The 72,089-nt window shown below is 46.4% G+C and overlaps 1 protein-coding gene and 2 non-coding genes across 3 annotated transcripts; 1 reads left to right on the top strand and 2 right to left on the bottom strand.

The window, feature by feature from the left end:
• Nucleotides 1-31,627: 31,627 nt before the first annotated feature.
• On the bottom strand, nt 31,628-62,102 carry HS3ST1 (heparan sulfate-glucosamine 3-sulfotransferase 1). The gene is made up of 2 exons (XM_029061891.2): nt 61,960-62,102; nt 31,628-32,956 (listed from the first exon to the last, which is right to left on the bottom strand). The coding sequence occupies exon 2, from the start codon at nt 32,836-32,838 to the stop codon at nt 31,900-31,902; it is 939 nt and encodes a 312-aa protein (XP_028917724.1). The 5' UTR covers nt 32,839-32,956; nt 61,960-62,102; the 3' UTR covers nt 31,628-31,899.
• Nucleotides 37,330-37,467, bottom strand: LOC114811832. The gene has a single exon (XR_003759528.1). It is a non-coding gene; the product is annotated as a small nucleolar RNA SNORA7 (small nucleolar RNA).
• LOC114811912 lies at nt 46,931-47,068 on the top strand. The gene has a single exon (XR_003759607.1). It is a non-coding gene; the product is annotated as a small nucleolar RNA SNORA7 (small nucleolar RNA).
• Nucleotides 62,103-72,089: the final 9,987 nt, after the last annotated feature.

The raw sequence follows: 72,089 nt of genomic DNA, 5'->3' as shown, positions 1-72,089 counted from the left end.
GTTTTGAGGCTGTCCGTCACCTTGCCCCTTCCTACCTCTCCTCCCTTCTCTCTTTCTACTGCCCACCCCACACGCTCCACTCCTCTGCCACCCACCTCCTCACCGTCCCTCGGTCTCGCCCGTCCCGCCGTCGACCCCCGGGCCACGTCCTCCCGCGGTCCCGGAACGCCCTCCCTCCTCACCTCCGACAATCTAATTCTCTTCCCCCCTTCAAATCCCTACTTAAAGCTCACCTCCTCCAAGAGGCCTTCCCAGACTGAGCTCCCCCCTTTTTCCCTCTGCTCCCTATACCCCCCCTTCACCTCTCCGCAGCTAAACCCACTTCTCCCCCCTTTCCCTTCCTCTCCCCGCCCATCCCATCCCCTCAGCACTGTACTCATCCGCTCATCTGTATATATCTTTATCACCCTATTTATTTTGTTTAATGAGATGTACATCACCCTGATTCTATTCATTTGCCATTGTTTTTATGAGATCTTCTTCCCCTTGACTCTATCGATTGCCATTGTTCTTCTCTGCCTGTCTCCCCCAGTTAGACTGTAAGCCCGTCCAAGGGCAGCAACTGTCTCTATCTGTTGCCGATTTGTACATTCGAAGCGCTTAGTGCAGTGCTCTGCACATAGTAAGCCCTCACTAAATACTATTGAATGAAGGAATGAATGAATGAAGGGGGAGGGAGTTCCAAGCCAGAGGTAGGAAGGGAGAGGGGGCTCAAGGGCGAGATAGGTGAGATGGAGATACAGAGTAAGTTAGTGTTAGAAGAGCAGAATGTGTAATTTGTTTATTTAAATTAATGTCCATCTCCTCCTCTAGATTGTAAGCTCATTGTGAGAAGGGAATGTGTCTGTTATATTGCTATATTGTATTTACCCAAGTGCTTAGTACAGCCTTCTGCAAACAGTAAGTGCTCAATAAATACGATGGACTAACTGGCTGGCTGTCACTGACTGGGGCGGACTGTGTTGCAGAAGGAAATCAACCAGGTAAAATAGGAGGGGCAAGATGAGTGTTTTAGAGTAGTAAGAGCACAGGCTTGGGAGTCAGAGGTCATGGATTCTAATCCCGGCTCTGCCGCTTTTCATCTGTGTGACTTGGGGCAAGTCACTTAACATCTCTGGGCCCCAGTTACCTCATCTGTAAAATGGGGATTAAGACTGTGAGCCCCACATGGAACAACCTGATCACCTTGTATCCTCCCTAGTGCTTAGAACAGTGCTTTGCACATAGTAAGTGTTTAACAAATACCATCATCATTATTATTATTATTTGTTACGTGCTTTCTAAGTGCCGGTCACTGTGCTAAAGCAATGTAAGATTTCTGTTGGATACAGAGGTGTTTAGGTAAGCACTGGAAGTTCTTGAGGAGTGGGGAAGCATGGACTAAAGGTTTTTTAGATAAATGATCCAGTCAGCAGAGTGAAGCATGGACTGGAGTGGGGAGAGACAGGAGGCAGGGAGTTCAGCACAGAAGCTGAAACATAGACAAGACAAGATAGAATAAGTGCTTGGAATAACAAAGTAGCAGTTTGAATGGACAGAAAAGGGAAGATTTTAGCAATGTTGTGAAGGGATTTGGTAACGTAACAGTAATGATAATAATAATAATAATGATGGTTTTTGTTCAGCGCTTACCATATGCCAAGCACTGTTCTAAGCATTGAGGTAACAAGGTAACCAGGTTGACCCATGTCAGGCTCACAGCCTTATTTTACAGATGAGGTAAGTGAGGCACAGAGAAGTGAAGTGGTTTGTCCAGGGTCACACAGCAGACAAGTGGTAGAGCCAGGATCAGAACCCATGTTCTCTGACTCCCAAACCCTTGCTCTTTCCACTAAACCATGCGGATTAAGATTAACAGATTAAATACGTGGATTGAATGCGAGAGATGAGTTGAAGATAATGCCACGGTTTCAGGCTTCTGAGTTGGGGACGGTGGTGCTGCTGTCTACAGAGATAGGTAAATCAGGAGGAGGACAGGGTTTGGGAGTGAAGAAGACGAGTTCTGCTTTGGACAGGTTAGGCTTGAATGTAGCTGGCACAGCCAAGTAGAGATACCCTGAAGGCAGGAGGAAATGTGAGACTGTAGTGAAGGAGGGAGGTCGAGGCTCAGGATATAGATTTGGCAATCATCCATGAGTGATGGCCGTTGAAGCCATGGGAGTGAATGAGTTCTCCAAGGAAGTGGGTGTAGATAAAGAGTAGAAGAGAACTCAGAACTGAGCCTTGAGGGACTCTGATTGTTAGAGGGTGGGAGGCAGAGGAGAATCCCGCAAAAGAGACTGCAAAGGTGAGGCCAGAGAGGTAGGAGAAGAACCAGGAGAGGACATGACTAGTAAAGCCAAGATTATTTAATGTTTCCAGGAGAAGGAGTGGTTTTCGGTGTCAAAGGCAGCTGAGAGGTCAAGGGGGATTAGGATGGATTCCAGGCCACTGGATTTGGCAACAGATGGATCTTTGGCGACCTTAGACAGGGCAGTTTTCGTGGAGCTAAGTGGGAAGAAGCCAGATTGTAAGTGGTCAAGGAGTGAATTGGAGGGGAGAAACTGGAGGCGATGCATATGGAAAACTCACTCAAGAAGTATAGAGAGGAATGGTATGAAGGAGTTGGGATATTATTATTGTTGTTACTGTGGTATTTAAGCGCTTACTATGTACCAGGCACTGTATTAACCACTGGGGTGGTTCCAAGCAAATAAGGTTATCATTATTATGTTCAATCATATTTATCAAGCACTTACTGTGGCAAAGCACTGTACTGAGCACTTGGGAGAATACAATATAACATCAGACATATTTCCTGTCCACAGTGAGCTCACAGTCTAGAGGTGGAGACAGACATTAATGTAAATAAACAAATAGATAAATGAATTTAAAAATTGCAGATATATACAGATAAATATATAGGTGCTGTGGGGAAGGGAGGGAGGATGAATGAAGAAGCAAGTGTGAGCGACACAGAAGGGAGCGGGAGAAGAGGAGAAGAGGGCTCAGTCTGGGAAGGCCTCTTGGGGAAGATGTGCCTTGAATAAGACTTTGAAGTCGGGGAGAGTAATTATCTGTCTGATATGAGGAGGGAGGGCATTGCAGGCCAGAAGTAGGATATGGGAGAGAAATCTGCAGTGAGATAGATGAGATCGAGGTACAGCGAGAAGGTTAGCGCCAGAGGAATGAAGTGTGCGGGCTGGGTTGTAGTAGGAGAGCAGCGAGGTGAGGTAGGAGGGGGCAAGGTGGTTAAGTGCTTTAAAGCCAGTGGTGAGGAGATATTGCTTGATGCGGACATGCATGGGTAACCACTGGAGTTTCTTGAGGAGTGGAGAAATATGGTCTGAACGCTTTTGACGAAAATGATTCAGGCCGCAGAATGGAGGAGGGACTGGAGTGGAAAGAGACAGGAAGTAGGGAGGTCAGCGAGGAGGTTGATACAATAATCAAGGCGGGATAAGATAAGTGCTTGCAGTTTGGTATGTGGCAACAGGTTGGATGCAGTGGAAGGGGTAGATTTTGGTGATGTTGTCAAGGCAGAACGGATAGCATTTAGCGTTAGCTTGCGTATGTGGGCCGGACACAGTCCCCGTCCCACCATGGGCTCACCGTCTCAATCCCCATTTTACAGATGAGGGACCTGAGCTATAGAGAATTGACGTGCCCAAGATCACACAACAGACAAGTGGCAGAGCCAGGATTATAAGCAATGACCTTCCGACTCCCAGGTCCATGTTCAATCCAGGCAGACTGTAAGCTCGTTGTGGGCAGGAAATTATACTCTCCCAAGCACTTAGTGTTCTGCACACAAAAAGCACTCAGTAAATATGAATGACTGACAGACTGGAGAGAGTTGTGGTGTCAAGGGGGTATTTTTTAGCAGAGCTATTTTAGAGACCAGGAGAGGCACAGAGAGGTTGAGGGACTTGCCCTTACTCACACAGCAGGTATAAGTGGTAGAGCCAGGATTCTAACCCAGATTTCCTGACTCCTATCTGATTACCCTGTATCTACCCCAGTGCTCAGAACAGTGCTCTGCACATAGTAAGCGCTTAACAAATACCAACATTATTACGTAATTGACACTGGACTGTGCTGTTTCTTGCTGCTATCAAACACTAGTGACATAGAGCTGACTCTAACTTCAGGTCCCTGTGAACTATAAAAAAATTTTTTAAAAAATTACCTTCATTAGAACCCATCTGTTTTTGCTTCTCATTTTCAATAATAAAAACTCTGTGATTTCTAATGTGAGTGTTGCGATATTACCGTGCAACATGGAATTAACCTTTGCATTGTTAAAGGCCACTTCTCCTATATTGGTTGGGGGGTTACATTCTTCATTAACTTTGCATGAAGGAAAACTCACATTATGATGTGCCTTTTTGGCAAAATTGCATTGTGTTCTATCCTGATAGATGTGCATTATTAGAAAAACATTCCCTAATTACCAGAATGTACAAAATTTAACTTGGATTCTATTCTAAACACCTCACTCATATTGCAAATTATAATTGCTATTAAGTCTTCAATTAATATTTTGTGTCCCCTGGAATTTTGTGCTGTATCAATATCATTGGACCCCTAAGATATCACTAATCCCCCACAGTTCACATTAGTTTAATATATTTATGTTGTATTAGAAAAGATTTGGTTGTTATTTAAAAAAAAAAATCCATTTTCTATCACGTTCAGAGTAATCGGCTGAAGATATTCGTCTGATGCAGTCCGGGGGCCATATTACTCTCTCCCTCTCTTTGAAATGTAGCGTTTATTAACATTATTGCATTTCGTATCCAACTTAGCATTTTCAGTAACTTAAATAGGAGAATTTGGTGTGGAAGGCACAATACCAGAACGCTGAGTGAAAAATGGTAGATCTAAGCTATTCCGAAATAAATATATAACAGGGTTGATTTCCGTGGCTTTTTCTTTGTATTTTCCCTTTGCTAATATTCCTGCTGAATGTGAACACCGATATCTTTAAGAGTCTTTTCACTCAGGTTATTGAAGGCAAACATTGTCAGAGTGTGGTGCATAATAATGACATAGTTATTAGAACGGTGTTTGTTATTCTTGTTAGACCAGGGAGAATAACTTGATATGAGTTCCTCAAAGCAAATTTCTTTCTTAAGTGAGGTGAGGCGGGGGCTCTTGACACTATATGCCAACTTGCAGATAACAACTCTGCTGGAATTCAAAACAGAGGAAGAGAAATTATTTTGAAGAGAAATGTAGTTAAGGATGAGATTTCTCAAAGTCACTGTGGTGCTGGATTTGTGAATCACCTGGGGATTAGCGTCCCAATTTTCACTCTGAGCCATGAAGAATTTGAGATTCTCCTCTAGCCACAGAACTGTACTCATTTTTGTTTTTATTTTGTGTTTCTCTCTTTGTCTTTTATGCCGTTTTGGGGTTTTAGCGATAATAATTGTGACTGCAGTATTCTTTAAGCACTAACTACGCTCCAAGCATTGGACTAGATAGAAGATAATCAGGTTGGACACAGTCCCTGTCCCACCTGGAGCTCAGATTAGACACAGTTCTCTCCCACTCAGTCCTCAAAGTCTAAAAGGGAGGAAGTGCAAGGATGTTATCCCCATTTTACAGATGATGAAACTGAGGCTCGGAGAAGGTAATGACTCGCTCGAGGTCACACACCCACACGTTGGTTGGCAGTGCCGGAACCAGAACCAAGGTCTCCAAGGCTCTTTCCGGTAGGTCACGCTGCCTCTGTGTTAGTCTAGTGTTTTCAGTGCTGCTGCTTTTTTTATTAATAATAATAATAATAATAATTGTGGTATTAAGAACATACTGTATACCAGGTACTGTACTAAGCACTGGGGTGGATACAGGCTTATTGTGTTGGACACTGTCCCTGTCCCGTGTGGAACTCGCAGCCTTAGTCCTCATTTTACAGATGAGGTAACTGAGGCAGAGAGACGTGAAGTGACTTCCCCAGGGGCACAGAGCAAACTAGCACCTGAACGGGGACTAGTACCCAGCTCCTTCTGACTTTCAGGTCAGTGTTCTAGCCATCAGCCTTAAGTGTTTCCATGGCACTATGTACATGCCCTGCTGGGCTTCCCCCTCGCCTATCCACTCTTGTTACACCCAAGCACTTAGTACAGTGCTTTGCACAGAGTAAGCGCTAAATAAATACGATGGAAATAAACCAAAACTCTGGGTCTCAGCCAGAAGATTAGCTGCAATGAGAGTGGGAGTGTCCCTGTTCAGTTCATAAACATTCAATCAGTCACATTTATTGAGCACTTACTGTGTGCAGAGCACTGTACTAAGCACTTGGGAGAGTACACTTAATTATTTATTTATTCATTCATTTATTTACTACTTATTTATTACTTATAATATTATTTATTTATTTACACTTATTTATTTATTGCCATTGTTCTTGTCTGCCTGTCTTCCCCGATTAGACTGTAAGCCCATCAAAGGGCAGGGACTGTCTCTAACTGTTGCCGATTTATACATTCCAAGCGCTTAGTACAGTGCTCTGCACATAGTAAGCGCTCAATAAATACTACTGAATGAATGAATGCATGCACTCTTGCCTACAGAAGCAGCATGGTGTAGTGGATAAAGCCCAGGCCTAGGAGTCAGAAGGTCATGGGTTGAGATCGCGGTTCTGCCACTTGTTTGCTATGTGGTCTTGGGCAAGTCACTTCACTTCAATGGGCCTCAGTTATCTCATCTGTAAAATGGGGATTGAGACTGTGAACCCCACATGGGAGGGGGAACTGCGTACAACCCGATTTGCCTGGATCCACCCCTGCCCTTAGTACAGTGCCTGTCACAGAGTAAGTGCTCAACAAATACCGTCATCATCATCATTATTATTATTACACTATAACAGAGTTGGCTCTGTGTCCTGCCAAAAACAAGTTTACCGGCTAGAGGGGGAGACACATGAATATAAATGTCACTTAAGGCTATGTGCATAAGTACTTTGGGGTTGAGGAAGGGTGTATAGAGGTCCAAATCCAAGTGCGAGGGTGACGCAGAAGGAAGTAGGAAAAGAGGAAATGAGGTCTTAGGGAAGGCCTCTTGGAGGAGATGTGCTTTTAATAAAGCTTTGAATGGGGGAGAGTGATCGTCTGTTGGATATGAAGACAACCACTCTCGTCGATCAGTGGTATTTACTGAACATTCATTTTATGCAAAGCCCCATACTAAGTCCTTGGGAGAGTAGTTAATCGAGTTAGTAGACACATTCCCTGCCCAAATAATCTACTTGGCCCGGGTTCCCACACCTGAAGCCTTAAATCAGAGCTTGTCTATCACTCTCAACAGGTTATCCTGTCAATATCTCATAATACTGTAACACCCTCCTCCCTACCCCAAAACACACACCCATTTTTCCTCAGATACTCTCTCCATTCTAGAAAAATAGAAACTCACTTACTGACAAGTGACTGTTATTAAGTGACTGTCTAGACTGTGAGCTGGTTGTGGGCAGGGATTGTCAGTCTTTATTGCTATGTTGTATTTCCCCAAGTTCTTAGTACAGTGCTCTGCTCACAGCTTAATAATTATGAATGAATGAATGAATGAATGAATGAATGAATGACAAGTGGAGTAATTTATATCAAGACATACCGTGGGCTCTAATTTTCCCAAATTGCTACATCCCTAGCCCTTATCTCTCTCCCTCTCTGCAGTTTCAAATATCTTCCTGTCTTCAAGACAACTCTACTTTGATGTCCTGCCACCATCTCAAACTTCACACGTCCAAAAGAGAATTCCTTATCTTTCTACCCAAACCTTAGTCTTACTGCCTATCGACCTCCGCATGAAGCAAAAACTCCTCACTCTGGGCTTCAAGGGTCTCCATCACTTGCCCCCTCCTTCCTCACCTCCCTTCCCTCTTTCTCCTGCCCACCCCGCAAGCTCCGCTCCTCTGCCGCTCACCTCCTCACCGTCCCCCGTTCTCGCCTATCCCGCCATCGACCCCTGGCCACGTCCTCCCACTATCCCGGAATGCCCTCCCTCCTCACTTCCGCCAAACTAACTCTCTTCCCCTCTTCAAAGCCCTACTGAGAGCTCACCTCCTCCAAGAGGCCTTCCCAGGCTGAGCTTCCCCTTTTCCCTCTGCTCCCTCTGCTCCCTCTGCCCCCCCTTCACCTCCCCTCAACTTAGCCCCCTTTCCCCCCTTTCCCTCTGCTCCTCCCCCTCTCCCTTCCCCTCCCCTCAGCACTGTGCTCATTTGTATATATTTTTATTACCCTATTTATTTTGTCAATGAGGTGTACAGCCCCTTGATTCTATTTATCGTGATTATGTTGTCTTGTTTTTGTCTGTCTCTCTCCCCCGATTAGACTGAGAGCCCATCATTGGGCAGGGATTGTTTCTATCTGTTGCTGAATTGTACATTCCAAGCACTTAGTACAGTGCTCTGCACATAGTAAGCGCTCAATAAATACTCTTGAATAAATGAATGAATGAATTTTAAGTAGTGAGTGAGTGAGTTTTAAGTAGGGTAAAACTCAAGTAAGTAAGTAAGTAATGAGTGAGTAATGAGTGAGTTTTAAGTAGGGTTTTGAAGAGGGAAAGAGAATCAGTTTGGCGGAGGTGAGGAGGGAGGGCGTTCCGGGATCGCGGGAGGACGTGACCCGGGGGTCGACGGCGGGATAGGCGAGACCGAGGGACGGCGAGGAGGTGGGCGGCGGAGGAGCGGAGCGTGCGGGGTGGGCGGTAGAAAGAGAGAAGGGAGGAGAGGTAGGAAGGGGCAAGGTGATGTAGAGCTTAGAGTGAGGAGTTTTTGTTTGGAGCGGAGGTCGATGGGCAACCACTGGAGGTGTTTAAGAAGGGGAGTGACATGCCCAGATCGTTTCTGCGGGAAGATGAGCCGGGCAGCGGAGTGAAGAATAGACCGGAGCGGGGCGAGAGAGGAGGAAAGGAGGTCAGAGAGAAGGCCGACACAGTAGTCTAGCCGGGATATAACGAGAGCCCGTAACAGTAAGGTAGCCGTCTGGGTGGAGAGGAAAGGGCGGATCTTGGCCATATTGTAGAGGTGAAACCGGCAGGTCTCGGTAACAGATAGGACGCGTGGGGTGAACGAGAGGGACGAGTCAAGGATGACACCGAGATCGCGGGCCCGAGAGACGGGAAGGACGGTCGTGCCATCCACGGTGATGGAGAAGTCTGGGAGAGGACCGGGTTTGGGAGGGAAGATGAGGAGCTCAGTCTTGCTCATGTTGAATTATTGAAGACATATCTCCAAAAAGCCTTTGCTAAGTTCTCTCTTCCTTTCCTTCCAATCCCTTGTGTGTCACCCTGACTTGCTCCCTTTATTCATCCCCCATCCCAACCCCACAGCACTCAAGAACATATCCATAATTTATGTATATTAATGTCTGTTACTCCCTCGAGACTAAGCTCAATGTGGGCAGGGGCTGGCTCTGTTACATTGTTATATTATACTCTATCAAGACCTTAGTATAACATTCTGCATACATTAAGTGCTCAATAAATTTGATTGATTGATTTGCCATATAAAATCCATGCACAAGACTGTCCAATATAAAACTAGATGAATGGCCACCTTAGTCTTGATGTGGATTAGTAATAATACTATTAATGATAATAATTGTGATATTTCTGAAGTCCTTGTTAGGGACCAAGCACTATACTAATTAGGTTGGACACAGTCTCTAGCCCATATGGGGCTAAGAGTCTAAGTGGGAGGGATAACATATTTTCAGTCCCTATTTTACTCATGAAAAAACAGAAACCAGAGAAGCTAAATGACTTGCCCAAGGTCACACAGCAGGCAAGTGATAGAGCCGAGATTAGAACTTAGGTCCCCTGACTCCCAGGCCCGAGCTCTTTCCAGGAAGCCACGCTGCTTCTCTACATAAGGATTACATAAAGACTGGTGATCGCAGAACCTCTTTCCTTGTCAGTTGTAAAGAATAGATCAGAAACGTCCCGTCTGTGATGATTTAGGTGAAAGGGAGTTAGTTAGGTGACCTTTGATGTCTCTACTTCCTCTGTGGTTCTCTGATTCTTCCTGGTCACTTTTTCAATCGACCTTCTCCGCAGGAAAGTACTGGAGTGAACTTTGATTTCAGAGGATAGGAACGTTACCAGGAAGAAACTATTTATTGTTCAGAGGTATGGACACTCTGCAAGCAGCCGTGGGACCGGGCAGAAAGTATTTTCCTGTACTGGTTCTAGGCAGATTGCGTTCAGTCAGTTAAGTTTTATTACGCTCCCCACCCATCCCTAGGGAATCGATTTATTTTACCTCTTTGTCAAACTGTTTCCTCCTGTTCAGTTCACTAAGAATTGTACCTGAGGCAGAGGAAAACCTCAAGTTACTTGGCCATAGACTGAGAGTGCATTTATGTTCCTCATAAAAGCAATGTCTTCCTGAATGCATTACTGCTGTACACTAAATGCCAGTATTGGTCCTGGTCTGAAACCGTTTCACCGACACAAAGATGACTCTTGGATCATCCCTTTTTTTTTGTCCTCTGCTATGAGCAGAAATGAAGTCCACTTTCATGCCGGAAGATTAGAATGCTGCAGAAACATTAACGCCGTTGTATCGTGAAGTTAGCAACAAGGTTAAGCCACATCATATTACATCATCTTGTAGCAAGTCCCACTGGGCTAAGGACACATTTGCTCATGATGAGCTTGAATCTGCACCCAGTGGAATCATCCCCCGAGGGGAAATCTCTCTATCGACTCTCCGGAAATGAAATTAGTTCCGATCTCCGTTGAGAGAGCCGTCATCTCTCATCTGAGGTACTGTCCAAATATGACAGTGGCATGAAGCTCATTATCACCTCACTGTTGTTGCCCAACATAACAACTTGTTAAACATTAATTTTCACTTCACACATTCCTTCCTTTCCTCCTTTTAGTCTGTTGCAGAGGGGACAATCAATACTTAGGGAAGGTTAACTTGCCCTTAAAGGAAAATACTTAGCTTTTCAAAACTCATGCAAGTGAGTTGGTGTTTGGATTGGGTTTTGAAAGTTTAGATAAACAACGGGCGTAACTCACGACACAGCTGAAGTGTGCAGTTTACACCCCGCGTAAACACTGTGTTAAATTTAATGCCCTTCGGCAAATAGCTTCCTGTGATGGCAGGTGAGCCAGACGGAAGGCTCCAAGCGAAGACCTAAATGTTGAAACACCCTCAGGAGTCCGAGTGAGATGTCTTATAAGAGCGGACGGCAATGGGACAATAATTGGTAGGTTAGGGCCAATACGCGGAAGAAACTCGATGTGACGGTCAACAAACCTAGTATAAAGGCTAGGTGGGAAAGACCTGTCGCTGCTGATAGCTGTTACCCAAAAGGGGTGGTCTCAATGCATACTTGGCTGCTCCCTGTACTCTGAAGGGAAGGCAGAGACAGCCCGAGCGACCTCTCGGCCTGTGCCGGTTCGGCCCGTAAAGGACCTGAACACCAAACGGGACTGATCACCCCATGGTAGGAAATTCTCAGTGCCCCTGAGTTGAGGGCTTAGAAGCAGGATCCTTTACTGTGAATGTTTTTCTTATGTTAATAAATGTTTTCTTTCTGCGATACTGAATGGCGTCGTTTATTCCGTCGGTAAAGCTGACCTCCCTTGTCCCTAATTGGCTCTATTGGGATGTAACAACAGCTTTTAAAAATTGCTATTTAAGGGCTTACTATGTATCAAGCACTGTTCAAAGTGCTGGGCTGGCTACAAGATAATCAGGTTGATCACTATCTCTGTTCCATAAGGACTCAATCTAAGTAGGAGGAGGAACAGGTATTATTATTGTCAATAATAATAGTATTTATTGAGTGCTTACTATGTGCAAAGCACCATACTTAATGCTTGGGAGAGTACAACTTAGCATCAGACATAGTCCCTGCCGACAACCAGCTCACAGTCTAGAGGGGGAGACAGATATTAATATAAATAAATAAATGTTACAGTTATACAGATATATGTGTTTATATATAGATAGATATAGATATGCTGTGGGGAAGGGAGGATGAATGATGGAGCAAGTGAGAGCGGCGCAGAAGGGAGAGGGAGAAGAGGAGAGGAGGGTTCAGTCAGGGAAAGCTTCTTGGAGGAGATGTGCCTTCGACAGGGATTAAATCTCCATTTTACAGATGAGGATTCCAAGGGCCAGAGAGGTTAAGCCACTTGCCCAAGGTGACGCAGCAGGTGAGTGGTGGAACCTGGATTAGACCTCTGGTCCTCTGACTCTGAGGCCTGTGCTCTTTCTACTAGAGCTACTCTGTTCCCCAGCTGTGATATAATCTTGGGAAACATGGCTGAATTGTGAACAGTTTCACCGTCAGTATGTTTACCCATAGACTTGCGTGCTATAAATCAGAAACCATTCCAAAATCTCTGGAAAACTAATATCCAAGTTGTGCATTAAGTCACCAAACTACAGTTTAATTGTTAGAGTAATCTAAAGCACATTACTAACTGAATGGGGAGTTTCATTCTGAATATAGTTCTGTGAAGGAGATTTCAAATGGAAAAACTTATTTTGTTGATTGTGGTGATGGTTTTTAATGATAGTAATAATAATAATGATGGTATTTGTTAAGCACTTACTGCGGGCCTGGCACTGTTCTAAGCACTGGGGTGCATTCAAGCAAATTGGGTTGCTCTCAGTCCCTGTCCCATGTGGGGCTCACAATCTCTATTCCCCATTTTACAGATGAGGTAACTGAGGCCCAGAGAAGTGAAGTGACTTGCCCAAGGTCACACAACAGACAAGTGGCAGAGCTGGGATTAGAACCCATGACCGTCTGACTTCCAGGCCCGTGCTCTATCCACTATACCATGCTGCCTCTCACCTCTGATGATGATAATAATAACGATGGTATTTGTTAAGCGCTAATTCTGTGCCAAGCACTCTTCTAAGCACTGGGGTAGATACAAAATAATCAGGTTGTCCCACAGTGGGGCTCACAGTCTTAAACCCCATTTTACAGATGAGGAAACTGAGGGCCAGAGAAGTTAAGTTCAGTGCAAAGAGCCCGGGCTTGGGAGTCAGAGGTCGTGGGTTCAAATGCCGCCTCTGCCACTTGTCTGCTGTGTGACTGTGGGCAAGTCACTTCACTTCTCTGGGCCTCAGTTCCCTCATCTGTAAAATGGGGATTAAGACTGTGAACCTCACGGACAACCTGATTACCCTATATCGATCCCAGAGCTCAGAACAGTGCTGTGCACATAGTTAAGCACTAAACAGATGCCAACATTATTATTATTATTATTAAGTGATTTGCCCCAAGTCACACAGCTGACAAGTGGCAAAGTTGGGATTTGAACACAAGACCTGTGACTTCCAATCCTGTGCTCTTTCTACTGAGCCACCCTGCTTCTCACCGAGTTTGTCCCATTGATACTAACAGCTTATGTGCTGAGTCCACAACAAGCTGCCTTACCAATGACTGTCTGTGATCCCGCGAACGACAACAAGGAAGAGACTTTGCAAAGGCAGTGATGGGCTCTACCTGAGGCAGGTGATTGCCGGCCTGTGGGGGAGGGAGCATGGAGGGAGGTGGGGCCTTTTCTCCCCGTTCGACCCCAGTCAGGGGCCTGGGCCAAGCAGTGGCTGCAACCTGGAGCCACAGCTGCCATGCCTAAGGCAGATAAAAGGCTGCTCCTTTGCATCACATGAGCCATATCAAAAGAGAGGGCACCTGGAGATAGCAGGCAGAGGAGCAGAAACCTGCAAAAAAGCAAGAAGGAAGGAGGCTGGTAGCAGCAGGAGAGCAGCACTCGACAGTAGCGGAAGGCAACGCACTTGGAAGCCGAAAGAAGCTGCATTGGCAGAAAGGGTTCCTCTGACTCCAGACTGGTATTGGACCCTTGGATGGTGGAGTGAGTGAGTGCATGTTTGTGTCACTCCCTTGCATGCTGATAAAACTAAGCAGCATGACTCAGTGGAAAGAGCCCGGGCTTGGGAGTCAGAGGTCATGGGTTTGAATCCCTGCTCTGTCACTTGTCAGCTGTGTGACTGTGGGCGAGTCACTTCACTTCTCTGGACCTCAGTTACCTGATCTGTAAAATGGGGATGAAGACTGTGAGCCTCACGTGGCACAACCTGATTACCCTGTATCTCCCCCAGCGCTTAGAACAGTGCTCTGCACATAGTAAGTGCTTAACAAATAGCAACATTATTATTATTACTATTAAAATACTTTTCACAGTAACCTTGGTGATCAAAGGTGTGATTTGACTTCTAAATGTCACCGAGGCGCCCCGGGTCCAGAAAGGTACTCTTGCCTCCATAAAGTATATTGTAGATCAATTTCTTTATAATATTTTTGAAAACCGTTTTCCGGCAAGGTCGTTTTCAATCATTTTAATAAATTGGTCAATCTATCATATTTACTAAGCACTTACTGCGTGCAGAGCATTGTACTAAATGCTTGGGAATGAACAATATAACGATGTTGGTAGAAATGTTCTGCTTTCTATAAAATTGATGCAAGATTTCTTAATCACCAAATCTTAGCTAGTGGTGGAGGGATCATAGTTTCTTTGATGTCTCACAGCTGGACTTTGGATTGTCAAGAACTCAAACCACAAGGTTCTGCGGTATATTTATCATCCGGTAGCTGGACGATGGAGTTTGTCTAGTCATCCCCCGTTTCCCGTGGAACAATTGAGGAAAACCCAGTGTATTCCTAATAATTCCCATGCTTGGTAATATCCAGCTCCACGGTTGGCTTTGTAGGGGAGAGGTCATGTGATTGACTTTGATTTTTTTTTTTACTGTTCAACTATGACTCACATGGTCAACTCCCAATGCACAAGTACTGCACATTTTTCTTCTATCAGATGTTCTGTGAGCATTTGCAAATGCTTACAGTAAAAGTTCAATAAATGTTCTTGGTGATGATCGGGCCTAGTGGTTAAAGTATGGGTCTAGGAGTCAGCAAGACCTGGGTTCTAATCCCAGTTCTGCCATTGTCTTCTGTGTGACCTTGGGCAAGTTACTTAACTTCTCTGTGCCTCAGTTACCTCATCTGTAAAATGAGGATTAAGACTATGAGCTCTAAGTGGGACAAGGACCGTGTCTAACTGTATTACCTTGTAACTACCCCAGCGCTTAGTATAGTGCCTGGAATATAATAAGCGCTTAACAAGTACCATTTAAAAAAAAAAAAATTGGTGTCCCATGATTTTAACACTGAGGGGGTTAAAGTCATGAGCTTCCATCACAGCTTTTAAGGCAGTTGAGGCATGTGGGATCACATAGCTTACCTGTCCCCCATCTTTCTAGCTGAAATGAGGGTTGGGGGGATATAGGAACCAATCTCAACAGGAGACATCATCACCATCCTTCTCCTCTTTCTCCTCCTCCTCCTCCTCACAAACCCAACCATAAAATCTATTTTTCACATACATTATTTTCAAAAAAATTCTACCAGGGAGAGCATTTTACTTGCCTGAAGTCCAATGTGTTTTATTTTTAGCAATAAAACTCTGAAAGGCAGGGTTCAGTTACATAAGCAAAATCATCTTTCCAGGAAATCACTATTAACTGTACTGTTATTATGGTTACACTGAAGAAAGTTAAATATTTATGAAGAATTTGCCTTCTGTCCCTAGTCTAATTTCACTGCGGTGTTAAGATTTTAGGTTTTTTTTTTTCTTTGAGATGTCTTGGCAGGAGTCAAATATTTCTCATGATTAATAATTGTGGTATTTAAGTATTTACTACGAGCCAAGCGTCGGAGTACATATAAGATGATCAGTTCAGGCATAGCCCTGTCTTACAAAAATCTACTATAAACCAGTGCAGTGGGGCTGGGGAAAGAGGAAGAGAGGGAGCAGACAGTTAATCCCCATTTGATGGATGATGAAACTGAGACACAGATCATTTTAAGCGACTTGTTCAAGATCAGACAGCAGGCAAGAGTGGAGTTCTGATTTATTTTGTAAAACATACGTTGGTCATCTACAAACACAGCACAGAAATGGAGACCCTATCCCCCTCTAGACTGTAAGCTCGTCGTGGGCAGGGAAATGTCTGCCAACTCTGTTATAGTGTATTCTCCCAACTGCTTAGCACAGTTGTTTAGAGCATTGTACTAAATGCTTGGGAATGAACAATATAACAATGTTGGTAGAAATGTTCTGCTTTCTATAAAATTGATGCAAGATTTCTTAATCACCAAATCACCAGTGCTCTGCACACAATAAGTTCTCAATAAAAACTACTGATTGAGGCCAAGAAGGGTGAAAATTTTCTTTGGAAAACTACTTTCAACTCAGTAAAGAAATAGTTTTCTATATCAGGTGAATGTTTACTATCCATTGGAAATTACTAGGAGGCAGGGATCAAATCTCTCTGACTTAGTTTGCTCAACAGTGAGTTAGAAACAGGAAGACATTCCATTGGGAAGTTGGGAATATAAATTATTAGTGCTAATTTAACAATAGCGTTACTACTAGCCGCTGGAGCTTTGTGACATTAATCAACTGGGGAATGTCACGCCAATTTCCAGAATGGAAAAAAGGGTAAGATCATTATGGACAGGGAACCTCTCTGCTAATTCTGCTGTATTGTACTCTCCCAAGTGCTTAGTGCAGAGCTCTGCACATAGTAAGCTCTCATTAAATACAGTTGATTGATCAGAGGCCAAGTTCCCGTATTTTTGGGCAGCTCCCAAAGGCTCCTTCACACTTCACATTCAATCTGACTTTGTGCATCTGGTTTCATTTACTATTCACCCATCTACAGAGTAATTAGCGAATCAAGGCACAAAATTAGCACCTGATTGGATTAATCAATTAATATTTATGAAGTGCCAACTCTCCAGTGCTGTTTAGAAAACTCAATCTTATGCAATAAATAACTTCTGAAATGCAGACACCCCTGGATGGTCACGCGGTGGATAGTGGTAAAGGCCCATAAAACATAAATTGAGAAAATTTGGTATGCGCTATATTGATTCTTCAACTTAGATTTTGTGGAGGAAAATTAAATGCCACACGCCTGCCGTTTGTCCTTGTTTTTCTCCTAAAACTCAGGGTGAGAAGCAGCACAGCATAGTGGAAAGAACATGGGCGTCAGAGGATCCGGGTTCTTATCCTGCTTTGCCACATGTCTGCTCTGTGACCTTGGGCAAGTCACGTTACTTCTCTAGGCCTCAGTTTCCTTATTTTTAAAATGGGGATTAAATATCTGTTCTCTCTCATACTTTGAATGGAAGCAGATGGCATTTTCTTTGGAAGTCACTCCATGGTTTTCTGCTAATGAGATGGTCAGGTTTCTTTTCATAGTCTCCTAAAACTCTGCGAGTTCTGCTGTTTCCTCAGCATTAGATCAAAGGAAAGCTTTAACAACATCCAAGGTTCGAATAGGGTTAAAGCATAATGCATTCTCATTCTATAAAGAGCCTCTTTATTTTATCATGTCAGTCTAATCTAGGACTTTGCTTCCCTGAGTATTTTCCATAAAGCAAAACGATATAAATTGCCCTCCACAGAAACCGTATGATAATCCTTTTTATATTTGGCCCTTTACACCTGACGTCTTCGTCTGGAGTCCTATTTTAATCCTCCTCTTATTTAAAAACCCACATGAATCTGAAGCGAAGGAATTTAGATGCAGTCGGATTATTTTCGGCGAACAGTCACACTATTTCTGTATGCAGCCACTTTGTCATAATGCTTGAATAGTCAGTAACCTTAGCCCTTAGCTCCAATTAACTCAGAGTAGTAGCACTCTTAAATATTGTGCTGTCTAATTCCACTCTTACCACCTCTATAAAGCTGTGCATTTTTCACCTGCTTTACAAATCACCACAGTATTTAGTAATTAGATTTTTTCCCACCCTCTAAGTGTCCATTTGAAGTGGGTTCATACCGTTATCATTCATTTTAATGGTATTCCCAATTAAGATACTGATCTGACTCACAACAATGGCACGGTGTAGGTTCAAAACAGAAGTAACTAAAGGCAGATAGGAGCTGTGGCAATAAACATTATTCAAGATGCGGAATTAGAATATGATTTACTAATAGTGAAATCAAGAGACTTAATATCACAAAACCCAGTTCTTCCTATTTATCTCTTTCCTCCCCTCTTCTCTGTCTTGTTCTCTTGGTCTATGGATGTATCTGTCAGTCTTCCTTCCCTCCTGCAACATGGGGGGCAAAATGCACTGCATTCTCATTGCTGTTACCTTCCCAGAAAAGTCATGTTGTCTAATAGAGCACTAGTGGGAGTCAGACGACCTGGTTTCTAATCCTGGATCTGCCACTTTCTTGCTGTGTGACCTTGGGCAAATCACCTGACTTCTATGTACCTCAGTTTTCTCCACTATAAAATGGGAATTAAGCACCGATCTCCCTCCTCCTTAGACTGTAAACCCCGTATGGCATGGGACCGTGTCCAACCTGATTAACTTATATCTACCGTAGGACTTAGAGAATAGTGCTTGATACACAAAATAATCAGAATTATCCAATTATCTTGTATCTATCCCAGTAGAGAAGCAGTGTGGCTCAGTGGAAAGAGCCCGGGCTTGGGAGTCAGAGGTCATGGGTTTGAATCCCAGCTCTGCCACTTGTCAGCTGTGTGACTGTGGGCAAGTCACTTCACTTCTCTGTGCCTCAGTTACCTCATCTGTAAAATGGGGGTTAACTGTGATACTCATGTGGGACAACCTGATTACTCTGTATCTACCCCAGCACTTAGAACAGTGCTCTGCACATAGTAAGTGCTTAACAAATACCAACTTTATAATTATTACTTAATACAGTGCTTAGCACATTGTAAATGCTGAATAAATACCATCCTTATTTATTGATTGAAGAGTAGATGGGGCATACACGCTTAGTAAGCGCTCAATAAATACGATTGAACACACAGATTTCAGTTAGTAAAGACTGATGATCTACTGCTTTCTTTCCAAGTGGTGAAAGCACTTTGTATTATCTCATTCATTCCCGTTAACCTGTGAGAAGCAGCAAGCAGTACATTTAGCATTTCCATTTTATAAATGAGGAACCTTAAACAGGAGAGTTTTAAGTGACCTTTATAAATAATATCAGAGTCGGAATCTGGTGACCTAGTGGAAAGAGCCTGGGCCTAGTGGGCCTGGGAGTCAGAGGATCAGGGTTTTAATCCTGGCTCTTAGACTTGCCTGCTCTGTGACCTTGGGGAAGTCACTTCCCTTCTCTGATTCTTTCTCATTTGTCAAATGTGAAGATGCCCGTTCTCCCTCATATTTAAACGGTGAGCCCCATGTGAGACAAGGACTGGGTCCAATCTGATTATATTTTTTTCCACACTCCACACCAGTTCTTAGTACAATGAATCCAGTTTGCTCTGTAAATGGTCACCATATTCTGAGAAGACTTTTTGATTTTACTTTAAAATTTATTGTATTTTTATTTTATTTAAAAAAAAAGACTGCTGCAGTCTTTTTCTCATACTGCTACTTGCGAGAGGACTTCAGGAGTTCCGACAGGATCTGAAGTTTGGTTATATATTGTTCATCCCAATATATATATTGATGTATTGTACTCTCCCAAGCACTTGGTACAGTACTATGCAAGAAAGCACTCACTAAATAGAATTGACTGATTGACTCCCCCTCCCGACCCCTGGCCGACCAGGCAGCATTTCTTGGAGTTGAAAGTGTTGTTATCTTCTGTCTGTTATTATACTGACAATCAGGATCCTTGAAGAGTACGTTATTACAGGTCCAAACTAAGTTACAGGCCTTAAGAGTTCCCATCTACCTTTAATTGGACTGAGAGCCATCTACTTTCCTGGCATAAGCCAGGAGGCATTAAAGGAGTGTGAGAAGAAACAGAGGCAATGATACATAAGCCATTTTTCTTGCCCCATTCAAGATCTTCCTTCAGAATTAGTGTGGAATTGCGTCCTGGAAAGGGTAAGCGGTGCTTTATCTTTTCCTTCTCCTGAGTCACCCGTATCTACTGTCACCATTAAGAAAGCTGGGCTTTACAATTCAGTCAGAAGAATAAGAAGAGAAAACAAAAGAAGGTCTGAGCAGTCCACCTCAGGTTGCAGGCACTATCACAGATTCAGGGGAAATTCATTCATTCATTCATTCGATAGTATTTATTGAGCATTTACTATGTGCAGAGCACTGTACTAAGCGCTTGGAATGTACAAATCGGTAACAGATACAGTCCCTGCCCTTTGACAGGCTTACAGTCTAATCGGGGGAGACAGACAAGAACAATGGCAATAAATAGAATCTTAATTACCGAATGGATGGCACATTAATTAGAAGCAGCATGGCAGTGTGGATAGAGCACAGGCCTGGAAGTGAGAAAGAGCTGGGTTCTAAGAAGCAGCGTGGCTCAGTGGAAAGAGCACGGGCTTTGGAGTCAGGGCTCATGAGTTCGAATCCCGGCTCTGCCACTTGTCGGCTGTGTGACTGTGGGCAAGTCACTTAACTTCTCTGTGCCTCAGTTCCCTCATCTGTAAAATGAGGATTAAGACTGTGAGCCCCACGTGGGACAACCTGATTCCCCTATGTCTACCCCAGCGCTTAGAACAGTGCTCGGCACATAGTAAGCGCTTAACAAATACCAACATTATTATTATTATTATTATTATCCCAACTCTGCCACTTGTCAGATGTTTGACTTTGGGCAAGTCACTTAGCTTCTTTGTGCCTCAATTACCTCATCTGTACATTGGGAATTAAGACTGAGCCCGATGTGGGACAGGGACTGTGTCGAACCCGATTTGCTTGCATCCACCCCTGCACTTAGTGCAGTACCTGGCACATAGTAATCACTTAACAAATACCAGAGTTATTTCCCAATACAGGGCATCTAAAAGTCTTTTCTACTCAGAAAAGAGCTCACTGGACTACTTACCTGAGAAATCAAATATATCAGTCAATGAATATTATTTGTTGAGCATTTATCATGTACAGAACACTGTACCAACGTCTTTCATCTAGGACACGTCAAATAACTTCTAAACAATAGATGAGTTATTCAGTCAAACATCTGTCTTAAAGCATATAGAAACTGCTCTTGGATTGGTGATTTAACTGCTCTTTAACTGTTTATCTGCAATGTCAATACTTCAGTTTATTACACCATTGGTTTTGCCTCTTTAGAAAAACCTTTTCTAGATGGCTGGTTGAAATTCTATTGTTCTACTCAAATTTTATGGGCTGATTCCTATGAATTGTATAAGTTTGTGTTACATTTAGTTCCACCTGGCACTGGGGGTCATGGATAAAAAGAAGATGTTAATCTGCTTGAGGACTGGCTTTAAGCTTTCTAACATTCTTGAACACTTCCAAGTGGTTTTTTTTTCTTTTTACAGTGCTGAACACATAGAAAACACTCAATAAATAGATTGATGGTAACTGTACCAACCCTAAAAGAATGTAAGGTGACAAAGAAAAATAATAAAACTTTAAAAAAGAGCTCTAAATGTGAGTGACCCACATTCCATCTTTCAGAATCCTTGGGATTCTGCGGAATGACATCATGACTGCCTGGTTAGCCAAGAGATACTACTGAAGTGTGACATTTCATCATCATTGAGCAGTGAGAAGCAACATGACCACCTGGAAAGAGCACAGGCCTGGGCTGTCGGGAATGGGGGCTAATGTCAGCTCAGTCTCTTGTTTACTGTGTGACCTTGGGCAAGTCACTTCTATGGGCCTCATTTTCCTCACCTGTAAAATGGAGATTAAATACCTGTTCTCCCTTCCCTTTAGCCTGTGAGCTCCATGTGGGATAAGAACTGTATCTGATGTGATTGCATCCTAGCTAACCCAGGAGATAGCCTAGTGTCACGAGCTGGGATTAGAATCCAGATAGAGCATGGGTCTGGAAGTCAGAAGGCTTAGTACAGTGCTCTGCACACAGTAAACACTCAATAAATACAGTTGAATCAATGGCTTTTAATCCCGGTTCCACCACTTGTCTGTGTGACCTTGGGCAAGCCATTTCACTTGTCTGTGTCTCAGTTACCTCACCTGTAAAACAGGGATTGAGACTGTGAGCCCCATATGGGACATGGACTGTGTACAATTCGATTTGCTCATATCCACCCCAGTACCGGGCACAAAATAAGCTTTTAACAAATACCACTGTTATTATTATTATTGTTAGATCTCCCTGACTCCCAGGGCCCATGCTTTGTCCATTAGGCAACCCTGCTTTTTCCAGATGTAAGTAAAGCCTGATACTTTTTTTCTTTTATTTTTCTTGTTTTGTCATCTGCCCCAGAGAGCAGTCAACCAAATGCCTCAGTTCTTGCAAAGTAAAGAGGTCTGCATTCTGCGGAGAACAATTCCACCTTTTCTGAAGAACTGGCGGCAAGCCACAGATTGATCCATCTGGAAAGATTCCAGGGCCAACTGTATTTAATGGTGAAGTTTTCTACTGGGGTAGGATGCTGTTGGGTGACTCCTAATTTGAAAGGTACAAAAAGGGTTCCAATTAAGCCCTCCAGAGTATTATGAAATCTCTTTATGCAATCCTTAAAGTGTTTAACTGGCTGCCCATGGCTTTTGATCGTCATTAATAATGGAAAAAAACCCAGCACCAGATACTGCAAACACCAATGTGTCAGCAAATTGAAGAGACAGCCTTTTTGTGTATAGGGTGCAAGAAGGAATCTGGGTGTCCCCCCACCCCACCCCATAGTGTTTTTGTTGTTGTTGTTTTTAATGTTGTTTAGTGGTTGGGCACAGTGTATGTCCCACAAGGGGATTCACAGTCTAAAGGAGAACTACTATTGGAGCCCCATTTTACAGATGAGGAAACTGAGACACAGAGAAGTTGAGTGTCTTGCTCAAGGTCGCACAACCAAAGAGTGGCAGAGCCAGGTTTGAAGAGTTTAATGGTTTTAATGGTTTTTAAAGCTTTTAATGCTAGGCACTGTACTAAGCACTGGGTAGATTCAAGCTAATCAGGTTAGACTGAGTCCCTGCACTACATGGGGCTCACAGTCTTGATCACCATTTGGCAGATGAGGGAACTGAGGCACAGAGACATTAAATGACTTGCTCAAGGTCACACAGGCATACGTGCACCTATTGGTGAACTTCTCCACCGGTTACACCTTTTAAGTACCACAGACGTGTATATCCGCTAAAGATTCTGTTGTCGTGTTTTTTGAACTCTCCCTGAGCCAGCTCCCTTGAAGTAAAGGACTCTGGGAGATTCTTGAGTTATTTCAAGTCACAAAGCCTCCAATAAGCAAACTATCCATAATTACTCTATTTACTCTCTGTGCAAGGCCTCTGCTGGTTATTAGGTTGATTTGAAAAATATGCGTTGGACCTGTTTAGCAGTAGGTGTGAACTTGTTTTCAGATGGCGGAAAATATGACAAACCTGGCAAACAGCCAAAAGGGCTCCTTTTGAATTGAGACAGAGAAGTCTTGAGTTAGAGTAATGGAAAGGGGGTGTTATTTTGTTTACTATCGTGTTAATTCTCATTTGTAACTGGTGGGTATTTTAGGATAGCACGGCATTATTTGACTTCTAGATAGAGATAGAATGAACAGACTGTCCCTCATCTGTGTATCCATTTGTTTGTCTCATACCAAGTTCTAAATAAAGTATCACGGTCTAATGGAAAGAGCACTGGCCTGGGAATCAGAGGACTTGGGTTCTAATCTTGGCTCCGCTATTTTCCTGCTTGTGACCTTGGGCGAGTCACTTCACTCATCTGTGCTTCGGGTTCCCTCATCGGCAAAAAATGGGGATTCAATATCTGTTCCCCCTTCTTATAATGTGAGCCCCATGTGGCACAGGGACTGAGCCAACTGGATTATCTTGTATCTACCCCAGTGTTTATTACAGTCCTTGACATATCATAAGCACTTAATACCATAATTAATAATCATTGATTATTAATCAATAATTAGTTATTGCACAACCTTCAAGACTGGGGAGAATCAATCTCTATTTTAATTATTTATTCAGTTCATCTTTTTTTATGCAACATGTGGGAAAATGAGGCTTACGATATACAGTGGATCTTCTCAAATGCCAAGAAAACAAGCGGGAACTACCGGGAAGAAAGTTGGGATCCGAGCAGGAAAAAGGTGCTTTGGGAAAACTTAAAAGAGTAGATATTATATATTCTCCATCACCCTTTTTATCTTACCCAGTCGGCAGATTTTGGTCAAACTGTTCGGTTTCCAATACCCTGACTCCTACTGGGACAAAATAAAATACATGAAGTAGTTCCCTCACTAAGTGTTGCAATTTATGTAATTTGGAATGTGTTGGGTTTTGGACTTTTTTTTTCTCTGAAATGACTTGGGGTACCGTGCTTTCTCTTTGGCCTTTTCTTCATCGAATTCTCTTCTGAAGAAATGTGAACTGCCGCAAGAACTTAATGCGGAAAATCTAACAGACTTGGCAGCCACACATGCACTCATAAGGTGAACTTCACTATCAGTGGTGTCGACCTGAAGTACGAAGGACAACTAAGTATTTAGATCTACGTTTCATCTGATTTTGAAGCAAGCAGAAGGGAACGGGGCATGCCTCACTCGTACTAGATCCTCAAAGCACTTTAACAGGTAGCAGAGTGGATAGTAGGCTCAGTCAGATTTTTCAGCAGGGCAATTAAAATCTCTCTCAGCCCCAGAACATCCAAATAAATAACAGAGAAAGGATGAAAAGGCTTAATTATCTAATTGTCTCTCCTTAATGTGCCTTGTGATTTTTAGAAAGTGTCCAGTGTCAAAATTTCAGTGGCCTTAAGGATCCCATTCTGATGTCTTCTAGTTTCCTGTCAGACCCACATCTACGCAAAAGGTTTTTACAGTGTTTTTGATACTTGCCCTGAGAGTCTTCTCTCACCCCATTTGGGCTTTCAACTTGGTCTGTAATTAATCTCGGGAGTGTCAACTAACGCAATGTGTGGGTGTGCTTCTTTTTAATGATCAGTGCGCTCAGCTCTGCCACTTGCCTGCTGTTTGACCTTGGCCAAGTCACTTCTCTGAGCTTTAGCTTCTTCATCTGAAAATGGGAGTTCAATACCTGTTCTTCCTCCTATTAAGATCAGAGGCCCTTGAGGGACACTGACTGTCTGTGATCTGTGGATCTTGCATCTACCCAAGGCTCGGTTCGGTGCTTTGCACATGTTATTCAACACTTAGCACGTAACGTAATCATTGTTTAGTCGAATGTCTTTGTTTAATAAATATCTGAGCAAGCAGGCTACCTGTTACCAACTCTTATAACGTACTCTCCCGAGTACTTAGTAATAATAATAACAATAATAATAATAATGTTTGTTAAGCGCTTACTATGTGCCAAGCACTTTTCTAAGCGTTGGGGGAATACAAGGTAATCGGGTTGTCCCACGTGGGGCTCACATTCTTAATCCCCATTTTATAGATGAAGTAACTGAGCACAGAGAAGTTAAGTGACTTGCCCAGAGTCACACAGCTGACAAGTGCCGGAGCTGGGATTAGAACCCACGACCTCTGACTCCCAAGCCCGTGCTCTTTCTACTGAGCCACGCTGCTTCTGCTGTGAACACAGTAAGTGTTCAATAAAACAGGATGGATTTGGGTTGAGAAAGGAGAGTGGAGAGGAGAAAGAGCAGAGGCTCAGAGAAAAAAACCTGGTTTCCTGTAAGGTAGTCTGATTTTGCCAGTTCTCTCTCCATCTGTCCTCATCCCTTCCGCGATACCTTGGCCTTTTCCTGTCAGTCGGAGTTTTGAAATGCTCCTCTTCTTTCTCCTCATTTCCCTTAATCTTCCAAAGCACTGAAACCAAGCCATCAACTCTTGGGTATGTCTTGCAGACATGATCTGTTTTGGGTTTCAAGGCAGATTTTTTTAGTGATCCTCCCCAGCCCCCCGCCCCTCCCTCATAGCTTCCTACCTTTTCTAAAACGTAATCCACTGGATCAGTGGGAGATCACTCCCTCCCTGGAGCGAACAGACTGGCATGAACAGCATTTTGGAAATGGCTTGCTGAGCTCATATCCGGAAGCATCAACCTTTTCCTCCCTGATTTGGCGTTGAGCCCAGAGCAGTCCCAACCCAGAGCTTTATTTGATTTTTTCACTCCGTCTGTACAGATTTTGGGAAGATCGTTTAGATAATAATCATCATAATAAAAGTAATAAATGTAATATTTGTTAAGCACTTATGGCTTGATTTGTCACCCCTTTTGTAAATATCTTGAGCAGATTATTTTGGTATATTAATAATAATTGTAGTATTTGTTAAGCACTTAATCGATCAAGCACTTCTCTAAGCACTGAGATGGATACATGGTAATCAAGTTGGACACAGTTTCTGTCCAGTTGGGGCACGCCATCTAAGCATGAAGGAGAACAGGCATTGAATCCCTATTTTACAGTTGAGGAAACTGAGACACAGTGAAGTGACTTGCCCAAAGTCCCAAGACAGGGAAGTGGGTAGAGCTGCAATTAGAACCCATATCCTCTGACTCCCAGTGTGTGTTCTTTCGATAAGGTCACGTTGCTTCCAAATCTGGGCAAATGTGCATTAGCAAAGTGAAGAATTGGGGCAATCACATTCTATGTCCCAAATGACATTTACCTGAAATAACCAAATCATTGAACTATATTTTTTTTTCAATTTTTTTATTTTTCCTTAAATAATCCTTCCCCTTGCTGGTAGAGAACTGGTCTTAATTTCACTACCCATATTGCCCAGTTCTTCAATTCCTCACTATTGCCCACCGTTTCAAAAAGCCAAGGGGCCCTGTCCAAGGGCAACTGTAGGACAAAAGTGGAATATACTAGTGATTTTTTGAGTGTTTGCACCTCTTTCCCCACATCCTCAAACTCTCCAAACATTCAATCAATCAATGGTATTTACTGAGCACTAACTGTGCAGAGCCCTGTACTAAGCACCTGGAAGAGTACAGTTCATTCTCCAAAGCATGGGAGAACAATCTGGCTTCTCCTTTGTGGGGTTGCCTTTCTTTGTTCCTCAATGTTGTGGGCTTGGGACCCCCATAGTGACTTCTTAATGATAATAATACTAATGATAATAATGGTATTTAAGTGCTTACTATGTGCCAAGTTCTGTTCTAAGCCCTGGAGTAGATACCAGTTAATCAGGTTGGACATATTCTCTGACCCACAAAGGGCTCAAAGTCTTAATTCTCATTTTACAGATGAGGGAACTGAGGCACAGAGAAGTGAAGTGATTTGCCCCAGGTCGCACGCAGACATGTGAAGGAGCCGGGATTGGAACCCAGGTCCTTCTGACTCCCCGGCCCGTGCTCTATCCACTAGGCCACGAGGTGCCTTTCCGTAAAACGTGAACAGCGTGTCGGGCCTGTGAAAGTGTAGACGGGGCTGTTATGCAGAGGAGCAGCATAGCTCAGTGGAAAATGCACAGGCCTGGAGGTCCGATGGCCTGGGTTCTAATCTTATCTCCTTCAGTCCTTGCTGTGTGATATTGGGCAAGTCACTTCCCTCTGTGCCTCAGTTTCCTCATCTGTAAAATGGGGGTAAACTACCTCCTCTCCTTTCCCCTTAGCCTGAAGCTCCACATGGGATTGGGAATGTGTCCATTCTGATTAAATGGTATTTGCCTCAATGCTTATGACATACTAAGGTCTTAAATACCAACTTTACTTATGGAACTCCAATTGAGCACTTCCAAAATATATTAGAATGACAAGAAAAGTTATCTGTCCCCAAGGAGCCTTCCCTCTAATGGGGGAGGCAGACATAAAAGGAGTGGAATCAGCATAAATAATTGGAAAGTTAAAAATGAATATACATACACACCCAAGTGCTTAGGAGGGGCATAAATAAATGTGATCACATCTGCTAACTCAATCATATTGTACTTTCAAAGCACTCAGTACAGCTAACTCTATTATATTGTACTTTCCAAGCACTTAGTACAGTGCTCTGCACACAGTAAGCGCTCAATAAATAAGATCCGATGAAATATGATTGAATGAATATTGTATTTTTCCCAAGTGCTTAATAAAGTGCTCAGCATACAGTAAGGCCTCAGTAGCCAATTCTGACTGATTGATTGCCTAACAGCTCCAACTTTACCTTCTTCTAAAGTGTGCGGCTCCAACTATTCTGTCCCCAGGTTCCTAACCAAATGGTGTGAAGGACAGAAGGACAGACCTATGGTGGGATATGACATATGTATGTCATATGCCTTGTCTTATGCCCTCTAGGCTGCCAGCTTATCGGGAAGGGAATGTGTCTGTTTATAGTCATATTGTGCTGTCCCAAGTGCTTAGAATGGTGCTTCACACATAGTAAGCGCTTAATAAATGTGATTGACTGGCTGGTATACCTTGGAATGGGAATGCCATCAGTTGGGTTCGCCTTATCAAGTGAAAGCCAATTACCCTTCCGGCCAATGGTCCAGTCACGATTATCCATAGTTCTGAGACCTCTCAATTAATCAAATGTATTTATTGAGCACTGAATATAGCCAGAGTACTGTAATAATAACTGTGGTATTTGTTATGTGCCTAGCACTGTATTAAGCAGTGGGGTAGATATAAGATGATCGGCTTGGACGCCGTCCCTGTCCCACATGGGGCTCACAGTCTTAATCCCCATTTTACAGATGAGGTACCTGAGGACCAGAGAAGAGAAGTGACTTGTCCAAGATCACACAGGAGACAAGTGGTGGAGCTGGGATTAGAATCCAGATCCTTCTGACTCCCAGGCCCATACTATTTCCATTATGCCACTCAGCTTCTCTGCATTGTGCTAAGTACTTGGGAGAGTACAGTACAGTAGAGTTGGCAGACGTGTTTCCTGCCTACACAGAGGTTACAGTCTAGGGGGGAGACATAATTTAATGGAAATAAATTACAGATATGTACATATGTGCTGTGGGGCTGAGGGAGGGGTGAATAAAGGATGCAAATTCAAGTGCAAGGCCAATGAGAAGGGAATGGGAAAAGAGGAAATGAGGGCTTTAGCTTGGAAGTCCTCTTGGAAGAGATGAGATTTTACAAATTCACACGGGCAAGATGGCGGCAAGATAGATAATATCAAGGTACAATGATTAAGATGGCATTAGAGGAGCGTAGCTTGTGGCCTGTTGTGTAGGAGAGCAGTGGGGTAAGGTAGGAGGGAACAAAGTCACTGAGTGCTTTAAATGGTAAGGAATTCCTGTCTGAGGGGGTGGATGGGTCAACCGCTGGAAGCATTAGGGGCGTGGGGAAAGATGGAAAATTTGTTTATAGAAATTTCTATAAATTTATAGAAAAATAATCTGAGCAGCCAAGTGAAGTATGGATTAAAGGGGAAAGAGACAGGCGGTAGAGAGGTCAGCAAAAGAGGCTGATGTAATCATCAAGGAGGATTTGGATAAATGCCGGTATTGACATGACATGGTAGCTGTTTGAATAAAGGGGAAAGGGCAGATTTGAGTAAAATTGTGAAGGTCGAAACAATGGGATTTGGTGACAGATTTAAAATATAGGTTGAACGGAAGAGATGAGTCGTGTTTAATGCAAGGTTATGGGCTTGTTAGAGAGGGAGGATGGTGGTGATGTTTGCAGTGATGGGAAAGTTTGGTTGACTTTTGTTTTGGACATATTAAGTTTGAGGTGTCAGCAGGACTTCCAGATAGAGATGCCCTGAAGGCAGGGGGAAATTGGAGACTGAAGAGGAGGAGAGAGATCAGGGCTGGAGATGTAGATTTGGGAATCATCTACATAAAGAGATGGTAGTTGAAGCCAAGGGAGCGAATGAGTTCTCCGAGACAGTGGTTACAGATAGAGAAAAGAAGGGGACCCAGGACTAAAGGGCACCCTTTATTCACCCCTCCATACTTCACTGCAGGAGGTTCGAGGGACCCCCACAGTTAGGGGGTGGGAGACGGAGAAGCCCAAGAAAGAGACTGAGAATGAGTGGCCAGAGAGCTAGGAGCAGAACCAGGAGAGGACAGGGCCAATAAAGTCGTGTTGGATAATGTTTCCAGGGGAAGAGGGTGTTCCTCAATATCGAAGGCAGCTGAGAGATCTTGGCGGATGAGGATGGATTTGGCAGGAATGAATTCATTGGTGACCTTTGAGAGGGCAGTTTCAGTGGATCAAAGAGTAGGGGGGAGTCAGACTAGAGGGAGTAAAGGAGAGAATTGGAGGAGAGGAAGTGGAGACAGTGGGTGTAGCTCAAGGAGTTTGGAGATGAGTGGTAGGAGGGAGGTGGGATGATAACTGGAGGGAGCTCTTGGGTCAGGAGAGGATTTATTTATAGGCTAGGGTAGACAGGAATATGTCTGAAAGCAGTGAGGAGAAAGCCATTGGAAAGTGAACAGTTGAAGATGGTGGCCAGGGAGGGAAGAAAAAAGGAGGCAAGTGTTTTGATGACGTGCGAAGACATGGGGTAGGAGGAGCAGGTGGAGGGGTGGATTTTGAGAGGAGGCAGGAGATTTCTTGAGGCACATGGGGAAAGATGGGAGAGTAGAAGAAGGGGCAGGAGGAGGAAGGGACAGGAGAGAGGCAGGGGAGATTTTAGGAAGATTATGCCTGTTGGTATCAATTTTCTCGATAAAGTATGTGGCCAGGTCACTAGGGGTGAGCGATGGGGGTGTAAGGGACCAGGGGTTTTTAGGAGCGAGTTGAATATTAGAAACAAACTTTAAGGAGGGAGAAATAATCCTGCCAGGGGACGGAGAGGGCAGAGTTAAAGCAGGCAAAGATGACCTAGAGGCGGACAAGTTAGGCCTGGTAGTTGGATTTCCACCAGCAGTACTCTGCAGCTCGTGAACAGGAGTAATAATAATAATAATGTTGGTATTTAAGAGCTTACTATGTGCAGAGCACTGTTCTAAGCGCTGGGGTAGATACAGGATAATCAGGTTGTCCAACATGAGGCTCACAGTCTTAATCCCCATTTTACAGATGAGGTAACCGAGGCACAGAGAAGTGAAGTGACTTGCCCGCAGTCACATAGCTGACAAGTGGCAGAGCTGGGATTCGAACCCATGACCTCTGACTCCCAAGCCTGTGCTCTTTCAACTGAGTCACGCTGCTTCTCAGGAGTGAAGGAAATGGACTGAGGAGGTGATCCAGGGCTGTGGGTTAATGATATGAGATCAGAGAAGGGATAGGTGAACTACTGAACTGAGTTAAGAAGAGAGGGTGAGGTTGAAGGCGAAAATTTGGTCATCAAGGGATGAGAACGTGGATATGGAAACTGAACGGGATATGATGCCTTGATAAAATTGATGCGGTTCAGGAGATCAGAGGCATAGAGATGGAGGGTAGGGGATAAGGGAGCATCTTTTCAATAGCAAATTCCATGGCCCCGTTGTCCTTGAAGCCACCAATCACCTCCCTCAACCCCGTTAACCAGTCAGAACGTGAACGTCTAATCACCCTGTGGGCTGCTAAACCTGCCTCTGGGAACTGGCCAACTCCAATCAAGTCAAGTGAGGTTAAAACTGGTGCCTCCGTGAATAATACAGCACTCCAGTAAAGATGAGGCGAGACAAAGAAACCCGACGACTCCGTCGAGACATTAAAAATTAAAATAGCCACTACAGCAAAACAGAAAGGGGAAGCAAGGTTCCCATGTAGATGTTTTAAAATACCAGATGGATCCAGATCCTGCCGCCTAATGCATCAGGACATTCTGCAGTTCGGGGGTCAGATGAGTAACTAACATACCAGAGGGGTAACAGAATCCCAAGGACGTCTTTTGCAGTGAAATAGTTTAGTTCCTTCATAGAGAGACGTAATACACAATGTTAACAACCATGAAAAACAATACAAAATGCTTTCAAATTTAACAAGTAGAAAAATATAACTAGTTTATATGGCAATTGTGGATCTAATACTGTACATAAGGAATTTATGGATTTTACAAATAAATTATAGCTTAAATGCCCTTTTATTCATTTATTTTTTTTTTCTTTCTGGATGTACACGGAAACTCTTAGCAGAAAGGTTCTGAGGCTAGCCTGTCACACTAGTGCCAGTCAAATGTCCTGCCCACGAGCTCGAAGAATTTCTTATTGGGTTCGTGAAAATATTCATGCAGCTTATTGAGCAGTTTGGGATCGACCTGAGGGTGGGCTCGTCCTTTCGATTCGTGTAAACAGCGATCCCGGCCACTGTCCCTCAGGCAATAAAATCCTTTCGTCTTATTAAAGTAGAAATTCGAAGCATTGATTTGAGGTGACAATTTCAAGAACCTCTCCACCTTTTCTATCTCGGGGAAAGGATCGCGGATCAACCGATCTCCGTCGACGATGTGAATGTGCTCGAGGGGAAAATATCGCAACCAGTTTTGCATGTGAAAGTAGTACAGACTCCGGTTGATGGCCTTGTAGTCCACGTTCAGCTGGCCATCCTTAATCAGGAACTCTTCGACGGCGGGGTACGGCTTGCGCTTCTGCATGTGATTGTAAAACACCTGGGTGTAATCGGATAGCACGCGCTCGCTGGGGTCCCGCAAGATCAGGAGGAGCCGGATGGACCTGTTCATGTTATAAACCCTGGCAGGCACTTTGGAGGAGGTGAAGTAGGCCGGGGTTTTCTCGACGGTGAGCTGGTGGGGGTAGGAGAACGGCATCTGTCTTGCGTACCACTGTAGCCCGTTGCCGTAGTGATCTTCCCAGTCGAAGAAATGGACCTCGCTTTCGGCGGCGGCGATGGCGGGGTGAAGGCTGAGCATCTCCAGCAAGGCCCTGGTGCCCCCTTTCCTCACCCCGATGATGATGGTCTGAGGCAGCTGCTGGCTCGCGCCGTTGGGGTGAGCGTCGTCCCGGAGGGACGTCTTCCTCAGGAGCTCCTTCTGGACGGATGCGGAGGGGCCGTCGTCGGTCCTGGGGTTCCCGGCGGGCCGGGCAGGTGCCATCTGGGGCTGGACGGCGAGCAGCACCGCTCCGAGGAGGAGCGCGGCCATGATGGATGATGGGAGTCTTGTTCGCTCAGTCAGAGAACGGGGCCCGAAGCAGCTTCCGCATAGAAACGCCTGAGCGCCGTCCCCCTCGGCAGCGTGACGCACATAGGACTCTCAGTGGCTGGGAGAGAAAAGAAAGATTCACTTATTATCCTGCCAGAAGGTAGGGACGCGGTTGAAACCCTGCTGCTGCCTATCGACCGTCCGCATCATCTTGCTCTCTCCAAAGAGGGTACATCTAGCTTTCTGTCAAGGATATAGAAGTTGAGCTCATACCATCAGGTTTCATTTTGAAATCAGAAGGCGGCGGCCAGCGTAAACTGCTCTCGGACCGTGGTCTTAACCACCGCTGGATACATCAGGTTCAAAGGTGCCGTGTATTAACAGTTAGTTGTCATCAATGATTGGTGATTTCAAAGATATTTTCACCACAGTTTCCAGATCACCTTTATGAACTGAGACTTCCCTCTATTAGAGTGCCGAGTTTTTATGTGGGGAGCAGGAAAAACTCAGACTCTTCCATTACAGTAGCAAACCATTTCACCAGTTTACCTAAGGACCCTGGGCAAAAGGAGAAGGAGCACTAACGCAATTAGTAATTATTAGACCTAGTAATAATAGAAGTATTTCTTAGGCTTTACTAAGCGTTGGGTTGGTAGAGGGAGCTCACAGACTAAGGGGGAGAAGGAGAACAGGTTTTTAATCCCTCTTTTGCTGATGAGGAAACTGAAGCACAGAGAAGTTAAGCGACTTGGCCAAGGTCCTACAACAGACAAGCGGCAGAGCTGGGATTAGAATTCAGATCCCTCTGAGTCCCAGGCCGGTGTCTCCACATTCTCTGACTTCCAAGCCCGTCCTTTTTCTTCTAGACCAATCTGTTAGCTATCAATTAGTTGGTCATCAAGTATGTACGAGAAGAGGCATGGCCTAGTGGATAGAGTACGGGCTTAGGAGTCAGAAGGATCTGGGTTCTAAAACCAGCTCTGCCACTTGTCTGCAGTGAGATCTTGGGCAAATCACTTCACTTCTCTGTGCCTCAGTTACCTCATCTGCAAAATGGGGATTAAGACTGGGAGCCCCATGTGGGCCATGGACTGTGTCTAACTTGATTAGCTTGTATTACCCCAGTAATTAGTACAAGTTTGTATCACCCCAGTACAGTACCTGGCACTTAGTAAGTGCTCAACGAATATCATTTTTAAAAAAGCTAAGGAAGTAAACATGAACATTTTTGATTACCGTTTTTTCCAGAAAGCAATAGAGTAAGTCTCTAAAGTCAGAAATTGTCTTTTCCCTTTCCCCTAGGCTGTAAAGCTCACAGAGGGCAGGGAACATGTCTACCAACTCTGTTATATTGTACTCTCCCAAGTATTAGTGCAGAGGTGGGGCACACAGTAAGTGCTCAATAAATATAACTGATGGATAAAAAACAATTGATAGAAATAATGAAAGCGATGTGATTTCCAAGGTCACTAAAGATGAAACTTCCACTTGTGCTACTCTAGAAACTGAACTCTGGAAATCAAATAAAACTACAGTCTTCAGTTATTCCTTCATACCTACTTATGTGAAGTTCTGAAAAGTAGAAGCAATGCCCGGAGCAATGTGGAGCAGGATCAGTTATTCATTCGGCACACACTGCCAGCCCAAGGATCAACGGTCAAGGCCTAAAAACAGGTCGGCCAATTCTTATCGAATCACGTATCTGGTCAAAGAGCAGCAAGGATTCTTTAGGAGCCTGACATATCTTCCTTTTCATCCTTACACAACTGCTTAAGATCACTGTTGAAAGAGTGTCAAATCGCTATTCTCGGCAAGTCATCTTTGATACAGAGTGAGTTTGGGCTGTCAATCTCAGAAAGGGTATTGGAATTTACAGAAGTTGTCAACAAACGGGCTACCATCCACAAATGTGACCAGGAGAGATTGTTTTGATTTAGTCTGTGGTAGTTACACTTGGATGGGAAGAGATGAGGTTTAGTATTGTCCACACCTAAGGTCAGCTCATCTAGTCTTAAGCAATTTCCACAGGCAAACATATGAACGGCACAAAAATCAGGTCAAGCTGGATTTGATTCTCCCTTCTGAGTACACAGCCTCACTCTCCACGTGCCACATCTCCTCTCTGCCACCTGCAGCTGAATTTTGGCGGCTCAGCTTCGGGAAGAGGCATACCCAGATCCCATGATAATAATAATAATTAAACACTTACTCTGTGCCAGGCACTGTACTAAGAGTTGTGGGGAATACAAGCAAATTGGGTTGGATCTAATAATCCCATATTGGGCTCATCATCTTAATCCCCACTTTACAGGTGAGGAAGCTGAGGCCCAGAGTAGTGAACTGACTTACCCAAGGTCATACAGCAGACAAGCGGCAGAGCGGGGATTAGAACCCACATCCTTTTGACTCCCAGCCCTGTGCCCTATCCACTGTGTACAGCAGACTCAGGCCTTGGCAAATTCACATCCAAGGCTAGAGAGAAGAGCAACTGCCATACTTTTCCTCCCAGGGTGAGAGCAAAATGTTGGATTGACAATTGGTCTGACCCAATGGGGTATTGATGTCCCGATGGGGACCGCTTCCAAGGTCCCAGAGAAGATCAGTGGCAATTAATCATGATACTTGTTGACTGCTGTATTAGATGCTTCGAAGAGAACAATACACTAAAGTTGGTTGACATCATTTCCCTACCCACAGGGGCTCTGAGGCTAGCGCGATTAAACAGCATGGTCTAGAGGAGAGAAAACGGGTCTGGGAGGCAGAAGGACCAGAGTTGTAATCCCAGCTCTGCCACTTGTCTGCTGTGTGACCTTGGGAAAGTCACTTAGGTTCTTTGTGCCTCAGTTACCTCAGCTATAAAATGGGGATTAACACTATGGGCAATATGTGGGACATGGACCGTATCTAGCCTGATTAGGTTATATCTAACCAGTGGCATATAATAAGCTCTTAACAAGTACAATTAAAAAAAAAAATCAATGGTATTTATCGAGCACCTCACTGTGTGCAGAGCACTGCACTAAGAACTTGGGAGAGTAGGAGATGGTAGATACTCTCCCTGGCTATGACCAGCTTGTGATCTAGAGGGATTATGTGGAGAGCACTGTACGGGCACTTGGGGGAGAATACAATACCATAGAGTTGGTAGATCCACTCCTGATATTTTCTTTTCTAATCCTGTGTTCTTTCTCCTCGTTCCCACTTTGGCAGAGGCAATGGAGAAGGGTGGAAGGGCAGTGGATAGTGCTGGAGCTGGGAAGATCAATAAGAACGAGTTTGCCAAAGTCCAGATCTGGAGGGATCAAAGTCTGGATTAAAGTAGAGACGAGAGGGCCGGGCAGAAAGGGTCCTTCTTCTTACAGATGAAGGATTTCTTTATCGGGATGCTCTGGGAGACACGAGACGAGAGCTATCAGACAGAGCAGACTCGCTCATGCGCTGTTTCTAGCTATGTTCGAGGCGTCACAGAACTTGGAAACCCCCAGAGAGCAGAGCCTTTTCTAAAGGAGACTGTATTTTCTGGACTCTAAATCACAGATCATCCCGCAACTAAGGCAAATGTCAGTGATTTTGGTTGAGGTGGCCTGGTGAATGGTATATCTCCTGAGTGACTCTGTGCCTGTGCTCTTCTTATATTAGGGCAGGGAAAGCCCTTGTTCAATAACCTTAAAAGACACACATGAATATCAATCGGCAAATGGAAACGTGGAAAAAAAAATAACCGGGATTATCCATTTCCCTCTTGTACTATCCCTGCTTTTTTTTTTTTGTCTTCCTTCCCACATAAACCAAAACCTATTTTTTGTCCATTGATGTTTCAAGTATTAGTTTTAGACTGTGAGCCCCCGGAGGGGCCACAGATCATATCAAAATATCACTATTGTACTTTTCCTAGAGCCTTTTTTCATGGCATTTGCTAAGCGCTCACTATGTGCCAGGCGCCGTCCTAAGTGCTGGGGCAGATACAAGGTAATCAAGTTGGACACAATCCATGTCTCAGGAGCTCGCCATCTGAATCCCCATTTTACAGATGAGGTAACTGAGACAGAGAAGTTAAAATGACTTGCCCAAGGCCACACAGCAGACACATGGCAGATGCAGCATTAGAACCCAGGTCCTTCTAACTCCCAGGACATGTTTTATCCACTAAGCCAAGCTGCTTCTCTTAGCGTGTGCAGGTTGATACTGCACACACTAAGCGTGTCATGAATGCTATTACATTCTCCCTCTTAATGCGATCTTGGTAGTGCTGGTTTCTTGTCTTGTTTTGTCTTATGCTGTCGAGTCATTTCTGACCCATAGCGACACCACAGACACATCTCCCTCAAAACGCCCATCACTCCATCTGCAATCATTCTGATAGTGGATCCATAGCATCTTCTTGGTAAAAATCCGGAAATGGTTTACCATCGCCTCCTTCCTCACGGTAAACTCAAGTCTCCGCCCTCGACTCTCTCCCGTGCCGCTGCTGCCCAGCATGGGTGAGTTTTGACTTGCAGCAGATTACCTTCCACTCGCTAGCCACTGGCCAAGCTAGCAATGGAATGGATAGGCCTCTGCTTGACTCTCCCTACCATAGCCAAGACTGGAAGAGGACCGGAAACTCTCCAGGTGCGACCCTGAGAGGGATACTGCTGGTTTCTACCCACTCTCGATCCTCCTATCCCTGTCCTCCATATTCTGAGCCACAGGTGGGACAGGGATTGTTCTTGCTCCGATCCTCTTGTACTTCCCCGAGCCCTCGGCACAGTGCCTGACACTTAGGGCTTCAAAAATACTCTAACCAACTAAAATGGAGACTTCCGTCTTCACCAGCCAACCTACTTCTCAGCCTGATCTGGTCTCAGCCTCAATTCTGGTCTTCTCAGCCTTCCTCAGGGGCTTCTTCAGTTAATCAAACAATGGGATTCAGTGACCATTAACTGTGTAAAGCTTGTTAAGTTTGTTGTGGGGAGGGACTATGTCTACCGACTCTGCTATATTTTTTATATCGTACTCTCCCAAGCACTTAGTACAACGTCCTGCACACACAAGTGCTTAACAGCAGTAAGAGCTTAGAGAAGCAACATTGTTAGGGATAGGCCATGGGCCTGGGAGTCAGAAGGACCTGGGTTCTGCCCGGCTTCACCATTTTTCTGCTGTATGACCTTGGGCAATACACTTCACTTCTCTGGGCCTCAGTTCCCTCATCTGTAAAATGGGGATTAGGAGCCCCATATGGGACAGGGACTGGGTCCAGTCTGATTACTTTGTATCTATCCTGTACAAAACAGTGCCTGGCACATAGTAAGCGCTTAACAAAAACAATTTAAAAAATACGATTGATCAAAGAGCTAAATGAGCTAGTAATCACTGTACTAAATGATTTTGGGAGAGTACAGTGAACAGACACACTCACTGCTCTCGAGGACCTTATAACCAAGTGGGGCAGATGGACACTCAAATAAATTACAGATAGGGGAAGCAACCAGTATAAAGATAAGCATTTTAGAAGTACTGTGGAGGTGGGTGGGAGAGAGAGCCATAAGATGCTGGGGTTTTGGATTCCAGTGCTTGGGTACATTTCTGACCCACAGGAGCTGGAAATTGACTGCTCCTGCTGCCTTAGGCACCCTCACAGTCCCTTGATTCATCTTTGTTCTGAGCACTGTGTTTTCCTCCTCTTTCCCCAGACCATATGAGAGGGGTGGCACTAGGCAGGCAACAGGCGATAGACTGTGGCTGATCCTCGCGTCTTGGAAGGGGATCCAGTGAGCTCTCTCCACAACACTCCAGGAAATCAAAATCTGGGAGGTGGGCAGGGAGATGGAGGGCTTTACCACAACCACCGGTAGCCCCTTTGAGCAATTACAGTACGAGAACAGATCCGGAATAGCAGTTGAGGGCCCCTGTAGCATCACTCCATGAAGTGAATTCCAAGAATAGCCATAAAATCTGCATATCAATAACTTAAGCACTTGGGGAACATATCTACTGTTTGGGCTTCAGCTACCATCTCTGGATAAGTCCAAATCTACCTCTCTTGCCCTGGCCTCTTCCTGGCTACTCAATCTAGCTTCTCCTCTTGGCTCGAGGATATTACTCCGTGGATGGTTCTCCCTCCAACACTCCAAATTCAACATGTCTAAATCTGAACTTCATCTCTTCCCTCGTAAACCCTCCCCTTCTCTCAACTACTCATTGAACGCTTCCTGTGTGCAGAGCACTGTACTAAGCGTTAGGAAGACAATACAACAGAGTCGGTAGACGCATCGCCTGTCCACAGCAAGCTCACAGTCTAGAGGGGGAGACAACCATTAATATACGTAAATAAATTACAGATATGTATGTAAGTGCTTCGGGGCTGAAGGAGGGGCGAATAAACGGAGCAAATCAGGCTAAAACAGAACTAAGCCCCGTATGGGCCAGGGACTGTGCCCAAACTGATTGTCTTGCCTCTATCCCTTTGCTTAATACTGTTTTTGGCACACAATAGGGGCTTTAGGAATACCACAATTACTATTAATTATTATTATCCTGGACTCATTACTGTCACTGTACTCTCGCTTTTAATCTACTGCCAAAACCAGCCCCTTTCTCTCCACCCCTGTAACCGATGTCCTGATTCATGCAATGGAAGGATCGTGTCTGGACTTCGTCAGCCTCCTCCCTGCTTTCCCTGCCTTTAGACTCTTTCCTTTTCAGTCCATGCTCCATGCTGCTGTCCGGATCAGCCTCCTAAAATGTCTCTCAGTGCATGACTCTACTCAAAACCTTCCGATGATTGCTCATTTTACTCCACCTCAAACAAAGACTCTTTAGTATTGGCTTTCAGGCTTTCCGCCTTCCTTATCAACTCTTCTCATTAGCCACTCCTCTGGTCACACTCTGCACCCCCTCTGCTCTCATCTTGTTTACCTCTGACTCCTTGCTCACTATGTCTTGAGGATCTGGAACTCCCATCCCCCAACATGCCTGCTAGATGTCAGTGCCCTCAGATTATGACCTCCTTGAGGCACAGGGACCTTATTTAATTCCCATCTGTGTATTCTCTCCCAGTGTTTCATACAGTGCTCTGCACATGGTCAGTGCTTAATAATTACTATGATTATCACAACAGTCCTCCTCCTCCAACTACTACACTAAGTAGATGCCATCCTGTCCTTACAACCAAAGTTAAAAGTCCTATTCTCCACCAAACATGGGGAGGTCCGAGCTAAGGGATGGATGCACAAGCAACCTTTCGGAATCTCTGTGGGCCCGGCAGTAATGAGAGGGAAGGCAGCACTATTGTGTCCCAGAAAAAGACATCCTAAGAGTTAATTATTATTATGGTATTTGTTAAGCACTTACGTTGCCAGGCACTGTACTAAGCGCTGGGGTTGGACACAGTCACTGTCCCACACGGAGCTCACAGTCACAAACACATTTGGCAGATGAGGGAACCGAGGCCCAGAGAAGTGAAATGACTTGCCCAAAGTCACGCAGCAGACAAGCGGCAGAGTTGGGATTAGAACCCATGACCTTCTGACTCCCAGGCCTGTGCTCCGGGGCTACTCTCTCCTCTGGCCAGACTGTCGCTCGATTTTAAGGTCCTCGAGGGCTAGGATTAGGTCTACCGATGCTCGGCCCAGAGCTCTTGCACAAACCACTGCTCCATAAACACCATCGATTGACCGAAGAGGTGGCGATCGTTTGTCTGTCCCCATGTGGACGGGGATACAGCACTCTCTCCAGCCTATGAAGGGAAGAGTAAACCCCACTGGTAACCCAATGGCTTCATCAGGAGCCTAAATGGCCCATTCCAGCTTTTCCATCACAGAAAGCAGGAGCACTCAGTCTGTAGAGTGAGACTGTGGATGGCCATCAGTAAATCAGAAAAGGATTGAGTTCTCATGAATGCTGAAATCTCTAAATGCCTCTCCAGACCGTGTGCTCAGAGAGAGAGGAAGAGCGCCCCGTCCCTCCATGTCACACTGGGAATTATGAATGACAGAGGGTGGATCTTCCTCTCTACTCTACTACCTGGTTTGGGGAAGGTTGGGGATTAATCTGCGAATTAATCATCTCTCGGGCCGTTTGTGAATTTTGAACGTTAACAAATCTCTGGGCCTATTTCTTGAAGTTTAGATTCAAATCACTCAAAATGAAACCGACAGTCTCCGGTGGATCATTTGAGCCCAGCTGCCACCGAGGGAAGAAAATCAGCGCTAATTCACGTGACCACTTGGGTCGGGTCTCTGTTTCTCTTTGAAGAAAAAACAGGCTCTTCAGACACTCTGATTACTCAAGCAACTCCCTTAGTACTGTGATATCTCTCTCTGCAGCTGTAGTTGGTTACGTAGAGATGTTTACCCGGCATCTGACATCTGGACCCTCAGGTATTTTTATTTGTGCTTCTCTTGGCTTTCCTTTCATAATAAGCACTTCAAGGGCAGTGCCTGTATCCCTTCATTCCTTGGTAACCACACAGAGAAAAGAACAAATGTCCTTGGAGGACCCTGGGTAGTTCATTGTCTTTCTGATCGGGAATAGAAGGTCATCGGCGGCACCATATTGGGGCAGGTCAGTGTTCCAGCCCATCAACAGTCCATCTGCAAAGGTGGCATAAGAGGACACTAGGAAAAATGGTGTGATAGTTGCTCTCTTTGACATTCGTTCTCAGGAGTGGGATGATGCTTTCTAACATCCTTAACCATCCATTCCGTCTTAACCATCCATTCCGTCTCTAACGTTTCTATCTCATCCCTCTTCCTTGGCCAACCTTCCATAAATGTATCCAAAGCCTCCTTGAACCCACGGAGGTTAGCGGCTTGTATCACAACCTGCGGTACTGGATTCCGCATGTTTAGCGGCTGCTGTTCGTAAGGCTTTTGTTTGTTTTGTTTTTTCATTCATTCAATAGTATTTATTAAGCGCTTACTATGGGCAGACCACTATACTAAGCGCTTGGAATGTACAATTTGGCAACAGATAGAGACAATCCCTGCACTTAAACAAAAGGACCTGGGTTCTAATTTTGTTTATCTTGACCGTACCCTCTTTAAACTACAGTGGGGTCCCATAGCCATGTGAAACGGTCTAGAACAAGGTGGGTAAAATCAATCAAACAATAATAATAATAAGAAAAATAATGCTATTTATTAAGCACTTACTACGTGCTAAGCACTGTACCATGTGCCAAGCTGGGGATGCTACAAGATGAACGGGTTCCACACGGGCTCACAGTCTAAGTAGGAGGGAGAACAGGTTTTGAAAAATCAATTTTGCAGATGAGGGAACTGAAGCCCAGAGAAGTCAAGTGACTTGTCTGAGGTCACACAGGACGCATGTGGCAGATTTGGGATTAGAAACCAGCTGCTTCTGACTGTCGGGCCCATCCTCTTTTCAATAGGCTATGCTACTTCTCAGCAAACAAGCAGTGGTATTTATTAAGCACTTACTGTGGGCAGAGCCCTATACAAAGATCATCATCATCCATGGTATTCATCGAGTGTTTACTGTGTGCAGAGCAGTGTAGTAAGCGTATGGGAGAATATAGTATAACAGAGTTGGCAGACACTTTCTTTGTCCACAATGAACTGTCAGTCTAGAGGGGAAAAGGGCAATATAATAGAGTTGGTAGATATGATCCCTGCCCACAAGGAGTTTAGAATCTACAGGACTTGAGTTCTAATCTCATTTTGTCACTTGACTGTTGTGTGAACCTGGCCAAGTCACTTCTCTCTGTGTCTCAGTTTCCTCCATTGGAAAAATAGAGATTCAACACCTCTTGAGTGCTTACTGTGTGCTGAGCGCTGTTCTGTGCACTTGGGACAGAACAATTCAGTAGAGCTGATAGACACCTCCGTCAAAAAAGAGCCCACAGTCTAGAGTGGGAGACAGACATTAAAATAGATTATAGATAGGAGAATGAGAGAGTATGAAAAGACTCGTATATAAATGCATATTTACATGTAAGTATAAGTGCATATGTACATTAGTACATATGTACATAGTGAAGCAGCATGGCATAGGGGATAGAGAACGGGACTGGGTTCTAATCCCAACTGTGTGACTTTGGGTAAGTCACTTAACTTCTCTGGGCTTCAGTTTCCTCATCTGTAAAATGTAGATTGAGACATGGGCGGCACATGGGACAGAGACTGTGTCCAACTTGATTATCTTTTATCTAACCCGGCATTTAATATGCTGCCTGAAATATATAGTAAGCACTTAAAAAATGTCATATTAAATAAAAAAAAACTGCTGTGGGTTCTAATCCCAGCTGTGTGACTTTGGGTAAGTCACTTAACTTCTCTGGGCTTCGGTTTCCTCATCTGTAAAATGTAGATTGAGACATGGGTGGCACATGGGACAGAGACTGTGTCCAAATTGATTATCTTTTATCTAACCCAGCATTTAATATGCTGCCTGAAATATATAGTAAGCACTTAAAAAATGTCATATTAAATAAAAAAAAAAACTGCTGTGGGTTCTAATCCCAGCTGTGTGACTTTGGGTAAGTCACTTAACTTCTCTGGGCTTCGGTTTCCTCATCTGTAAATATTTTGATTGAGACATGGGCGGCACATGGGACAGAGACTGTGTCCTACTTGATTATCTTTTATCTAACCCAGCATTTAATATGCTGCCTGAAATATATAGTAAGCACTTAAAAAATGTCATATTAAAAAAAAAAAAAAAACTGCTGTGGGCAGGAGGTGGGGTGAATCTCAAGAGATTAAAGGTCACAGAGCCAAGAGCAAAGGCAAGCAGAAGGAGGGGTGAATACTGTCAGCGCACCAGTACCGCCATCAATAAATACCACTTATCAATTGATTGAATTACTTCAGAGAGAGGTTTGGGCTTCAGGGAGAACTACTGAAGTCTAGCCTCAGCCCCCGGTACTTTTCTTCTCTCCCTCCCACCCAACTACCCTCTTCCCCCCCAACACACCGTGACTGTTTTCTTCAGAAAGGCTGAGTGTCACTAAAGGTTTCCACTCTACCCCAGTTCTAGGAGGAGTCCATCTTACCCTCAGTCGTGGCTCTAGCTGTAGCATATTTTTAACGGTATCTGTTAAGTGCTTCCACTGTGCTAGGCACTGTACTAAGCAAGGGGTAGATACAAGATAATCAGCTTAGACACGGTCCATGTCTATTTATTTGCCACTGTTTTAATGAGATGTTGTTCCCCTTGACTCTATTTATTGCCATTGTTCTTGTCTGCCCGTCTCCCCCGATTAGACCGTAAGCCCGTCAAACGGCAGGGACTGTCTCTATCTGTTGCCGATTTGTACATTCCAAGCGCTTAGTACAGTGCTCTGCACATAGTAAGCGCTCAATAAATACTACTGAATGAATGTGGGGTTCATAACCGTTTCCTCTGACATCACTTCCTTTCCATCCAGACAGGGGCACGTTGTCAGAAGAACAATCCCCAAATCCCTAACAAGTTCTACTAGAAATGAAGACACACATTATGGAAGAATCAAGTTTACTCTGCTTTTATTTTAGTTTTTGCTAGCCTTCCTGATGGTGATGATGATGGTTGATGATCTAGAATTAACTGCTGAGATCATAAAGTCTCTTTTCATGCATTTGCACTTTAACTTCCTGGGAACAGTGTACTTAAACTCCAAGTGGGCAGGGAATTTGTCCAGGACTTCTATTGTGTTTTGTCTCAGAAGGTGCTCAGAAAATACGATCCCTACTATTTTTGCTACTGAATTATCTTATGGTCTATAAGACATCTAGATTGGCACTGTAGTCATCACTTAAATTATTCACGTCATCTTTTAAAAGTAATAATAATAATAATAATGGCATTTGTTAAGTGCTTATTATGTGCAAAGCACTATTCTAAGCACTGGAGAGGATAATAATAATAATAATAATGTTGGTATTTGTTAAGCGCTTACTTTGAGCAGAGCACTGTTCTAAGCGCTGGGGTAGATACAGGGTGAGCAGGTTGTCCCATGTGGGGGTCACAGTTTTAATCTCCATTTTACAGATGAGGTAACCGAGGCACAGAGAAGTTAAGTGACTTGCCCACAGTCACACAGCTGACGAGTGGCAGAACCAGGATTCGAACCCATGATCTCTGACTCCAAAGCCCGTGCTCTTTCCACTGAGCCACGCTGCTTCTGCGGAAAAGTGTCACGATTTCAATAATGATAATATTTGTTAAATGCAAAATGCAGAACTAATTGCCGAGGTAGATACAAGATAATAAGGAATGAACACACTCCCTGTCCCAAGCAGGAGGAAGATCAGGTAATCAATCCTCATTTCACAGATGAGGAAACTGAGGCTCCGAGAAATTATGCGACTTCCCCAGAGTCACTCAGCAGGATAGTGGTAGAGTCAGGATTAGAACCCAGGTCCTCTGACTCCCAGGCCCACGCTCTTTCCATAGGCCATGCTGCTTCTCAGTGCTGCTGCTGAAAGTCACAGGCTAATCTTTTCAAGTCAAGAAATTCATTAGGCCAAGCTTTCACTGATAATGCCAGATCTCCATGACTGGCATGTCTTCACTATCAAGGCTAAATGCCTTGGGAAATGCAGTAGGAAATTGAGATTCAAGATTTTAAATAGTGACATTTCCTCACTCACTATCTGACTTCAACGATCACACTACTTTCCGAGTCCTCCGCTTTTTGAAGGGAAAGCCGAACCTCATTAGGGATATGAAGGAAAGCGGCTTAGGGAAAACGAGGGACCCTTGATTCCGTGGTTTCTAAAGCACTTTCACGGTGCGCTGAAAAATTCCCACTGAACAATGGGGACAGCATTCTGCTGATATAACACGCCTTATATAGAACACGCCGTAGGGAAAGAAATATATATCCAGGGCTATGATTCCGACTGGGAGTTCAGTTCGCATTTCAGTTTGCTACTCTTACGCCCTCTCAAGGCCGTTAAAGTGATCATGAAGCTCACACGAGAAAGGGGGTGCTACACTTTGTCAACGGAATGATGCTAGGACAAAGACTGAGTCCTCAAGGATGTCAAAAAAATAAAAGTTACTGTAATTGCTTTGGTCTAGGAAGTTGCTTCTAACAGCCAATCTGCCAAATTGCTTTTCTCTCTTCTAAACAATCCCCTTCCCTTCCCCTTACAAGTGATTTATAGCACACATATGATCAAACGACATGACTCCGAATTTCAGAATAGAGCAAAAATGTAACTGGGGGCTGTCATTACTGTTGATTTCTCGGGATAAACGGACGGGAAGGTCAGCAACAGAAACGGGCTAGAGGCTAGTGGGGAGTTGAAGATTCTTGCCTTGAGTTTTTGATAGGTTTTCTTTCATTTTTCTTCAACTGTTTAAATTTGCCAAGTAGTTTTGGAATCGCTAATCTGGGGCGATTCACTAAAGGAAAATGCTAATCAACTCAGCTCCTGCAGTTGTCACTGACCTTGCAAAAGGCCTGAATTCGGGAAGTACGGGGGCCAAATTTAGCCATCTTAAAATGAGTGAAAACAGAAGATGGAACATCCACAGTCTGAGGCTTGAACAGACAAGTGAATAAAATCGGACGACAGAATGACAGCGAGTGAAGTGGCAAACAGGAAAAACACAAATGAGCCACATAATTACAGCTTAACTGAGTATTACAGTTCATTAGGAGCATTTTAACTTACAGGCAAAGAAAGAACTGCAACAACAACAAAAAAAAATATTCAATTACCAGGTAAAGAAAACACCAAGCCTCAGGGTTCTGAACATGATTCCTCCCCTCCCATCCCCCTACCCGCTTTGACTCCTCTCCCCAAAAAGAAAACTAATATCAACTCCAGAGAACGGATGGGAGACTGCAAAGTCAAATGATACCGAGGAAGGAAACGGTTAAAGAAAAATGTAGCAGCACAGTTGGGTTTAAATCAACAGGGCCTGATGACACGCATCCTGGGGTTCTTAATGAACTACGTGATGTTGTGTTAGCTATTATTTTTCATAATCTGTGAAGGGCAGGAGAGTTGTATGCACCCTGGAAAGAGAACATTCTATTCTCCCCCCCAACCTATTTTATAAAAGGAAAAGTCAATGTGTCTAGAAACAATAGCCCTTGATACCTAGGAAGAGACTAGAGCGGATGACTCAATAATTAGTTTGTAAAGACTCTGAACCCCTCTCGGGGTCTCACCTGGAGAGCTTCCAGTCCTCTACCAGTCTAGACTATGGGAGGGAGAGTCAAGCAGAGGCCTGTCCATTCCATTCCTAGCTTGGGCAGTGGCTAGCGAGTGAAAGGCCATCCGCTACAAGTCAAAACCCACCTCTGCTGGGCAGCAGCGGCACGGGAGAGAGTCGAGGGCAGAGACTCAAGTTGACTGCACGGAAGGAGGCGATGGTAAACCACGTCTGGATTTTTACCAAGAAAACTCTGCGGATCCACTACCAGAACGATTGCAGATGGAGGTGGGGCAATCGGGGAGAGATGTGTCCGTGGTGTCGCTGTGGGTCAGGGGCGACTCGGCAAGACTTCCAAGAAAAAGATTTGGAAGAGGAATGGTAATTAGTAACCTACCTAACTTGGAACAAAACAAATTTTGTGTCAGACCAATCTACTTTCTCACTAGGGTGGGTGACAGGTCTTGGAGGTAGCAACGAAGAAAACAACATTTTGGGTGTGTGTGAAAATATATGTAATAGAAGGGCTTTGAATTGATCCCACAGGACCTTCTGATCAGCCAGTTGAGAAACAGTGGTTTAGTTCCCAGTGCCCTATCCATAATCTATTTTAATGTCTGTTTTGTAGATTGTGAGCTACTTATGGGCAGGAATCGCTACTACCAATCCTGTGGCACTGTACTTTCCCAAGAGTTTAGTGTAGTGTTCTGCACACAGTAAGCATTCAATAAATACATCTGGTAAAGGTATTTAAGGGATAATAATAATTATGGCATTTGCTGAGAACTTAATATACGCCAGGCACTGGAATAAGAACTGGGATGGACACAAGGAAATCGGGTTGGACACAGCCCCTGTCCCATGTAGGCCTCGCAGTCTCAATCCCCATTTTACAGATGAGGTAACTGAGGCCCCTTCATTCATTCAATAGTATTTATTGAGCGCTTACTATGTGCAGAGCACTGTACTAAGCGCTTGGAATGAACAAGTCGGCAACAGATAGAGACAGTCCCTGCCGTTTGACGGGCTTACGGTCTGATCGGAGGAGACGGACAGACAAGAACGATGGCAATAAATAGAGTCAAGGGGAAGAACATCTCGTAAAAACAATGGCACTAAATAGAATCAAGGCAATGTACAATTCATTAACAAAATACATTAACAAAATAAATAGGGTAATGGAAATACATACAGTTGAGCGGACGAGTACAGTGTTGAGGGGATGGGAAGGGAGAGGGGGAGGAGCAGAGGGAAAGGGGGAAAAGAGGGTTTAGCTGCGGAGAGGTGAAGGGGGGGTGGAGAAGGCCCAGAGAAGTGAAGTGATTTGCCCAAGGCCACGGAGCAGATGAGTGGCAGAGTCGGGATTAGAACCCATGCCCGTCTGACTCCCAGGCCCGTGCTCTATCCACTATGTCATGCTGAATGGAAGGGGCCCCCCAAATAGATGTCAGAAGCAGAGCATTTATCTCAGAGAGACCTATGGAGGCTTCAATTTAAAATTGGCCCAAGTTCAACTGTCGACAACGTCGCGTGCTATCCTATGGGGAAGAAAAAAAAAATTGCTAGCTACAAGATGGGGAATAAATGATCACGCAGTCAAGAGCAGGAGGAAAACATGAGGATTGTAGCCAACCAAGAAAATAGCCGTAGGGTGGAGACCAGCGTACGGATGGAGTGCTGACATTGGAAAAGCTCAAAGAATTCCGGATGCATAAATAGGTAGCGCAGGCAAGAGTTGGGAATGAACCCTCTCACTCTGCTGAGCAGTGGATAGACCTTCACATTTCATCTCCACAATAAGAGGGTTCTGAAGACATTGGAAAGTGTCCAAAGGAAAGAAGCAAAAGAAATGCAATAGGTTTAGAAAATTGGAAATTTTCAGAGAGGTTTAAGCAATGGAGATTATTCAGTTAGGAAAAGTCTAAGAACTGGATCTAGTCTTCAAGTATTTTAAGAGCAATTTTCAGGAAGCTGGGGAATCATTTGAACTCAGAAAAAAAGTACAAATCGGTTTATGATGCAGCAGGAGAGATTTAGGTTAAACCCAAGGAAGAATGTGGTGGTTAAGAAGAGAGAGAAAGAGAGGAACGCGCTTAAAGATGAAGGTAGCTGTTAGCCTTGAGGGATATGGTTGTACTATCAGTTAATCAATCAATTACATTTACTGAGCGTTTACTATGAGCAGAATACCGTATTAAGCACTTGGGAGAGTACAGTATAACAGCGTTGGTAGATACATTCCCTGCCCAAAGGAGTTTACAGTCTAGAGTGGGACATAGACATTAATATAGATGAATAAATCACAGAGATTGCCCAAGTGAGGTGGGGCTGAAGATGGGATGAATAAAGGGTGCAAATCCAAGCGCAAGAGTGATGCAGAAAGGAGTGGGAGAAGTCTTGGAGCTGGAAGACTTAATCACGTGACCTCAAAAACACCCTTTTGATGAAAATTCTGTAAATTGAAGCAAATCAAATGTACCCCCCCACACACTTACTCACTCGGCTTAAAACTCCACATCTAGGGGTATTCCTGAAGTCCCTGCAGGTTCATCTCCAGGGATGAAGTCGGTTTGGCATAAGCACTCTAAAACATTGCCGTACTTATTTTCTAACATTAACAAAATGTATATGCATGAAGCTTTTATGGTTACCAGATTCTCAAAAACTCTCACATCAGAGGAAATTCTGGAAGATATTCAGTGAACTACCCTTTTCCTAATAAAGGGCTTAAGATCAAGGAATGTATCAAAACAATAGACTTATTTAGGGACACTGATGATGCTCTGGGTAACTGCAGCATGTACAGTAATTTCACTTCAGTGTATTGGGTACACTTAGTGAGTCAGGGCTTTTTAAAAAGGCTCAAGATCTATTTATAGCGAAGAATCATATTCATTAGCATTTCCGATACTTCCTGGAAAGAAAATAAACCATTCTAGCAATCAACCCCAAAAGGTATTTGGGCAGATGCAAGGGAAATTTATACTTAATTTGGAGCTTGAAGTCACCAAGAGTCGAACAAGTTTTATCATCTTGTAATTTGTAAAATATCGAAGCAATTTTCAATGTAACTTTGAATGACTGCCCAGAGTCAAACTCTACTTTTTGGTTCTTTACTAATCAATAGAACAGATTCCCCCAGCATCTGAGGCACTTCCCTAGAATGATTCTGCAAGTTACAGTAACTATAAGCTCCCTAGGGCATGAATCGTATTTTTTTAACACTACTGTACTCTTCCAAGTGCTTAGTTCAGTGTTCTGCGCACAGTAAGTACTAAAACAATGCTATTGCTTGAATAACTCTTTCAAGGCCACTAGTCAATACGGTGTACTAAATACACACGTCAAAAATGGAACGACCTCTGTTCCTCTCCTAAAATGCACTCCTCCTAACTCTCCCATCTCCATCGAAAACACCCCCATCCTTCTTGCGGCAGAAGCCTGCAACCTTAATGTCATCTTTGGCTCCTCACTGTCTTTCAACTCTCACGTTCAATCTACTGCCACATCTTGTCGGTTTTTCTGCTTTACCATATCCAGGATGGTTGACTTCTTCATTCTGGTCCAAGCTCTGGGCATGTAGTGGTTAGATTATTGTATCAGCCTCCTCGCTAGTCTCCCTGCCTCCTTCCTCTCCTCTATCCAGTCAAAACTACAGACTGCTGCGTATATCATCTTCTTGAAGCGGTATTGAACACACATCTTTCTCCACTCTCAGATCCCTACACTGGCTTCCCAATTCCATCCTCATGACTGGTTTCAAGGCTGTCTCTGAATTCTTTTCATCTCAATGTGTTTGCTCTCTTCAAATGCTATTCCCCAAATCATCCCCTTCATGTCTACCAAGATCTTACTGGAAAGAGCAAAGGCCTGGGAATCAGAGGACCTGGGTTCTAATCCTAGCCCTGCCACTTGCCTGCCATGTGACCTTGGGCAAGTCACTTAATTTCTCTGTGCCTCTGTAAAATGAGGATTAAATCCTACTTTCACCAATTTAGACTATGAGTTCCAAATGAGACAAGGCTGTGTCTGGCCTGATTAACTGGTATCTACCCAGCACTTAATATAGCGTTTCGCAAATAGTAAGCACTTAATGAACTTTCCCACTTCCAACTCCTGAGACATACAGTTCCCTGCACTGGAAGTCCCCATATCCACCAGATAACAGATCTCACCATACTAAATTCCCTCCTGAAGTAAATCCCGCCTTCTCCAACAATTTCCCCATTCAAACCCCAGCATTCTGAGCGATGCAATCTTGCCAGCCATTTCTAGCATTGAGGCAGTTATTTATACCTATCAAAGGCACTTGTGAATATGCATATTCCACTGTACATTCAGTTATTTATTTTGATTATGCTAGCGGTATACATCTGATGTCTGTCCCCCCCGTAGAGTCTCCCTCTAGACTCTAATCTTGTTGCGGGCAGGGTATGTGTCTACCAACTCTTTTGTACTGGACTCTCCCAACCGCTTAATAAGGTGCTCTGCACACACGAAGCGCTCAAGAAATACCATCGATTGTTGCACGGTGCACGGGACCCACTGCACACTGAATAGTGAGCACTTGCACACTTTTACTACTACCATTAATATCACTATTGCTACAAACTCACTCACATGCACTCACCCATATCCTCCACAGTAAATGGGCTTGCAAAACATAGTAATTTGAACTGGACATGTGACAAACTTTTCGCATTCTAGCTGAACAGTTTCAGTGGGTTAAAATGGGTCCTCCCTAGTATCCTGAGTGTGTAAATTCACTTTTTAAAGATGCCTAACTTATATAAAGAGGGGATTCAGTTGGGGATTCATAGGCTTGGGTGAGGAGGGAGAATGGAAGAGGGAAATGAGAAGTAGCTTGGCCTAGTAGACAGAGCACGGGCCTGAGAGTAGACAGAGCACGGGCCTGAGAGTCAAAAGGACCTGGGTTCTAATTCCGGCCCCGCCACACTTGTCCACTGTGACCTTCGGCAAGACCCTGTGCCTCAGTGACTGAAAAATCGGGATTAAGACTTGAGCGCCATGTGGGACATGGACTGTTTCCAACCTGATTATCTTGTACCTACTCCAGCACTTAGTACAGTTCCGGGCACATATTGAGGGCTTAATAAACATGAAGATAAATCCTACTCGGTTGGTTATGAGCAGACAGCGCTAACAGCAGCTTCTCACTGTGACCTTTCCAACACTATCAAGACTGCACTTCCTCCCCTCGCTCCCCCCCAACCCCCCCCCCCCACACAGTGTAGCATCATCCCGTCTCCTACACCTATCTCGAATCCGAGAACGTCCACATTTCTTCGTCCGCTCCCCTGGGTTTAAAAAATAGGAGGAATAAAAGGGGGGGAAATCTTCTACGCAAACTCCTTTGGTCTCTACTACTACTTCTCTTTCTCTCTCCTAAACCAGACCTGAAACATCTGAAGGAAAGGCATATAAAGTCCTCTTGTATAATCAAATATGCTTTTCTCATCACCGTGAGGGTTAAGTCTCGCTGGGTTGGATTCTCAGGTCTCTAGCTCAGAGATCATGTCCTTTCCAGTTACCTTTTACACTTTACCTGCATAGCATTCGCACGACATAGTGGATAGACCACAGGTCTGAGAGTCAGAAGGTCATGGGTTCTAATTCCGGCTCCACCGCTTCCCTGTTGTGTGACCTTGGGCAAGTCACTTCTCTTTTTTGTGCCTCAGCTACCTCATTTGTAATATGGGGATTGAGACTGTGAGGCCCGCACGGGACAGCTCGATTTGCTTATACCCTCTTCAGCACTCAGTACAGTGCCTGGCACATAGGAAGCACTTAACAGATATTATTATTATTATTTGGTGCTTCATAACTATTTTAAAATGATGCTATGCAAGGAGGAGGTACTACTATTGTTTTTTGTTATTCAAAATATTTCTATTTTTAGGGGTCTGGGGGTAGGGAACACAGGAGCAATCCAGAAGAGCCAATGACATAAAGAATGGTGGTATTTGTTAAGGGCTTACTATGTGCAAAGCACTGTTCTAAGCGCTGGGGGGGATACAAGGTGAACAAGTTGTCCCACGTGGGGCTCACAGTTTTTAATTTCCATTTTACAGATGAGGTAACTGAGGCACAGAGAAGTTAAGTGACTTGCCCAAAGGCACACAGCTGGCAAGCGGCAGAGCCGGGATTCGAATTATGACCTCTGACTCCCAAGCCCGGGCTCTTTCCACTGAGCCACACTGCCTTTCCAGTACAGCATAAAGCTGTGCTGTACTATGTACTTCCGTACACATTTTCATCAGGGAATCTCCAGTTCTGACCTGCTTTTTCTAGGAACTCCAGGCTTGTGTCTCTGAAGAAAATCTTGCAACATTTTGGAGGATATCTCTTAGGAGGACTGCAGAGAGAGGGAGTACTGATTTTCCATTGGAATTTTACATCCACCTCGATTAGGCTGCCTACATTTTTAGGGCGCAAGGCAAGAGACCTGTAGTCCATAAACATTTTTAATTCAAGAATATATAAAGCTTCCTCCTTCTTCCCCTTCCACCCCACCCCCAGCCCCCACCCCACGCCTCCAGGTGAGATGTAGGAAAACCAGAAATTACCTGGTGAGAGAAGTTGTCTTTCTAAAAACAAAGCGCCTGCCAAATCTCAGTTTCAGAAAGTCTGTTGACTGTAAACCAAGTTGCTCTTTAAATGAATTCCAGGCACCTTGGAGAGTGAAACCTCTCATACAGCCTAGCCCAAGTCTTAAGACTTCCCCCAGGCCTGAAGGAATTCCAAGGGCTGTCACCCTCACTCTGTGCTTCAAGCTAAAATTTAGTCTTTAAGATCACTTTCCCTCGGACAGCTTTCATAGAAACATTTCACTGTCCGAATTCCCCCGGCCATCTTCCTAAAGGACTCCCTTTCCTTAGTGCCCACTCTAATTAACTGCTTTGGATCAGAGTGCTTAGTCATGTCTTTATCGATTCACATCAAACCGGGCTGAAGCAGTGAAATATGCTAAGCAAAGAAGTAGAAAATGCAGTGTAGAGGGCAATCATTCACTACCCGAACTTGGAGAAGGCCTTATTTAACCTAATGGGGCCCTTCCCAGATGCAACTTCTTCGTCTTTGGTACCTTTAGGGTGGCAAGACTGCAAACGTCTTCGGTGGGAACTTGGAAAATTCTGAAGAACCTTCCTCACTCCCCTCATTTAGCCTTTAGCCGGGCTCGGTTAAGAAAGTTGAGTTTGGGATAAGGTTTAAAAGTATGAAACAGACCAGAAAGCACCTCCAAGATGACAGACTATTAGTTTAAACTCCATTTCAATAGACTTCCAAATTTCATTCAACAGAGAATTCATTTTGATACCGTAAAAACAAACATACACGCTGCCCAGAGCAGCAGCATGGCCCAGACAAGCAGCGTAGCTTAGTGGAAAAAACCTGGGCTTGGGAGTCAGAGGTCGTGGGTTCTAATCCTGGCTCCGTCACTTGTCAGCTGTGTGACTATGGGCAACTCACTTCACCTCTCTGTGCCTCAGTTACCTCATCTGTAAAATGAGGATTAACCGTGAGCCTCACGTGGGACAACCTGATTACCCCGTATCTACCTCAGCGCTTAGAACGGTGCTCGGCACATAGTAAGCGCTTAACAAATACCAACATTATTATTAACTTCTCTGTGCCTCAGTTACCTCATCTGCGAAAATGGGGATTAAAAAATGTGAGGCCCATGTGGGACAATCTGATTATCCTGTATCTACCCCAGTGCTTATAACAGTGTTCTGCACATAGTAAGCGTTTAACAAATACCATAATTATTATACATTCCTAGTTTCATCAATCGTTTGCTACGTGAACTCGGACGAGTCATTTAAATACTCTGTGCTTCAGTTACATCGTGTAATGAAATGATGATTCGATAGATCAATGACATTGATTGAGCGCTTACCGTTTGCAGAGCACTGTACTAAGCGTTTGGGAGAACATAATGAAAGCAGAATTGGTAGACAGGTTCCCGAACCACGAGCTTATCTGTTCTCCACCCGGTGTGGAGCCCCGTGTGGGGCACGGACTGTGTGTGATCGGATTGTTTTTTTTTCCTTTACCCCATTTTTGAGCCCAATACTTGGTGCTATCATCCATTCATTCATTCAGTTGCATTTATTGAGCGCTCACTGTGTGCAGAGCACTGTACTAAGTGCTTGGAAAGTACAATTTAGCAAGAGAGAGAGACAATCCCTTCCAAAAATACAACAAAACCGCCACGAGTATTACAATTTGATTTTCCTTATTAGCGACCTCAATGAGGATCCCTTTCCTAAGAAGTAGCATGGCTCAGTGGAGAGAGTCCGGGATTGGAAGTCAGAGGACGTGGGTGCTAAATCTGCCTCTGCGACCTGTCTGTTGTGTGGCTTTGGGCAAGTCGCTTTAATAATAATAATAATAAATGTTGGTATTTGTTAAGTGCTTACTACGTGCAGAGCACTGTTTTAAAAACTGGGGTGGATACAGGGTAATCAGGTTGTCCCACATGAGGCTCACAGTTTTAATCCCCATTTTACAGATGAGGTCACTGAGGCCCAGAGAAGTGAAGTGACTTGCCCACAGTCACACAGCTGCCAAGGGGCAGAGCTGGGATTCGAACCCATGACCTCTGACCCCCAAACCCGTGCTCTTTCCACTGAGCCACCCTGCTTCTCCCTGGGCCTCGCTTACCTCATCTGTCAAATGGGGATGAAGACTGCGAGCCCTACGCGGGACAACCCGATGACCTCGTATCTTCCCCCGGCGCTCAGAAGAGTGCTTGGCACACAGTAAGCACATAAGAAACCTCATCGTCATCGTCGTCATTATTATTATGGTTATTTTTAGCCCCAGGGGAGCTGTTGGCCTGGCAGCATTCTGTGTCTAATGGTCGCCCTGCCCCTCGGAGGGAGGATGGGCCTGACCGCGGCCATCGAGGAGTCAGGATTCCCTCCGACTCCGGGCTCTGCCCGGGACAGGAGGAGCCGAAGGATGCGGGGCGGGGGAGCGACACTGTGATAGACGCTGACGTTCGAGACCACGGCAGAGCGACCGTTCAGAGTCCGTTGCTTTACCCCTCCCCCCCCACCCCCCCGCCTCCCGCCAGCATCCATCGATCCGGTCGTATTTATTGAGCGCTGACGGTGCCCAGAGCACTGCGCTAAGCGCTGGGAAAGTACACTGCGGCGGCGGAGAGAGGCAATGGGCCGGGGCCGAGTCTCCCGGGGAATCTGGCGGAGAGGAAGGACCGGACGAGACGGGACGGGACGGGACGGGACGCATCGGGAAGAGGGGTGGGCCCCGGACACCGTCTCGGCCTCATGGCGAAGCCCGGGGCGCAGGGGGCCGGAGGGGGGTTGTGGCTTCTTCTGGGACCCCCTTCCTCGCCCCTCGCCACAAAGCAGGGGGGCAGGTGAAAGGGAGAGGAGAGCGGAGGGGCCGTGCCAGGGGCACAAACCCCCACGCCCTCCACCCCCTCTCCCCGCCTCCCCACCACATTCCCGGGGAGACTACCCGGCTCCGCTCCCCTCTCCCATTCCCTTCTCCCACCCATCTCCCTTTCCCTGCCTCTCCGCGAAATTCCCAGAGACACTACCCGGCTCTTCTCCCCCTCCCTCCCTCTCCCGTTCCCTTCTTCTTCCCATCCCACTTTCCTTGCCTCTCCACATTCCCGGGGAGACTACCCGGCTCTGCTCCCCTCTCCCATTCCCTTCTCCCTTTCCCTGCCTCTCCGCGAAATTCCCACAGAGACTACCCGGCTCTTGTCCCCTCTCCCTCCCTCTCCCGTTCCCTTCTTCTTCCCATCTCCCTTTGCCTTCCTCTCCCGAAATTCCCAGGGAGACTACCCGGCTCTGCTCCCCTCTCCCTCCCTCTCCCAATCCCTTCTCCCACTCACCCCTCCTTTTCCTTCCTCTCCGCGAAATTCCCAGGGAGACTACAGGGCTCTCCTCCCCTCTCCCATTCCCTTCTCCCACCCATCTCCCTTTCCTTTCCGCGAAATTCCCAGGGAGCCTAAACGGCTCTGCTCTCCTCTCCCTCCCTCCGCCCTCCCACCTCCCTTTCCCTTCCTCTCCCGAAATTTCCAGGGACACTACAGGGCTCTACTCCCCTCTCCCATTCCCTTCGCCCTCCCATCTCCCTTTCCCTTCCTCTCCGCGAAATTCCCAGGGGGCTACCCGACTCTGCTCCCCTCTCTCATTCCCTTTCGCCTTCCCATCTCCCTTTCCCTTTCTCTCCGCGAAATTCCCAGAGAGACTACTCGGCTCTGCTCCCCTCTCCCTTCCATCTCCCTCCCTCGCCCCCCGACCCATTTCCTGCAAATTCTCCCCATCCTACCAGCCCGGTGGGAGAAGGAGGAGGAGGGAGGAAGGGAGGGAGGGAGGGAGGGAGGGATGAAGGGAGGAAGGGAGAGGTGAAGGAGGGACGGGACGAGGAAGGGAATCGGTGGCCGGGGAAAGATGCAGCGTCCTCCTGGCTTCCTCGCCAGGGAGCCCTGGTTTTGCAATCCCGGCTCCTCCGCTTGTCAGCTGTGTGACTTTGGGCAAGTCACTTCACTGCTCTGGGCCTCAGTTCCCTCATCTGTCAAATGGGGATGAAGACTGGGAGCCCCACGGGGGACAACCTGACGACCTAGAATCCTCCCCAGAGCTTAGAACAGTGCTTGGCACATAGTGAGCGCCTAACAAATGTCATCATCATCATCATCATCATCATCTGCAAGCTGCCTAGCTACCCCGCGGCCTGGGAGCCTGGAAGCCCGTTGTGGGCAGGGGTTACCTCTCTTTACTGCTGCACTGGACATGCCGGGCGCTTAGAACAGTGCTCTGCACACAGTAAGCGCTTAACAAATCCCATCATCATTATTCTTATGTGGCAGAGGGGCTTTCAAAAGTTCTCATCGATTAAAAGGTGCCGTCTCAGTTTGAACGCACTTGGATTTCGCACTGTCCTTCTCTCGGAGCTGCCCAACGGACCGAGGTCATAAGCGCTTAGGACAGTGCTCTGCACCTAGGAAGCGCTCAGTAAGTAGGACTGAATGAATTAAACCGTAGTCCAGGGCTCCGGGACCCAGTAAACTCTTAATAAAATACGACTGCGTGAATCAAACCCTAGTTGGTTTTCTCCACCTCATCCCCGGACTGTAAAACTGAGCCAAGGGCCCGGGCTCTTACTTATCTGGGCCCTTCTCATCCTCACCTCTCTCTTCATTCATTCCATCGTATTTACTGGGTGCAGAACACTGTGCTGAGCGCTGGGAGAATGCACATTCAGCGACAAAGAGAGACGATCCCTCCCTTCAAATCGCTTACTACGAGGAGGGGTGGAGAAGGGGCCTTTATGTGCTGGGTCTCTCATTCATTCACTCCATCGTATTTATCGAGCGCTTCCTGGGTGCAGAGCACTGTGCTGAGCGCTTGGAAAGCACAACTCGGCAACGGATAGAGACAGTCCCTGCCTGTCACGGTTTAGGAGGGGGGAGGCAGACAGCAGAACAAACAGGCGGGCATCGAGAGCATCAGAATTGATAAATAGAATAAACAGAAAAGTCTCCTCCCCAGCCCACTTAGAAGCAAGAGTCCGCCCACGGGGCAGGGGAAGAAAAAAACACCCGCAATCCCTCCCGCTGCAAAACGGAACTCGGAACGCTGCAAAGGCATCAACTGCCAACGAGAAGTGATATTGCCCGTTGTCACTCATTCCGGTATTTATTCAGCGCTTACTAGGTGCCAGCCACTATACTGAGCGCTGGGGCGGCTACAAGGAAATCCGGTTGGACACGGTCCCCTGTCCCGCGCAGGGCTCCCAGGTTTCACCCCCCCACTTTCCAGATGAGGGACTGAGGCCCGGAGAAGTGAAGCGACTTGTCCAAGGCCACTAGCAGACAAGCGGGTGGCTATAGATTAGAACCCAGGACCCGCTGACTCCCAGGCCCGGGCTGGAAGTCCCTGGAGGTGGCAGGAGGTTGTCGGGTGTGGAATACCGTTTGTGTGCCTGTGGGATTTTCAGGATGACACCGGGAGGTGCCTGGGGGAGAGGACTGCAAGTCAGTCTCGCCGGGAATAATAATAATAATAATAATGGTATTTGTTAAGCGCTTACTATGTGCCAAAGCACTGTTCTAAGCACTGGGGGGGGGGGCGGTATAAGGTCATCAGGTTGTCCCACGTGGGGCTCGCAGTCTTCATCCCCACTTTACAGATGAGGCAACTGAGGCCCAGAGAAGTGAAGTGACCTGCCCAAAGTAGCTTCCCCGTCCCTCGCGCCTAGCACAGGGTCCGGTTCGACGGCTGGCAGGCAATTTTAGGCGGGGGGGGTGGGGGAGGAGCGCGACCCGACTCTTCTTCTTCTCGTCCTCTTCCAAGCGTTTAGAACAGTGCTCTGTAACCTCTAAACGCTCAATCAATATCAATGACGGCCTGACTGCCCCGCGCTCCCGCCCCTCCTCAACGAGAGGAGGAGCTGCGGGTGGCGGGTTCGAGTCCCGCCCGGCCCTCCCCATCCCTTTCCTTCCGATTCTTTGTACAAGGCGCGGGTCTCCTAAGAGAAAGCCAGAGCGATGGGCGCAGTGTGCCAAAAACGCGGAAGGCGTTTCCAAAGTGGACAACGTGTGCCTGGGTGTGTGTTTGGGGGGGGCGGTGGGGAGCCCCTAAAAACGGGCCACTTTACGCCTGTCTCCAGAATAATTTAGATATTTAGAGTTGGATATTCCCCCAAACTGCTCCCCCTTTCTTCCCTGCCAGGGCTATCGTTGGTTGGATGCAAAGAAAGAAAAAGAAAATATCCTCCCTTCCGTCCTCACTGTAGGCCGCCAAAGAAGCAGATGGCAGGGGCGATTGGGCAAGTCCCCCTACCCCTCTGCAATCCTCCCGGGCCGGGGCAGGCCGGGGGGGGGCCGCCAAAAGCCCCCAGACCAGGGAAGCAGCGTGGCCTAGTGGCTACTCGGACTTGGGAGTCAGAAGGAGCTGGGTTCTAATCCCGCCTCCGCCCCTCGTCCGCTCTGTGACCTCGGACCAGCCGCTCCACTTCTCTGGGCCTCAATCCCTGGAAAATGGGGATGGGGACTGTGAGATGGGGACATGAAGGCCTCGGATAATCAGGTTGGCACTTGTTAGGCGCTTACTAGGTGCCGAGCCCTGTTCTAAACGCTGGGGCGGATCCGAGGTGATCAGGTCCTCCCACGGGGGGCTCGCAGTCTCCATCCCCATTTTAGAGAGGAGGTCACTGAGGCGCGGAGAAGTGGAGTGACTTGTCCGAGGTCACCCAAGTGACCAGTGGAGGAGTGGGGATCGGAACCCACGACCTCTGGCTCCCCTGCCCGTGTTCTTTCCACGAAGGCTTAGAACAGTGCTTGGCACATGGTGAGCACTTAAGAGATGCCCTTTTGATGATGACGATGGACGGTGCAGAAGCCTCCCGGCAGCCGCCAGAGGCAGGGGAAGAATCCGGAGGCTCGGGGAGGAGGGTGGCCAGGGCGGGCATCTCCCTCACTTCCATTCCATCATTATTATGATTACGATTCGTTCATTCAATAGTATTTATTGAGCGCTTCCTATGTGCACAGCACTGCACTAAGCGCTCGGGATGTACAATTCGGCAACAGATAAAGACGATCCCTGCCTCTTGGATGATGCCAACTGCTCCGGGCTCCTGCCAGGGGACCGGGGATCTGCCCAGAGGAGGGCGGCCATTCATTCATTCAGTGGTATTTATTGAGCGCTTCCTATGTGCAGAGCACTGTACTAAGCGCTTATCCACGCACACAGTCCGGGACAACAAGTCCTGGACGTCAGCCCCTGCTCGCACCTGCCCAGGCTCCGGCACAGTCCTACTTATTGAGCGCTTACTGTGCGCGGAGCCCTGTCCTAAGCGCTTGGAGAGTCCAATAAGGTAATAAAGAGACCCAACCCTTGCCCACAACGGGCTCGCAGTGCCCAGGGTCCAGCGCACTCCTACTTAGTGAGCGCTTACTGTGCGCGGAGCGCTGTCCTAAGCGCTTGGAGAGTGCAAAAGAGCAATAAAGAGACCCAACCCTTGCCCACGTCGGGTTCGCAGTGCCCAGGGTCCGGCACCCGACCAGGGTCCAGCACCTTCATTCATTCGATCGTATTCATCGAGCGCTTCGTGCGTGCGGAGCCCTAGTCCTAAGCGCTTGGAAAGTGCAATCCAGAGGTAGAGAGAGAGAACCCCTGCCCACAACGGGCTCGCAGTGCCAGGGTCCAGCACCTGCCCAGGGTCTAGCACCTGCCCAGGGTCCAGCACCTGCCCAGAATCCAGCACCTGCCCAGGGTCCAGCACCTGCCCAGGGTCCAGCACCTTCGTTCATTAGATCGTATTCATTGAGCTCTTCCTGCGTGCAGAGCACTGTCCTAAGCGCTTGGAAAGGGCAATCCAGAGGTAGAGAGAGAGAACCCCTGCCCACAACGGGCTCGCAGTGCCAGGGTCCAGCACCTGCCCAGGGTCCAGCACCTGCCCAGGGTCCAGCACCTGCCCAGAATCCAGCACCTGCCCAGGGTCCAGCACCTGCCCAGGGTCCAGCACCTTCGTTCATTAGATCGTATTCATTGAGCTCTTCCTGCGTGCAGAGCACTGTCCTAAGCGCTTGGAAAGGGCAATCCAGAGGTAGAGAGAGAGAACCCCTGCCCACAACGGGCTCGCAGTGCCAGGGTCCAGCAGCTGCCCAGGGTCCAGCACCTGCCCAGTGTCGAGCACCTGCTCAGGGTCCAGCACCTGCTCAGGGTCCAGCACCTGCCCAGTGTCCAGGACCCGCCCAGGGTCCAGCACCTGCCCAGGGTCCAGCACCTGCCCAGGGTCCAGGACCTGCCCAGGGTCCAGCACCTGCCCAGGGTCCAGGACCTGCCCAGGGTCCAGCACCCGCCCAGGGTCCAGCACCCGCCCAGGGTCCAGCACCCGCCCAGGGTCCAGCAGCTGCCCAGGGTCCAGCCCCCGGGCAGGGTCCCCTCTCCCTGTCCCCCCTCCCCCAGCCCCACGACCCCCTCGGGGCCGGCGAGAGGGAAGGAAGGACGGACTCACCGTGCTGTCCAGCCGGGCTAGGATGTTGGGCAGGGCCGTCGTCCGGGTGGCATGGGGCGGACGGAGCGCGCCGCCGGACCGGCCGTCGGGAGAGGAGCCCCCGGGGCCCGGGGCTGCACCTCTGTCCCTCCCTCTGTCCGTCCGTCCGTCCGGGGCCGGGGCCGGGGCCGGGGCCGGGGCCGGGGCCGGGGCCGGGGCGGACAAGCAGCCGGGCGAGCGGGGAGCCCGTGGGTGCGGGCGGACGGACGGACAGAGAGGCTCCGTCCCCGCGCGGGCGGCAGGAGGAGCAGTAGGAGGGAGCGGGGGCGGAGCGGGAGGCGGAGCAGTAGGAGGGAGCGGGGGCGGAGCGGGGCCGGGCGGCGGCGGGGGGATCCACAGCGCCCGCTGCTGGGCGGACGCCCGAACTGCAGCTGCGCCGCGCCCCCGCCCCTTCTGGCCCCGCCCCCCGTGACGTCACCGGGAGCTCTCTCTCTCTCCCCCCCCCCCCCCCCGACTGGCAGCCTGTCAATCACTCAGTGAGTGAGGAGCTGCTGGGGAAGGGACGGGCTGCAGCTGTCCCGGGCCCCATTTCATAATAACGTGGGTATTTGTGAAGCGCTTACTCTGTGCAGAGCACCGTTCTAAGCGCTGGGGGAGACCCGAGGGAATCAGGTGGTCCCACCTGGGGCTCACAGTCTTCATCCCCGTTTGACAGATGAGGTCACTGAGGCCCAGAGAAGTGAAGGGACTTGCCCACAGTCACCCAGCTGACAAGTGGCGGAGCCGGGATTCGAAGCCATGACCTCTGACTCCGAAATCCGGTCTCTTTCCACTGAGACACGCTGCTTGTGTGTCTGTCTATCCATCTATCCTTCTATCCATCTATCCATCTATCTATCTAAATCTATCTATCTAAATATATAAAAGAGTCAGTGAAGAGGCTGGATGGGGGGTGGGAGGCTTGTCCCTCGCCCGTCCTCCCACCGCAGTGCCCGTCTGCAGGGGCTGCCCCATCGCCGGCTCTCCCCACCCTACCTCTGCCACCCTTCTGCCACCCCATTCCCTCCTCCCCCCTGCTCCCCTTCAGCCCCCCCATCCTCCGCTCCCTCCTGCCCTCTGCCCCCCACCTTCCTCTCTGCCCCCATCCTCCCCTCCTCCTTCCCCTCTGCCCCCCATCCTCCCCTCCTCCCTCCCCTCCACCCCCCATCCTCCCCTTTGCCCCCCATCCTCCCCTCCTCCCTCCCCTCCACCCCCATCCTCCCCTTTGCCCCTCATCCTCCCCTCCTCCTTCCCTTCTGCCCCCCATCCTCCCCTCCTCCCTCCCCTCTGCCCCCCATCCTCCCCTCCTCCCTCCCCTCTGCCCCCCATCCTCCCCTCTGCCCCCCATCCTCCCCCCTTGCCTTTTTTCCCTCTGCCCCTCCTCCCTCTCCCCCTCATCCTCCCCTCCCTGCCCTCTTCCCCTCACCCACCCCCCTCCTCACACTTCCCTTCCCCTCATCCTGATCCTCCCCCTTTCCCTTATCTTCCCCCTTCCCCTCATCCTCCCCCTTCCCTCATCCTTATCCTCCCCCCTTCCCCTCATCCTCCCCTCTCATCCCCACTGCCCCGGGGTCTGTCCCCTTCAGGGCTGAGGATGGGCTCGGACAGACAGAGCAGGAGAGCAGCCAGGGAAGCAGCACGGACTAGTGGGTAGAGCAGGAGCCCGGGAGGCCGAAGGACCCCCTTCCCATTCTCGCTCTCCCCCGCTTGTCTGTGTGACCCTGGGCAAGTCGCTTCACTTCTCTGTTCCTCAATAACCTCTTCTGTCAGAAAGGGTATGAGGAGGTTGAGCCCCGTGAGGGACAGGGACCGTGTCTAACCTCATTACCTTGTATCCACCCCAGGGCCTGGCACAGAGCAAGCGCTTAACAGATACCTTATCAAAAAAGGGGAAGAAATGGAAAAAGGAGAGGAGAGGACACAGGCAAAGACAGATCCCTGCAGCCCTCACCCTCCCACCCCTTTGCCTCTCCCCACAAACCCCGCAGAATTTTTTTCTCAGCTTCCTTCTCTTTCTTCTCCTGCCCTGCTTTCTTATTGCAAGCCTGCCAGCCTGGTGAGGGAAGGGAGAAGAGGACAGGGGAATGGCGGGCATCCGCCGAGGACGGCGGAGAAAGAAGCTGGCAGTGGAGAGAGGTGCCGAGGCACCGTGACTGCGATGATAAATCCAGAACCGTGGCCCGGCCTCTCGGCGTCTCTTTAGGGCTGGTGAGATGACCTTGCCTGCCGCTCCAGGAATGGGTGCTAAGACATGGCAATCTGCCCCCAGGATTTCTTTGGGGACAATGGGGCGGCTCGCTTGCCTTTGGATTGTTGTCTGGAAAGTCAGAAGGGCCTGGGTTTTAATCCCGGCTCTTCCATTTGTCTGCTAACCTTCCCGCTGTACTTCGACCTTCGACCTCTCGCCCACTGCTGCCTCTGGCCTGGAACGCCCTCCCGCCTCATATCAGACACACGATGACTCTTCCCTCCTTCAAAGCCTTATTTAAAGCACACCTCCTCCCTTTACCCCCCTTGCGACCTTAATTCGACCCCCTCTTCCAAACCCCACACTTATGGACATGTCTGTCATTTATTTCTATTAATGCCTGCCTCCCTCTTCAGACTGTAAGCTTGTTGTGGGCAGGGGTTGTGTCGGTTTATTGCTGCACTGTACTCTCCCAAGTGCTTAGTACAGAGCTCTGCACACAGTAAGCGCTGAATAAATACAACTGACTGACACCTGTGTGATCTTGTGCAAGTCAATTAACCTTGTCCTTGAGTTTCTTCATCTTAATAGGGATGAAGACCGTGAGCCCCATGAGGGACACGGTCTGTATCCAACCTGATTAGCTTGTATCTACCCCAGCGATTCGTACAGTGCCTTGGCACGTAGTAAATGCCCAACAAATGCCATAATAAATGAATCAATAGAGTGCTTAACAAAAAGAACGGAAAAGGAGGAAGGAAGAAAAGAGAGTACCCCATGAAAGTCACAGTAAAAGTTTTCTTCCTTAGACGGCGTGTATGTTGGGGCTGGGGTGGGGTGTTGGTTGCTTAGGGGGTTGGAGGGGAGAAGAGACATGACCTAATAGAAAGAGCAGAGCACTAGGAGTGAGAAGACTGGGGTTCTAGCCCCAGATCTACCAGTGGCCTAAAATAGATTGTGAACACCACATGGAAGAATAACTGGGTCTAATCCCATAATCTCTGCCTACTCCAGCTCTTAGACTATAGTAAGGACTCAAATGATCATGAAGAAGAACACGGGGATTAGTTTTGCCAGTTATATTGCACACCATAGACTCCTATTCATAGAGAAAGATGTGCAATTCCAACTCGAAGCGGTCCACGGAAAGTGAATATTGATGTACTAAATCATTATTTGCGTACTCCTCTATCAGATTATCCGTAATTCATTTTAATGTCTGTTTCGTCCTCTTTACTCCTCATGGTCAAGGATAACGTGGGTAGCTTTGTGGGCTAGTGGGAAAAGCATGGGCTTGGAATTCAGAGGGCCTGGGTTCTCATTTCAGCTCTACCACTTGCCTGTGTGAGCTTGGGCCAGCCACTTAACTTTTCTGTTCCCAAGTTCTTTTGTCTGTAAAATAGGGACTAAGGCTGTGAGCCCTTCATGAAATATGGACTGTATCTGACTCGATTAGCTTGTATCTACACCAGCCCTAGGATCCACTACCAGAATGACGGCCGACGGAGGTGGAGCGTTCTGGGAGAGATGGGTCCGTGGTACCGCTGTGGGTCGGAGACGACTCGACGGCATAAGACCCCGCTCCTTAGCACAGCGCCCGGCCCATAGTAAGCGCTTAACAATCTCTATTTTAATACATAAACACTACTGATTGATTGATAATTAGCTTCTCTCGTGTGTTTTTTTTCCTATAAGGGTCACTGATTAATTGAAAATTAGCTTCTCCCCAGTTTTCTTTTCTCCCATGAGGGTCTGATTCTTAAATAATCTCGGGAGTATATCGTGAGAATCAGAACTCTATCAGCGGTTACCCACGTAATTTCTCAAGTCCATTGCGGTGTCGCAGAACGGCCACGTCACAACAAGATTATGAATGAAGTGATATTTTCACCTTCTTGAAAACCAAGTTGACGATCTTCATGATGTCATAAGACCTTTCCCGGAAACTGACTGAATGCACACAGGAATGTATTGTAATGGTAATGTTGAATGGGGAATGAATCGTTCAAACAGATTATATATATCTCCAGTGCTACGTTCATTCCTATGACCCAAAGAAGAAAAGAAAGGGAATGAGAGATATGGCATATTACATTGATTATTGACAGTGTCAAAATTTCACCAAAAGGGATGAACATAAATTAGAATTAGAATCCTGCCTCGGGAGGAACCCAATTAGAGTCATTGTTCTACATTGGTCTTTCATTACATCCTTGTTAACCCAATTACTATTGTACATTGATTATGTCATTGTGTAGTTAGGAACACATTTCCTTATTTTCATGTTTACATCACAGTAAACACCTTCCCTTTCACATTGAGTGATTAATTCATTTAACTGTATTTACTGAGCACTTACTGTGTGCTGAGTGCTGTTCTAAATGCTTGGAAGAGTACAATGCAACAACAGATAGAAACAATCCCTGCCCATAATGAGCTCACAATCTCACAGTGAGGAGACAGACATTAACATGAATAAATTGCAGATATATATACACATATATATATATATTTTCACGTGCTGAGAGGATGGGAGGGAGGATGAAATAAGGGAGCGAGTCAGAGCGACACAGAAGGGAGTGGGAGAAGGAGAGGAGGGCTTAGTCAGGGAAGGATTCTTGGAGGAGATGGGCCTTTAATGAAGCTTTGAAGTGGGAGAGAGCAATCATCTGATATGAGGAGGGAGGGCGTTCGGGGCCAGAGATAGGTTGTGGGCAAGAAGTCGACATCGAGATAGATGAGATTGAGGTACAGTGAAAACTTTAGCTTTAGAGGAACAAAGAGTGCGGACTGGGTTGGAGTAGGAGAGTAGGGAGGTGAGATTGGAGGGGGCGAGTTAACCGAGTGTTCTGAAACCAATAATCACCAAATAACTAATAATGATAATTATCATTAGAGTACTTCTTTGTTAAGCATCAACTATGTACCAAACCCTGTTCTAAGCCCTGGCATAAATACAAGCTAATCAGGTTGGACACAGTTCCTGTCCCACATGGAGCTCACACTCTTATTCTCCATTTTACAGATGAGGTAACTGAGGTCCAGAGAAGCTAAGTGGCTTACCCAAGGTCACACTGCAGACCTATGGCAGAGCTGGGATTAGAATTTAGATTTTCCTGACTTCCAGCCCCATGCTAAGCACTAAGCCATCTTACTGCACTTCCTGTTGACCAGGAGTACATCTTTTTCATTTTGATAGAAAAAAGTGAAGTGATTATGTTTCTTTCAGTTGGAGGGAGTCACTTCTGACTTTCTGTGATCCTTTCTTTGGTTTCTCCTGATGATTCTGCCTTCCAGGCCTGTTTGGCCAAGCTGCTATTGGCATAGTTGATGTGATCGCAGCATGTGAAAAGAAACGTTTCTGTCTTCAGATTCCTCCAGTTTGTCAATTGTTTACTATGCGTTCACTTTTAAGAATAAACGATGGCATTTGTTAAGCACTATGTGCCGGGCACTATACTAAACTCTGGGGTGGATACAAGCAAGCGATTTGGACACGGCCCCTGGCCCATGTGGAAGACATCGGGGTGTTTACAGTCTAATCAGGTTTCCCTTAACACAGGTGAAGAAGATTGACCACACCTTCTAGATTGATACTTTATTTTCTCAAGCGCTAGAAGCAGCATGGCATAATGGTTTGAGCTTGGGCCTGGGAGTCTGAAGGACATGGGTTCTAATTCCCCTCCACCACTTATAATAATAATAATGTTGGCATTTGTTAAGCCCTTACTATGTGCAGAGCACTGTTCTAAGCGCTGGGGTAGACACAGGGGAATCGGGTTGTCCCACGTGGGGCTCACAGTCTTAATCCCCATTTTACAGGTGAGGTAACTGAGGCCCAGAGAAGTTAAGTGACTTGCCCACAGTCACACAGCTGACAAGTGCCGGAGCCGGGATTCTTGGGCAAGTCACTGTGCCTCAGTTACCTCATCTTTAAAGTGGGGATTGAGACTGTGAGCCCCCCGTGGGACAGAGGCCATGTTTAACCCGATTATCTTGTATCCAACCCAGTGCTCAATACAGTGCCCGGGAAAGAGCCCGGGCTTGGGAGACAGACATCATGGATTCAAATCCCTGCTCAGCCGCTTGTCAGCTGTGTGACTTTGGGCAAGTCACTTCACTTCTCTGTGCCTCAGTTACCTCATCTGTAAAATGGGGATTAAGACTGTGAGCCCCATGCGGGACAACCTGATCATCTTGTATCCTCTCCCGGGTTTAGAACAGTGCTTTGCACATAGTAAGGGCTTAACAAATGACATAATTATAATTATCATATAGTAAGAGCTTAACAAATACCATAATTGATATTAGTAGGAGTGGGCGAAGTATTCCGCACAAGGTGAGCACTCGGTAAATACCACTGAGTGAAGGATTGATAGATAAGACCCCCCAGGCACGAAATTGTTCGGCAAAATATTCCGCCTTATCTGTTGTGCAGAAGAGCCTCTGCAGCTGCCCTAGAAACTATATTTTTTTGGTTTGTTGTTGTTGTTTCTATAGCATTTCCTAAGTGCTTAGTATGTGTCAAACACTGTCAGGTCAAACACACTCCCTATCCCATATGACGCTCCTAGTCTAAGTATGAAGGAGAATCCCATTTTACAGCTGTGGAAACTGAGGCCCAGAGAGGTGAAGTGACTTGCCCCAGGTCACACAGCAGGCACTTGGTGGAGGAAGGATTTGAACCCGGATCCCCTGACTCCCAGCCCCTGCTTTTTCCGCTAGTCCACGCTGCTTGGTTGATTTCAACTGGGATGACAGGACAGCGACATTCTCTAAAATAGCCAGGACTCATTCCAAACAATGTTTGAGAATGTCGGTGCAAGATTGACAAGTCCCAGATTTAGAGAGGGAATTGAGGTCACCTGTCCAATTTTATATTCTGGAACTATCTTAGGACTGCTCAGATTCACACGCCTGTCTTCACAGGCTCTGGAGGTTCATTTTTTTTTTTTTTTGTTATTTTGAGGGAAGGAAAGCTGGAATAAAATCTCTAGTTTGGAAGAAAGGAATACTGCTCAGACTTGAAGCCAAAGGAAGGTGGATCTAAACTCCTGTTCCTAATATTAACAAGGCATTGGAAACTTCAAAGATACATTGATCCTGTGTTTCTCTCCCCCTCCGTCCTGGATTACCTCCACAGTACATTTCTTCCTCTCACACACTCGAGCCACAGAGCGCCGCTGGTGGAAACGTAGGCCTTAGGCTTTCTCCGGCCACTTGATATTTTTCCTTATTGCTTTCCCTCTGCCCTATCTTCCTCTCAGAAGCTGTATTACTTCTCCCTCATAACCTTCCCGGCTCACTAGCCCCGACAATTATTTCCAGATCTCTAAAGCTCTCCTGAAACCCTCAGGGCCCCAACCGTTTGGCTTTCTTGTCCTGATCTGTCGGTCGGTTCCTTCATTCCTTCATTCATATTTATTGAGCGCTTACTGTGTGCAGAACACTGGACTAAGCTCTTGGGGGAATCCAATGTAACCAAGTTGGTAGACACATTCCCTGCCCCCAAGGAACTTACAAGGGGTATGATGTTGCTAGCCTCTTTGTTGACAAAATTGAAGTCATCAGGTATTTGCTTCCCAGTATCTCACCCTCAACAACTCCTTTTCACCCTGACATCTGTTCATTTTTTTGTATTTGTGAAGCACTTACCATATTCCAGGCACTGTACTAAGCACTGGGGTAGATACAAACTGATCGGTTGGACGCAGTCTTTGTCCCACATGGGGCTCCATCTTAATCCCCATTTTACAGATGAGGGAACTGGGGCACAGAGAGGTTAAGTGATTTACCCAACCTCACACAGGAGACGGGTGGCAGAGCTAGGATTAGAATCTAGATCCTTCTGCCTCTCAGGCCCATGGTCTATCCACTAGGCCATCCCGCTTCTCTCCTCCACATCTACTCTCTCATCTGCCTTAACTTTCTGCCTCTTTGAAACTCTACCTCCTAAACCCTTTCTCCTCCAGCCACACCAGTGACCTCTCAATATAAAAACCACTAGCACCCACTTTTCTTGCTCCCTGACCACCCTCTTTAACCACTCACTAAAGCATAATTGTAGTATTTTTAAGCCCTTACTGTCATGAGCTCCTCCCTGGTTCGTACCAACCAAGACCTTCCTGGACCAGGGGAGCCTCAGCGATACGTAGTAGAAGTCAAATCACACCTCTGATCACCAAGGTCACTGTGAATTTTTTTTTTTTTAACTTAGCTTTATCCGGGGGCTGCCAGGTCCTTAAACTGGTCTGGCACTGGCATAGTAAGCTTATCTCTAGGCTGTAAACTCACTGTGGGCAGGGAATGCATCTGCTTATTGCTATATTGTACATTCCCTAGTGTTTAGTACAGTGCTCTGCACCCAGTAAGCACCCAATAAGTACGATTGAATGAATGTCCGACATTTTAAGGTTAGGCCACCACGGCTCTGGGCCCGTGTGACACTGTGAGCCGCCCACATCACAGCGAGGGGCAGGGATGCTGCCCCTGGCAATGGGCCCGTGTGACCCTCTGAGCTCCCAGGGTGCCGGGCTGCCATGATGTTGTGTCCCGATTAGACCGTAAGCCCGTCAAACGGCAGGAACTGTCTCTATCTGTTGCCGACTTGTTCATTCCAAGCGCTTAGTACAGTGCTCTGCACATAGTAAGCGCTCAATAAATACTATTGAATATTGAATATTTTATCAGCACGGAAGGGAGTGACACATACATACACTCACTCACTCCATCGCCAAGGGCCCAATACCAGTTTGAGGTCAAAGGAGCCTGTTCTGCCAGTGCATCTTCTTTCTGCCTCCAAGTGCTGCTCTCCTACTACTTCCGCTTCTTCGGTGCCCCCAATGTGCCCCCCTCGCCATATTTCTGCCTTAGACATCACAGGTGTGGCTCTAGGCAGCAGTCATTGATTGGCCCAGGCCCGTTACCAGGTAGAACAGGGAGAGAAAGCCCTACCTCCCTCCATGCTCCACCCACGCAGGACCACAATCACCTGTCTCAGAGCCCATCAGGGCCTTCACCAGTCTCTTCCTTTTTGTTATTCTCGGGATCACAAACCATCACTAAGAAGGCAGTTTATTGGGGGCTCACCACATCCCACCCCTTGATCCCATCGATCAACAACATTCACTCATTTTCACTCATCCAGGGGTACGGTCGATGGAGGGGAATTTGCATTAAGGTGCACATATGAGTGGTGATCCATCTCACCAATCCCTTCAATAAGGAGGGCTCCAAACTGGTAATTTAATAACCCAGCAACCGTAGGAGCCATAACACATGTGAGTGGTGATCAATTTCACCATCAATCCCTTCAATAAGGATTTTTCTACACTAGTAGTATTACAACACTGGGACGTGGGTTTTTTTTTTTTTCCATTTCCTCCCTTTCTTTGGCTCTCCCATTTGGCTGAGCAAAGCAAGACCAAAAGGAGGGCTATGAGGAGAGTCCCACAAAACAACAACATGTGGGATTCTGTTAGATTCACAAATTATTTCTATTACCCACAATTGTCAATAGACATAAATCCATTAATTTTAACCACTTTTTCCACCCAGACAATTACTTATAGTTCATGGCTCATCTCCAACCCCACACTGGTGCCCCACTCCTCTCAGGCCCAGGATTTATGGTGGGAAAGAGTCTTTCCCTTTCACGTGGGATTGAAGACAGGTGCTCTGTGAAGCAGCTGAGCGGTGGGCCCTGCCTTCAAGCCAGTGTCCTGCTGGGCTAAAGTCTAGGAAATTACAATCTCAACCATAGATTAAGAATAATAATTATGGTTTGTTATGGTATGTAAGTGCCTACTATGTGCCTAACACTGTTCTAAGCACTGGGGTAGATACAAGGTAATCAGGTTGTCCCATGTGGGGCTCACAGTCTTACTCCCCATTTTCCAGATGAGGTGAGTGAGGCACAGAGAAG

The sequence above is a fragment of the Ornithorhynchus anatinus genome, chromosome 4, assembly GCF_004115215.2.
Source record: "Ornithorhynchus anatinus isolate Pmale09 chromosome 4, mOrnAna1.pri.v4, whole genome shotgun sequence".
Classification (NCBI taxonomy): Eukaryota; Metazoa; Chordata; class Mammalia; order Monotremata; family Ornithorhynchidae; genus Ornithorhynchus; species Ornithorhynchus anatinus.
The sequence above is the reverse complement of the archived record's forward strand: the minus strand, read 5'-3'. Positions and strand labels throughout refer to the sequence as shown.

What these genes read in the sequence shown, in the direction of transcription:
- HS3ST1 (XM_029061891.2), bottom strand. Translation starts at nt 32,838, where the DNA reads ATGGCCGCGCTCCTCCTCGGAGCGGTGCTGCTCGCCGTCCAGCCCCAG.